Here is a 66,374-nt window from a genome sequence, read left to right on the forward strand (position 1 = left end):
GGGATAATTATCTCCCCCTGGATGCTCCGTTGAGGAGTAAACAGGATGATAATCTGGGTTAGGGATGAGGAAGGGAAGAGGATTGGAGTGTGTGCTATGAGTGGAATGTCTACCTCTCCGCCACGGTGACCCTGCTCCAGGCTCCACGTCTGTCCCTGTGCTGTTGAGCAGCATAACACTTGTTGCTTTATATGTAGAGCAGCTGCTCTGAAAAAAAAAAAAAAGTATAACTCATAGTGGGTCAGGCTGAGATCAGCACATCTCCGTTTTTGACCACATAGCCTAATAGCAGGGTCTATTTGTCTGTTGTAAGCCCAACACTGCCCATCAGCAGTCCAGCAGTCTTATACACACACACAGTTTTCTCTGTATTGACTAACACTTATTTTTTCCCTCTGTATCATGTTTGAGTTGTATTCATGTAAAGAGCATTGCCTTGCATTTTCAGCACAAAATGAGACCCACTGACCTTTACCGGCTGCTCAGAGACCCTCTTCTGCAGTTTAAAGTTAGGCGACTCAGGGCTGCACCTTCAAAAGACATTGGGCCTCATTCATCATATCATTTGTATTGCAGTTTTTTTTTACACACCCATGGAATTTTTCTTAGATTTAAAGATTGTCTGACAGCTGGAAGCAAAGCCTGATGGTTGGCTCTCCTGCTTCCGGCTTCGTGAGATTTGGCTTCTTGAGATCGATAGCTGCCGTTTAATTCTCTTACTGTATCTTCTCCTCTATAATTCTGCTCTAACCGCTTTGTATGGTCTACTAATTGTGCTATTTTCTTTGCTTAGTTCACTTATCGCTAGATTTGCTAGTTTTCTGTCTCTAACGACTCTTGTGTTAGTGGGCAGCCATTCATTCCTCGTCTATTTACTAGCTTCGAGCTTAGCCTAGTTTAGCAGTTAGCTTTATTGCATTTGCAGTCAAAGCAGTCTCGTTAAAAGGATGGTGTGTGGTGACTGTTCCGCAGTTACAGATGGGCTGTCTCTACTAGAGAGACGTGTCCGTAAGTTAGAGCAGCTTCTTACGGCTAGAATTGTTAGATGTGGTGGGCACTCCAGATAGTTTCGGGCCTGACAGCAGACCTGCTATTGTTCACACTAGCTCAGTCTTGTCGCCAGATATTTTGGAGTTTGTCTTTGTTTGCTGGCATGTGAAAGCTTGCAAGATTAAGCTACCGGTCGTGTGGCCTGGTCTGCTGTCACTTGTCTTGACTGCAAACCAATTTTCCCCCCTCACCAGCTCTGTTGGTAGTCCTACCGGCCGGCGTGCCTGTCCCTCTCCTATTGACAGAGTAAAGCAACATACACTAGTGATAGGAGCCTCCATTACCCACAATATCAGATTAGCTTTGCCAGCCTTTGCTCACTGTTTATCTGAGGCCAGGGTCTCTGACATAGAGGATAATCTTAGGGTGCTGGCATCACGGAGGGAGAAACAGGGAACCCGGGCACACAGCACCAAGACTTTCAGCAACATTGTCATTTATGTCGGCACCAATAATGCACACACGCAAGCAGAGATCACAAAAGCCAGCCTAGTCAGAACACTTGAGTTTGCCAGAAAGATGTGTTGGTATCGATTAATTGTCTCTGGTCCCTTACCTGTGAGGGGTAATAATGAGCTGTACAGTAGGCTCACGTCAATGAACCGCTGGCTGGCTCATTACTGTAATAAGCAGGGATTTGGTTTTGTTAACTGGCCTTCTCTCTGGCACTGCCATTAGCTGCTGCAAGAAGACGACATTCACTCTATGGGAGACGATGCTGCTCTTTTGTCTAGCATTATAGATAGCTGTGTACATTTAGTTTGACACTAGGGTCATATCATTTAGCAGGTTGCAGGTGATTAGAAAGCCTGCTAGGCTTAAACATAGTACCAATGTGGATTTAACTAGTCTAATTAATATGTTTAGTCATGGAATTTCTCATAGTATAGATTGCCAGACTTGACAGCTTGGTCTATAACATAGATACTGTCTCTCTACCTGCGTTATTGCTCTCAAGCTCTTCTCGCCTAAATGTGTGACTCACATTAATAATCATTCCTGCCAGTGGTGATGGTGAAATGTCCGAGCTCCTCACCCTATCTCTAAGGCTGAGCCCAGACACCCTACGGAGGAAACTCATTTCAGCCGCTTGTATCCGCGATCTCACCCTTTCGGTCACTAACCAAAGCTCATGACCATAGGTGAGGATTGGAACGAAGACTGACTGGTAAATTGAGAGCTTTGCCTTCCGACTCAGCTCCTTCTTTGCCACAATGGTCCAGTACAACGTCGGGTGATGCTGCACCCATCCGTCTGTCAATCTCCCGCTCCTTCCTGCCCTCACTCGTGAACAAGACCCCGAGATACTTGAACGCCTTCACTTGGGGCAATAACTCATCCCCAACCCGGAGGGAGCAATCCACCATTTTCCGGTAGAGAACCATGGCCTCAGACTTGGAGGTGCTGACTCTCATCCCGACCATTTCACACTCAGCGGCAAATCACCCCAGTGCATGCCGGAGGTCACGTTCTGATGAAGCCAGCAAAACCACATCATCTGCAAAGAGCAGATTCTGAGGTTCCCAAAATGAACACAATCCTCACCTTAGCTGTGCCTTGAGATCCTGTCCATGAATATCACAAACAGAATCGGAGACAACCCACCGAAAACGTGTTTGACTTTGTGCCAAGAATGCGGACACAGCTCTCACTTTGGTTATACAAGGACCGGATGGCTTGTAGCAACTGCCCCGGTACCCCATACTCCCGCAGTACCTCCCACAGAGTTCCCTGGGGTACATGGTCGTAAGCCTTCTCCAAGTCCACAAAACACATGTAGACTGGCTGGTCAAACTCCCATGCCCCCCTCAGCACTTCTGCAAGTGTAAAGTTGGTCCGTTGTTCCACGGCCAGGACAGAATCTGCATTGTTTTTCCTGGATCTGAGGTTCGACAATCGGTCGGAGCCTCTTTTCGAGCACCCTAGAGTAGACTTTCCCAGGTAGGTTGAGCAATGTGATGCCCAGATAATTGGAGCACACCCTCCGGTCCCCTTTTTTGAATATGGGAACCACCACCCCAGTCTGCCACTCCACAGGTACTGTCCCCAACCTCCACGTGACACTGAAGAGGCGTGTCAACCAAGACAGCCCAACAATGTACAGAGCCTTCAGCATCTCAGGACAAATCTCATCCATACCCGGCGCCTTGCCACCGAGGAGCTTTTTAACTACCTCAGAGACCTCTGCCAGGGATATGGGTGGGGCTTCCCCTGAGTCTTCAGACTCTACCTCCTCCACGGAGGACGTGTTAGTCGGGTTCAGGAGCTCCTCAAAATGTTCTTTCCACCGCTCGACAACATCCCCAGTCCGGGTCAGCAGTTCCCCTCCCTGGCTGAACACAGCCTGAGTCAAGCACTGCTTCCCCTTCCTGAGTTGCCGGATGGTTTGCCAGAACTTCCTTGAGGCCAACCAAAGGTCCTCCTGCATAGCCTCGCCAAACCCCTCCCACACCCGAGTTTTTGCTTTTGTGACCGCCGAAGCGGCAGCCCTTCTGGCCTCCCAGTACCTGTCTGCTGCTTCAGGAGACCTCTGGGCCAACCAAGTCCGAAAGGCCTCCTCCTTCAGCCTGACGTCTTCCCTCACCACCGGTGTCCACCAGCGAGTTCTTGGGTTGCCACCTCGACAGGCACCGATGACCCTCTGAGTATTCTTTCTGTTTCTTCTTTTTGGTCTTCTTCTTTTGTTTTGATTGGCAGTTGGCAACTAGCTTGCAGGCGCATTACTGCCACCCTACCAGACTGGAGTGTGGAACAATATATTGGTAGACAAAAAGAAAAAGAAAAAGAAAAACAGACAATTAAATTCAACTTTTTTAATTTTTTTTTTTTTTACATATATTGTGGCAGTATGAGGAAAAAACACAGGAGACGAAGGCGAGTTTGCTGTTTATTCCTCAGCTCCAAAACCAAACTAAAGCAGGAAGAACCCTGCACCAGCAAGCCCGGGAACGTAAACCACACCCCCAGCTCACAGTCCTGCTGGGTGGGAGGCATAGCCCCTACTGTCCGCCACACAGCCCCCCCCGAACACCCAGAAGGGACTTTTGGATAGAAAATTAGTGTCTCACTGGAGGCTTAAGCAGCCTGCCATAACGGCTGTGCCGTCCCTCAGCCGAAACAGTAGGTGAAACACTGTCCAAAGTCGGCTGAGAAGCAGAACGCGGAACCCGTGAAGACACTGCCAGGGTCCTGGAAGGAGGACGACCCCGACGGGGAACCTGGGCCGGAAACACAACTTCGCCTGCCACCCTGTGCGCCGGTTTAAGCCTATCAAGCGTGACACGCTACCTACGCCCACCCATATCCAGCACAAAACCCTTAGGACCCGTCTCAAGAACCCGAAATGGGCCATCGTATGGGGGTTGGAGGGGCGAGCGGTGAGCATCATGCCGTACAAAAACAAAACGAGCCGACATGAGCTCCGCAGGCACGAATGACCGCGGAAACCAATGGTGAACGGGGCCTGGAACTCGAGTGCTGTCGGACATAAAAGGATAAACGGCCGGACGGGGTCGAGGAGCGGAACTCCCAGACAAAAATTCCCCAGGGACGCGGAGCAGCTGACCGAGCACCATCTCAGCGGGCGAAGCGTCGAGGTCCTCCTTAGGAGCCGAACGCAACCCGAGCATAACCCAAGGTAAACGATCCACCCAGTTACCATCCGAGAGCGCAGCACGCAGCGCTGCCTTGAGCGACCGGTGAAAACGTTCACACAAGCCGCTAGCTTGAGGGTGGTACGCAGTAGTGCGGTGTACCTGCACACCCAAGGATCGCGCAAGTGCTGACCAGAGCTCTGACACGAACTGGGGGCCCCTGTTTGAGGTGATATCTGACGGAGCGCCGAAACGGGTGACCCAGGAGGAAAGAAAAGCGCGTGCAACATCCGAGGATGTTGTGGAGGACAGAGGGACAGCCTCTGGCCACCTGGTGGTCCGATCCACCATTGTGAGCAGGTGCGTAAAACCCTGTGAAGAAGGTAGAGGGCCCACCACGTCCACATGCACGTGGTCGAAACATCTGGCCAGGATCGGAAACGGTTCGAGGGGCGACTTAGTGTGCTGGTGGACCTTAGCGCGCTGGCACGCTACACATGCAGCGGCCCACCCCTTTACGTCCTTGCGGAGGCCAGGCCAGACGAACTTGGAACTGACCAACTTCACCGACGCCCGAACTCCAGGGTGCGAGAGGGAGTGAATCAAATCAAAAACTCGACGGCGCCAGGCCACTGGAACAACGGGGCGGGGACGGCCAGTGGAGACATCGCAGAGGAGGGCAGGACTGCCTTCCTGCATCACAGCGTCCTCCAGCTTGAGGCTGATACGCGTTGACCTAAGGGCAAGGACGTCCGGGTCGCTGGGCTGGTCGGCAGCCATAGCGGAGAAATCCACACCGAGATGTACAGGACACACAAGCACACGCGACAGACAATCAGCAACAGGATTGGACTTCCCGGCCACTTGCTGAATGTCCGTTGTGAACTCGGAGATTGCCGCTAGGTGGCGCTGCTGACGAGCAGACCACAGCTCAGTCACCTGCGAAAGTCAGCGGTTTATGATCCACATAAGCCGTGAACGGGCGACCCTCCAGCAGGAAGCGGAAATGCCGGGTTGCAAGGTGTAGTGCCAGCAACTCCCGGTCAAAAACGCTGTACTTGCGCTCGCTATCTCGCAGTTTGCGGCTAAAAAATGCGAGTGGCTGCCACGCATTCGCCACACGCTGTTCAACCACAGCCCCCACGGCTATGTGAGACGCATCGGTCGTTAAAGCTATGGATGCCGTGGGTGTGGGATTGGCGTGGAGGGCAGCGTTAGCCAGGGCTCACTTAGCTCCATCAAAGGCCTGGACCCGTTCGGGAGTCCAGTCGACAGGGTCGTTAGCCTTCTTAAGCCGCAGGGCTTCGTAAAGTGGCTGAAGGAGGTGGGCAGCGCGAGGGAGGAAACGGTTATAGAAATTCACCATGCCCAAGAATTCCTGCAATGCCTTAACAGAGACCGGGTGGGGAAATTCCGCCACCGCTTGCACCTTAGAAGGCAACGGGACCGCGGTGACCCAAGAAGTCAATCACCGGCAGTCCAAACTGACACTTGGCCGAGTTGACTATCAGGCCGTGTTCGTCCAAACGACGGAAAACCTGTTTCAGGTGCGCCAGGTGCTCTTCAGTTGACGGACTGGCCACTAATATGTCGTCGAGATAAACGAACACGAAATCAAGGTCACGCAACACCGAGTCCATCAGCCTCTGAAAGGTTTGCGCAGCCCCCTTCAAGCCAAAAGGCATGCGCATGAACTCAAAAAGCCCAAATGGGGTGATCACTGCTGTCTTGGGCACGTCCTCTGCGCGCATGGGAACCTGATGATAGCCGCACAACAGGTCCACCTTAGAGAAGATAGTGGTACCTGCCAGGCGTATGGAAAAGTCCTGTATGTGTGGGATGGGATAGCGGTCATTTGCGGTGACGTTGTTCAGGCGGCGAAAGTCGCCGCAAGGCCGCCACGACCCATCCACCTTCGGCACCATGTGAAGCGGCGAGGCCCACGGGCTGTTGGAACGCCTCACTATACCCAGACGCTCCATGATGGCGAACTCCTCCTTAGCTATAGCCAATTTTACTGTGTTGAGGCGCCGCACGCGCGCAAAAACTGGCAGTCCCAGAGTGGGAATGAAATGTTCTACCCCGTGTTAGTAACCGCGGTGGAAAAGGCAGGCGTACTCACCGATGGAAAATCCGCCAGCAAACGCTGAAAAACATCCCCTAATGCTAAAAAGTTAGCGTGTGTTAACGGCCCGGCTCCCCCTGTCTCACACGGAACAGTGGCGAAAGACACAGCATCAATTAAACGGCGGTTTGCAACATCAACCAGCAGACCATTAGCACACAGAAAATCCGCGCCGATAATAGGAACAGTAATGGCGGCGACTACAAAGTCCCACTCAAAATGGCGCCCGTGGAAACAAACAGTCACCAACCTTGTGCCAAATGTCGCAATGGACGAACCGTTAGTTGCACTTAACTGTGGGCCGCCGCCTTCGGTCGACCTGTCTGTCTTAGCAGGAGGGAGTAGGCTCTTTTGCGAGCCTGAGTCCACCAGAAACCGTCTTCCTGACATCGTGTCCTTAATGAAGAGCAGCTCACTACGTCCGCCAGCGCCCACAGCTGCTACTGAGCGCTGGCCCTGGAGTTTCCCGCCGCCTCAAACATGCACGGAGGGACGCAGCGCCTTGCCTTGCCGCCGAACCGCTGGTGGAAGAAACAGAGGCCTCTCCCGCGCCGTCTCCGGGCAGTTACTCCAGCCATCAGCGCCGGGTCCGCGTCCTCCGACGCCGGCTGCAGAGGCTCAGATGCCACACTCTGCACAGAGAACCGTCTGGTAGCCAGCAGGACCCGATCGGCCTCCTCAGCCAAACCTTGGCAGTCACCAGCGGCCAGACACGGGGAGTTAGCCAAAGCCGCGCGCACAGGAGACAGAAGCTGGCGCAGGAAAACGTGCGGGAAAAGGAATCCGCCTTCGTCTGAGCCTAGCAGCGACAGCATATTGTCCATGAGATCCACAGCCGTCCCGTCGCCCAAACCGGATAGGGAAAGGATTCTATCTGCCCTCTCTGCGGCAGATAGGCTGTACCTCCGGAGCACAAGATGTTTGAGGGCGACGTATTTACCGTGTTGCGGAGGGGTGCGCAACAGCTGCATGGCCCGGCGTGTGGACTGCTGGTCCAGCGCAGCGACAACCAAATAGTATCTGGAGTCGTCCGCGGAGATTCCACGCAGGTGGAACAGCGCCTCGACATGCTGGAACCACGAAGCCGGGTCGCTCCGTCAGAACTCTGGGAGTTTCACAGCCGGGGCGAGAACGGCCGGCTGTGAGAGTTGGGGCGGTGTGGCCGAAGTGGATTCACACTCATCTTCTGCTCCAAACATGTTCAATTCGGGGTCACCAATGTGGCAGGATGAGGAAAAAACACAGGAGACGAAGGCGAGTTTGCTGTTTATTCCTCAGCTCCAAAACCAAACTAAAGCAGGAACAACCCTGCACCAGCAAGCCCGGGAACGTAAACCACGCCCCCAGCTCACAGTCCTGCTGGGTGAGAGGCATAGTCCCTAGTGTCCGCCACAATATCATGAATCAGCTATGTTGTATGGCTTTGAGACGATGGCACTGACGAAAAGACAGGAGGCGAAGCTGGAAGTGGAAGAGTTGAAGATGCTAAGATTTTTGTTGGGTTGTGACGAAGAAGGCTAGGATTAGAAATTAGTATATTATAGGGGACAGCTCAAGTTGAAAAGTTTGGAGGCAAAGCAAGAAAGGCAAGATTGAGATGGTTTGGACATGTGCGAAAGAGAGATGCTGGGTATATTGGGAGAAGGATGCTGAAGATGGAGCTGCCAGGCAAGTGGAAAAGAGGAAACAAAGAAGAAGTTTATGGATGTGCTGAGGGAGGAGATGCAGGTGGTTGGTGTGACAGATGAAAATGCAGAGGACAGACAGAGATGGAAACGGATGATGCCCTGTAGCGGCCCCTAATGGGAGGAACCGAAGAAAGAAGAAATTCTCTGTTATGAATGCAGTTTACTTCAGAGACTTAATTGGGTGTCTGTATTCCCAATACCGCATCTACATGTAGGTTCCCTACAATTTTGTGTAACTTATTTTTCTTTATAGCTGATGTCAGTTCTTTTCTTTTCCTCCTCATAGCCCCTACACTCCAGCAGAACATGCTGCACAGATTCAGGGTGACAACAGTGTGTGCATCTACCACTTGGGTGTTTGTCTTATTTTATGAAGTCTATTATTAAGTGCAGTATTTCCGATCATGAGACGGAATGACTGCCTTTCCTTTCGGTTGCTGCCCAGCTTTCTTTCCAAAATATTTCTGAAAATCATAAAGATGTCTTCCTGTAGCATTAATGTACCAATATTCTTCCCATACTTTTTGCATTTGTCTCTTTATAATTATTTGACCCTGAGCTTTTCTGAGCTGAATTTTCATGTTTACTGTTTGTGATCTGAGTGACTGCTTGTCCAGTATATTAGCGCCCTCATTTATTTACTACTCCTACATGGGCAGGAACCCAAACGAAGCAGACCATCAGAGCCTGATTGTGCAGTCTGTATATGAAACTATGAATTTCAAAAAGATCTTGTCTGCAAGATTTCACAGATTTAATGCTTGTGAGTGCTGCCCAAAGTTACCCACTCAAGTTTAGACATGTCGTTTTAGCGGCTCTAACTTGGGAATATTGCCACCTAGTGGACAAAACACCAACGAGCCTTAAAGAAACCACTTTGCTAGTCAGGCACCAGTTTTTCTTTGATTTCATATGATATTGGCTTTGATTGCAGAAGTTCAAGGCAACCTCAAAATCCTGAGTGGTCCTGAAGTGTACCTCCTTCTTTGTAACATTCGTGGAAAAAGATGAGTGCAGCAAGATTGCCACGGCTCTGAAAGCATTAATTTGCAACATATGGTACCTCATTTCATCATTTTGAATAACAATCATTATTTGGAAATATATATCAAAGATGTAGTAACAGCTTTTTGCTATAACTTCACTTTAAATATGGTCAAATCTCACTGTATTCACTTATAAAGTGACTGTAGAGATGAAACAATTGAAAGACTTAGGTTGCTGATTCAAATCTTAATTGAAGGAGACTTTATTTGCTGGCTCATGATCATTGAAAAGAATACTGGGAGTTGTTAAAATTGATGGACACATTTGTATCAGCTACTCATGTCTGAGTTGCAAACTGGCCATGGCTATGTACTGGAGTTTCAGCTACTGAGTTTTCTCCAAATGCACACATAAGCAACCATGTGACAAAGAGTACCAAGTTCATATAGGGTTTCTGTCCCACCACTCTCTAAGCTAGGTGATTTCACTGACTGGGTGCACACCTTTTAACCAAAGAGAACAGACATCAATGGAATCACCTAGTGTAGTGATTGGTGGGAAGGATAACCTTCATAATCTTTTTTTTTTCTCCCAATGGCACATGGTTACTTATTTATGGCAACTGGCTTGCAGGTGCATTACCGCCACTTACCAGACTGGAGTGTGGAATAGTAAATCGGCAGACAAAAGTAAAAAAAAAAGAAGAGTAAATTCTCTGTATTCACCTTTTTTTAAGACCCAAGACTGGCTATGTTGTGTTGCTTGGACATGGTGACAGTGATGGAAAGACGGGTGGCTTAGCTGGAGATGGCAGAGTTGAATATGCTAAGATTTATGTTGGGAGTGACGAAGAAGGACAGGATTAGGAATGAGTGTATCAGAGGGAAAGATCAAGATAGATGACTTGGAGACAAAACAAGAGAGGCGTGATTGAGATTGTTTGGGCAAGTGGGGACAAGAGATGCTAGGTATATTGAGACAAAGTTGTTGATTGTGGGGCTGCTAGCCAAGAGGAAGAGAGGAAGGCCAAAGAAGAGGGTTATGGATGTGATGAGGGCGGACATGGAGGTGTTTGGCGTGACAGAGGAAAATGCAGAGGAGAGAAAGAGATGGAAACGCGGAAAATCCCCTGTAGGGTCCCCTAACAGGTGCAGCCGAAAGCTGAAGAAGAAGAAATTCTCAGAATTAACCCTGTTTTCTTCCGATACTTAATTACGTGACTGTATTCCTGATATTGCATGTTCAAATAGGTTTCCTACAGTGAAATTTCTTTTCTTTAATGCTGATGTCAGTTCTTTCTGTTCTTCTTCATAGCCCCTACACTCCAGCAGAACACGCTGGACAGACTGAGGGAGACCACAGTGTATGCATGTACCACTTGAGTGTTTGTCTATTTTATGAACTATATTATCAGCTTTTCTGAGCGGAATTTTCATGTTTACTGATTTTGGTCTGGGTGACTGCTTGTCCAGTATATCAGCACCCTCATTTACTTCTATTCCTACATGGGCAGGAACCCAGATGGGGCATACCATATGACCTCTATTGTGTAGTCTTCATATTAAACGATGAATTTCAATAAGATATTGTCTGCACAAGTTCACAGATTTAATGTGTGTGAGTTCTGCCCAAAGTTACGGACTCAAGTTTAGACATATAGGTTTAGCTGCTGTAACGTGGGAACGTTTTCACATAGTGGTCAAAACACCAACAAGCCTTAAAAAAGAAAAAAAAACACCTGCAATTCAGGCACGAGTTTTTCTTTTTTTTTAATTTATTTCTGATTTCTCCCAATTTAGTGGCCAATCGATCCCTATTTTAGTTCAAACGACCACCCTCGTACTGCATGCTTTCGCCAATTGACCTTTCGCAAAGTACCGCCCCAGAACGGTGCTTGTCCAATCCTACCTTACCAACGGTCTTGTCAAGCTTTCAAACACACAACAGAATGCTGAAACGGTGTGCCTATGGGATCTGCAAATCGGATACTAGATATCTGAAAAGTTTGGAGGGGGTGTAATTTTCTTTCCTTTCCCGAAACCCAGAACGCAAGAAGCGCAATGTCAGCAATAGATTTGGCAGTATAGCAGACCCCATGGCCAGCTTAATCCATCCAAAATCAACAAAAATACCTGTCTGCTCCAAGCTAAGCTTGCTACTAGCTATTATTGATAGCTAATACAGCTAACGCATTATTACTGTTACTTTTACCCACACAATGAGCTGATTTCTTCCTTCATGTTTTGGTGTTTTCCGGCTACTCCCTGGATAGTTCTGAAATGCTTGACGGGCATAGCAACAGTAACTAAGGGGGGCGGGACTTTGCGAAAGGTCAATTGCATCTCTCCGGCTGGCAGTCTCGAAGGAGATGTCTCGCCACTTTCGTGACGAGGCCAAACCACTGATTTTTCCGACATACACAGAGACGCATTCATGTGACGAACACAAGCCGACTCCGCCCCTCTCCCGCAGACAGCGTTGCCAATTATTGCTGCTTCGTCGAGTCCGGCCATAGTCGGATCTGACGAGACCGGGGCGCGAACCCCGGTCCCCAGTGGGCAACTGCATCGACACAAAGCCGATGCTTAGACCGCTACACCATCGCGGGACCCACGAGTTTTTCTTTGATTTCACTTGTTATTGGCTTTGATTATAGAAGTGCAAGGCACCGTCAAAATCCTGAGTGGTCCTCATGTGTACCTCCTTCATTGTAACGTTTATGGAATCAGATCGCTACAGCAAGATTGCCACGACTCTGAAAGCATTCATTTGCAACATATGGTATCTCATTTCATAATTTTGAATAACAATCATTATTTGGAAGTCTACATCAAAGATATCGTAAATTTTCAGAATTCTTGGCAACTATTTGCTGTAACTCAACTTAAATATGGTCAAATCTCAGTGTATTGGCTGTTAAACCGTCCCTTCGATAGCTCAGTTGGTAGAGCGGAGGACTGTAGAGGTGAAACAGTTGAAATCCTTAGGTCGCTGGTTCAAATCCGGCTCGAAGGACATCATTCTTTGTTTGCTGGATCACGATCATTGAAAAGGATATTACGCGTTATTAACATTTAATGTTTGTGAGTGCTGCCTAAAGATACCGACTCAACTTCAGACATGGTTTTAGCTGCTCTAACTTGGGAACATTGCCACCTAGTGGTCAAAACGCTAACGAGCCTTAAAGCAAACCACCTGCTATTCAGGCACGAGTTTTTCTTTGAGTTCACTTTGTATTAGCTTTGATTACAGAAGTGCAAGGCACCCTCAAAATACAGAGGGGTCCTCATGTGTACCTCTTTCTTTGTAACGTTTATTAAATCAGATTGTTGCAACAAGGTTGCCACGAACCTGAACATATAGTGCTTCATTTCAACATTTTAATAACAATCATTCGGAAATGTATATCAAAGATATCGCAAATTTCCAGACGTCTGGACAACTGTTTGCTATAACTCAACTTTAAATATGGTCAACTCTCAGTTGGTAGAATGGAGGAATGTAGCGATGGAACAACTGAAATCCTTAGGTCGCTGGTTCAAATCTGGCTCGAAGGAGACGATTCTTCGTTTTCTGGATCACAATCATTGAAAAGAATATTAGACATTGTTAAGATTTAATATTTGTTAGTCCTACCTTACGTTACACACTCAACTTTAGACATATAGTTTTAGCTGCTCTAACTTGGGATCATTGCCACCTAGTGGTCAAAACACCAACACGCCTTAAAGAAACCACCTGCTATTCGGGCACGAGTTTTTCTTGGATTTCATATGATATTGGCTTTGATTACAGAAGTGCAAGCACCGTCAAAATCATGTATGGTCTTCGTGTGTATCTCCTTCATTGTAATATTTATGGAATCAGATCGCTGCAGCAAGATTTTCACGAATCTGAAAGCATTCATTTGCAACATATGGCACCTCGTTTCATCATTTTGAATAACAATCATTATTCGGAAATATATAGCAACAATATAGCACATTTCCATAGTTTTGGACAACTGTTTGCTATAACTCATCTTTAAATGCATTCAAATCTCAGTGTATTCGCTTGTGTAGTGTCCCGTTGATAGCTCAGTTGGTAGAGCGGAGGACTGTAGAAATAAAACAGCTGAAATTCTTAGGTCGCTGGTTCAAATCCGGCTCAAAGGAGACAATTCTTTGTTTGCTGGATCACAGTCATTGAAAAGAATAGTAGGAATTGCTGAAATTGACAGACACACTTGTATCAGCTACTCATGTCTTGAGTTGCAAACTGGTCATGGCTGTGTGTGCTGGAGTTTCAACTACTGAGTTTTCTCCAAATGCACACATAAGCAACCATGTGACAAAGACTACCAAGTTCATATAGGGTTTCTGTCCCACCACTCTCTAAGCGAAGTGATTTCACTGACTGGGTGCACACCATTTAACCAAAGATAACAATGGAATCCCCTATTGTAGTGATTGGTGGGAAGGATAACCTTCATACTCGGCACATGGTTACTTATTCATGGCAACAAGCTTGTAGGTGCATTACTGCAACTTACTAGACTGGAGTGTGGAATAGTACATTGGGAGACAAAAGCTAAAAAAAAAGGATAAATTCTCTCTATTAACCCCCCCCCCCTTTCTTCTTTTTGAGACCGGAGACTGGCTATATTGTATTGCTTGGAGATGGTGGCACTGATGGAAAGACAGGTGGCTTAGCTAGATATGGTAGTGTTGAATATGCTAAGATTTGTGTTGGGAGTGACGAAGAAGGACAGGATTAGGAATGAGTGTATCAGAGGGAAAGATAAAGTGAGATGACTTGGAGACAAAGCAAGACAGGCGAGATTGAGTTTGTTTGGGCAAGTGGGGAGGAGAGATGCTAGGTATATTGGGACAGAGATGCTGATTATGGAGCTGTCAGACAAGAGGAAAAGAGTAAGATCAAAGAAGAGGGTTATGGATGTGGTGAGGGAGGACATGCAGGTAGTTGACCTGATAGAGGACAATGCAGAAGAGGGAAAGAGATGGAAACGGATAATCCCCTGTGGGGTCCCCTAACAGGAGCACCCGAAAGCCGAAGAAGAAGAAGAAATTCTCAGAATTAACCCTGTTTTCATCAGATACTTAATTACCTGAATGTATTCCCGATACCGCGTCTCCAAATAGGTTTCCTACAATGAAATTTAGCTTCCTCTTCTTTAATGCTGATGTCAGTTCCTTCTTTACTTCCTCATAGATCCTACCCTGCAGCAGATTGAGGAAGACGACAGTGTACTCATGTACCACTTGAGTGTTTGTCCATTTTATCAAGTGTATTATGCAGTATTTCCTATCCTGAGACAGTAATGACTGCTTCTTCCTGTCAATTCCTGCCCAGCTTTCTTCCCAATCTAACATATTTCTGAATACTATAAAGCTGTGTTCCTGTATCAATAATGTACCAGTGTTCTTTTCATACTTTTTGCTTTTGTTTCTTTATAATTATTTGACCCTCAGCTTTTCCGAGCGGAAGTTTCATGTTACTGTCTGTGATCTGGGTGACTGCTTGTCCAGTATAATTGTCAGCACCCTCATTTACTTCTACTCCTACAAGTGATGTGCAGTCAGGGGAGGCAGGCTAGGCAATATTTCACCCAGGCTAATAAGAAAAAAAAGAAGAAATATCATGATCGCAACAAAAAAATATGTATTTTTTCTTCAAGTGTTAAGATTGTTGTAAAAAATAATAAAACAATAATGTAAAAGTTTTTGTTTTGTCAATAAAAGCCATGCCCTATTCAAGATGGCTTGCTCCCAAAGCTAGCATTCGTGAATGCAGGCTGATGAGGCAGAGTCTGCTTGTGCCTTTCTCTGGTGTGTGGGTAAGTACTTACTGCCTACCCAGCCATGGACCTCACTGCACGTTACTGATTTAAATATATTTTCAGGCTTGATGTTTGCCGACGCCTCCTATATGGGCAGGAACCCAAATGAAGCATGCAATAAGATTACGATTGTGAATGCTTGTTAGTGCTGCCCAAAGCTACCGACTCAAGTTTAGACATGTAGTTTTAGGTGCTCTAATGTGGGAACGTTGTCAACTAGTGGTCAAACATCAGTGAGACTTAAAGAAACCACCTGCTATTCAGGCATGAGTTTTTCTTTGAGTTCACTTTGTATTGGCTTTGATTACAGAAGTGCAAGGCAACCTCAAAATGCTGAGGGGTCCTCATGTGTACCTCCTTCTTTGTAACGTTTATTAAATCAGATCGTTGGAGCAAGTTTGCCACGAACCTGAACTTACAGTGCCTCATTTCATAATTTTGAATAACAATCATTATTCGGAAATATGTATCGAAAGGCGGCACGGTGGCGCAGTGGTTGGCGCGGTCGCTTCACAGTAAGAAGGTCCTGGGTTCGAGCCTCGGTGTAGTTCAACTTTGGGGGTCGTCCGGGTCGTCCTGTGTGGAGTTTGCATGTTGTCTGCGTGGATTTCCTCCGGGGGCTCCGGTTTCCTCCCAAAGGCATGTAAGTCAGGTGAATTGGCCATACTAAATTTTCCCTAGGTATGAATATGTGTGGGTCTGTGTGTGTATGTCGGCCCTGTGTGATAGTCTGGCGGCCTGTCCAGGGTGTCCCTCCGCCTGCCGCCCAATAACTGCTGGGTTTAGGCTCCAGCATCCCCGCGACCGTGAGAGCAAGATAAGCGGTTCGGGAAAATGGATGGATATAAAAGATATCGCAGAATTCCGGACAACGGTTTAATGGAACTCACTTAAATATGGTCAAATGTCAGTGTATTTGCTGTTCAACTGTCCCTTGCTATTCGGGCCCGAGTTTTTCCTTTGAGTTCACTTTGTATTGGCTTTGATTACAGAAGTGCAAGGCACCCTCAAAATGCTCAGGGGTCCTCGTGTGGTACCTCCTTTGTAACGTTTATGGAATCAGATCTTTGCAGCAAGGTTGCCACAAATCTGAACATATAGTGCCTCATTTCATAATTTTGAATCACAATCATTATTTGGAAATATAGATCAAAGATATCGCAAATTTTCAGAATTCTGGACAACTGTTTGCTGTAACTCAGCTTTAAATAGAGTGAAATCTCAGTGTATTTGCTTTGAAGCTGTCCCTTCGATAGCTGAGTTGGTAGAGCGGAGGACTGTAGAACTAAAACAGCAGAAATCCTTAGGTCGCTGGTTCAAATCCGGCTCGAAGGAAACAATTCTTTGTTTGCTGGATCACGAGCTTTGAAAAGAGTATTAGGCCAGCCTATCCCAACCCGGTCCTCAAGGAGCCCCTATCCTGCGGATTTTCATTGTAACCCTGCATAGGTAGCCCTGCTTGTACTTACTCAACCAATCATCTCGCAGCACTTAATAATGCAAGGTGTGCAACATCTGACAAAATTCATTGCTGATTGGTTGAATAACTACAAACAAGTACCTATTCAGGGTTGCAAAGAAAATGTGCAGGTTAGAGGTCCTTGAGGACTGGGTTGGGAAACACTGTATTAGGCATTGATAAGATTTAATATTTGTGAGTGCTGCCTAAAGTTACCCACTCAAGTTTAGACATATAGTTTTAGCTGCTATAACGTGGGAACATTGCCACCTAGTGGTCAAAACACCAACGAGACTTAAAGAAACCACCTGCTATTCAGGCCCGAGTTTTTCCTTTGAGTTCACTTTGTATTGGCTTTGATTACAGAAGTTCAAGGCACCCTCAAAATGCTCAGGGGTCCTCGTGTGGTACCTCCTTTGTAACGTTTATGGAATCAGATCTTTGCAGCAAGGTTGCCACAAATCTGAACATATAGTGCCTCATTTCATAATTTTGAATCACAATCATTATTTGGAAATATAGATCAAAGATATCGCAAATTTTCAGAATTCTGGACAACTGTTTGCTGTAACTCAGCTTTAAATAGAGTGAAATCTCAGTGTATTTACTTCAAAGCTGTCCCTTCGATAGCTCAGTTGGTAGAGCGGAGGACTGTAGAAGTAAAACAGCTGACATCCTTAGGTCGCTGGTTCAAATCCGGCTCGAAGGAAACAATTCTTTGTTTGCTGGATCACGAGCTTTGAAAAGAGTATTAGGCCCGCCTATCCCAACCCAGTCCTCAAGGAGCCCCTATCCTGCGTATTTTCATTGTAACCCTGCATAGGTAGCCCTGCTTGTACTTACTCAACCAATCATCTTGCAGCACTTAATAATGCGAGGTGTGCAACATCTGACAAAATTCATTGCTGATTGGTTGAATAACTACAAACAAGTACCTATTCAGGGTTGCAAAGAAAATGTGCAGGTTAGAGGTCCTTGAGGACTGGGTTGGGAAACACTGTATTAGGCATTGATAAGATTTAATATTTGTGAGTGCTGCCTAAAGTTACCCACTCAAGTTTAGACATATAGTTTTAGCTGCTATAACGTGGGAACATTGCCACCTAGTGGTCAAAACACCAACGAGCCTTAAAGAAACCACCTGCTATTCAGGCCCGAGTTTTTCCTTTGAGTTCACTTTGTATTGGCTTTGATTACAGAAGTGCAAGGCACCCTCAAAATGCTCAGGGGTCCTCGTGTGGTACCTCCTTTGTAACGTTTATGGAATCAGATCTTTGCAGCAAGGTTGCCACAAATCTGAACATATAGTGCCTCATTTCATAATTTTGAATCACAATCATTATTTGGAAATATAGATCAAAGATATCGCAAATTTTCAGAATTCTGGACAACTGTTTGCTGTAACTCAGCTTTAAATAGAGTGAAATCTCAGTGTATTTACTTCAAAGTTGTACCTTCGATAGCTCAGTTGGTAGAGCGGAGGACTGTAGAAATGAAACAGCTGACATCCTTAGGTCGCTGGTTCAAATCCGGCTCGAAGGAAACAATTCTTTGTTTGCTGGATCACGAGGTTTGAAAAGAGTATTAGGCCAGCCTATCCCCACCCGGTCCTCAAGGAGCCCCTATCCTGCAGATTTTCATTGTAACCCTAAATAGGTAGCCCTGCTTGTTCTTACTCAACCAATCATCTCGCAGCACTTAATTATGCAAGGTGTGCAACGTCTGACAAAATTCATTGCTGATTGGTTGAATAACTACAAACAAGTACCTATTCAGGGTTGCAAAGAAAATATGCAGGTTAGAGGTCCTTGAGGACTGGGTTGGGAAACACTGTATTAGGCATTGATAAGATTTAATATTTGTGAGTGCTGCCTAAAGTTACCCACTCAAGTTTAGACATATAGTTTTAGCTGCTATAACGTGGGAACATTGCCACCTAGTGGTCAAAACACCAACGAGCCTTAAAGAAACCACCTGCTATTCAGGCCCGAGTTTTTCCTTTGAGTTCACTTAGTATTGGCTTTGATTACAGAAGTGCAAGGCACCCTCAAAATGCTGAGGGGTCCTCGTGTGGTACCTCCTTTGTAACGTTTATGGAATCAGATCTTTGCAGCAAGGTTGCCACAAATCTGAACATATAGTGCCTCATTTCATAATTTTGAATCACAATCATTATTTGGAAATATAGATCAAAGATATCGCAAATTTTCAGAATTCTGGACAACTGTTTGCTGTAACTCAGCTTTAAATAGAGTGAAATCTCAGTGTATTTACTTCAAAGCTGTCCCTTCGATAGCTCAGTTGGTAGAGCGGAGGACTGTAGAAGTAAAACAGCTGACATCCTTAGGTCGCTGGTTCAAATCCGGCTCGAAGGAAACAATTCTTTGTTTGCTGGATCACGAGCTTTGAAAAGAGTATTAGGCCAGCCTATCCCAACCCAGTCCTCAAGGAGCCCCTATCCTGCGTATTTTCATTGTAACCCTGCATAGGTAGCCCTGCTTGTACTTACTCAACCAATCATCTCGCAGCACTTAATTATGCAAGGTGTGCAACATCTGACAAAATTCATTGCTGATTGGTTGAATAACTACAAACAAGTACCTATTCAGGGTTGCAAAGAAAATGTGCAGGTTAGAGGTCCTTGAGGACTGGGTTGGGAAACACTGTATTAGGCATTGATAAGATTTAATATTTGTGAGTGCTGCCTAAAGTTACCCACTCAAGTTTAGACATATAGTTTTAGCTGCTATAACGTGGGAACATTGCCACCTAGTGGTCAAAACACCAACGAGCCTTAAAGAAACCACCTGCTATTCAGGCCCGAGTTTTTCCTTTGAGTTCACTTTGTATTGGCTTTGATTACAGAAGTGCAAGGCACCCTCAAAATGCTGAGGGGTCCTCGTGTGGTACCTCCTTTGTAACGGTTATGGAATCAGATCTTTGCAGCAAGGTTGCCACAAATCTGAACATATAGTTCCTCATTTCATAATTTTGAATCACAATCATTATTTGGAAATATAGATCAAAGATATCGCAAATTTTCAGAATTCTGGACAACTGTTTGCTGTAACTCAGCTTTAAATTGAGTGAAATCTCAGTGTATGGACTTCAAAGCTGTCCCTTCGATAGCTCAGTTGGTAGAGCGGAGGACTGTAGAAATGAAACAGCTGACATCCTTAGGTCGCTGGTTCAAATCCGGCTCGAAGGAAACAATTCTTTGTTTGCTGGATCACGAGCTTTGAAAAGAGTATTAGGCCAGCCTATCCCAACCCGGTCCTCAAGGAGCCCCTATCCTGCAGATTTTCATTGTAACCCTGCATAGGTAGCCCTGCTTGTACTTACTCAACCAATCATCTCGCAGCACTTAATTATGCAAGGTGTGCAACATCTGACAAAATTCATTGCTGATTGGTTGAATAACTACAAACAAGTACCTATTCAGGGTTGCAAAGAAAATATGCAGGTTAGAGGTCCTTGAGGACTGTGTTGGGAAACACTGTATTAGGCATTGATAAGATTTAATATTTGTGAGTGCTGCCTAAAGTTACCCACTCAAGTTTAGACGTATAGTTTTAGCTGCTATAACGTGGGAACATTGCCACCTAGTGGTCAAAACACCAACGAGCCTTAAAGAAACCACCTGCTATTCAGGCCCGAGTTTTTCCTTTGAGTTCACTTTGTATTGGCTTTGATTACAGAAGTGCAAGGCACCCTCAAAATGCTCAGGGGTCCTCGTGTGGTACCTCCTTTGTAACGGTTATGGAATCAGATCTTTGCAGCAAGGTTGCCACAAATCTGAACATATAGTGCCTCATTTCATAATTTTGAATCACAATCATTATTAGGAAATATAGTTCAAAGATATCGCAAATTTTCAGAATTCTGGACAACTGTTTGCTGTAACTCAGCTTTAAATAGAGTGAAATCTCAGTGTATTTACTTCAAAGCTGTCCCTTCGATAGCTCAGTTGGTAGAGTGGAGGACTGTAGAAGTAGAACAGCTGACATCCTTAGGTCGCTGGTTCAAATCCGGCTCGAAGGAAACAATTCTTTGTTTGCTGGATCACGAGCTTTGAAAAGAGTATTAGGCCAGCCTATCCCAACCCAGTCCTCAAGGAGCCCCTATCCTGCGGATTTTCATTGTAACCCTGCATAGGTAGCCCTGCTTGTACTTACTCAACCAATCATCTCGCAGCACTTAATTATGCAAGGTGTGCAACATCTGACAAAATTCATTGCTGATTGGTTGAATAACTACAAACAAGTACCTATTCAGGGTTGCAAAGAAAATATGCAGGTTAGAGGTCCTTGAGGACTGGGTTGGGAAACACTGTATTAGGCATTGATAAGATTTAATATTTGTGAGTGCTGCCTAAAGTTACCCACTCAAGTTTAGACATATAGTTTTAGCTGCTATAACGTGGGAACATTGCCACCTAGTGGTCAAAACACCAACGAGACTTAAAGAAACCACCTGCTATTCAGGCCCGAGTTTTTCCTTTGAGTTCACTTTGTATTGGCTTTGATTACAGAAGTGCAAGGCACCCTCAAAATGCTGAGGGGTCCTCGTGTGGTACCTCCTTTGTAATGTTTATGGAATCAGATCTTTGCAGCAAGGTTGCCAGAAATCTGAACATATAGTGCCTCATTTCATAATTTTGAATCACAATCATCATTTGGAAATATAGATCAAAGATATCGCACATTTTCAGAATTCTGGACAACTGTTTGCTGTAACTCAGCTTTAAATAGAGTGAAATCTCAGTGTATTTACTTCAAAGCTGTCCCTTCGATAGCTCAGTTGGTAGAGCGGAGGACTGTAGAAATGAAACAGCTGACATCCTTAGGTCGCTGGTTCAAATCCGGCTCGAAGGAAACAATTCTTTGTTTGCTGGATCACGAGCTTTGAAAAGAGTATTAGGCCAGCCTATCCCAACCCGGTCCTCAAGGAGCCCCTATCCTGCAGATTTTCATTGTAACCCTGCATAGGTAGCCCTGCTTGTACTTACTCAATCAATCATCTCGCAGCACTTAATTATGCAAGGTGTGCAACATCTGACAAAATTCATTGCTGATTGGTTGAATAACTACAAACAAGTAGCTATTCAGCGTTGCAAAGAAAATATGCAGGTTAGAGGTCCTTGAGGACTGTGTTGGGAAACACTGTATTAGGCATTGATAAGATTTAATATTTGTGAGTGCTGCCTAAAGTTACCCGCTCAAGTTTAGACGTATAGTTTTAGCTGCTATAACGTGGGAACATTGCCACCTAGTGGTCAAAACACCAACGAGACTTAAAGAAACCACCTGCTATTCAGGCCCGAGTTTTTCCTTTGAGTTCACTTTGTATTGGCTTTGATTACAGAAGTGCAAGGCACCCTCAAAATGCTCAGGGGTCCTCGTGTGGTACCTCCTTTGTAATGTTTATGGAATCAGATCTTTGCAGCAAGGTTGCCACAAATCTGAACATATAGTGCCTCATTTCATAATTTTGAATCACAATCATCATTTGGAAATATAGATCAAAGATATCGCACATTTTCAGAATTCTCGACAACTGTTTGCTGTAACTCAGCTTTAAATAGAGTGAAATCTCAGTGTATTTACTTCAACGCTGTCCCTTCGATAGCTCAGTTGGTAGAGCGGAGGACTGTAGAAATGAAACAGCTGACATCCTTAGGTCGCTGGTTCAAATCCGGCTCGAAGGAAACAAGTCTTTGTTTGCTGGATCACGAGCTTTGAAAAGAGTATTAGGCCAGCCTATCCCAACCCGGTCCTCAAGGAGCCCCTATCCTGCAGATTTTCATTGTAACCCTGCATAGGTAGCCCTGCTTGTACTTACTCAATCAATCATCTCGCAGCACTTAATTATGCAAGGTGTGCAACATCTGACAAAATTCATTGCTGATTGGTTGAATAACTACAAACAAGTACCTATTCAGGGTTGCAAAGAAAATATGCAGGTTAGAGGTCCTTGAGGACTGTGTTGGGAAACACTGTATTAGGCATTGATAAGATTTAATATTTGTGAGTGCTGCCTAAAGTTACCCACTCAAGTTTAGACGTATAGTTTTAGCTGCTATAACGTGGGAACATTGCCACCTAGTGGTCAAAACACCAACGAGCCTTAAAGAAACCACCTGCTATTCAGGCCCGAGTTTTTCCTTTGAGTTCACTTTGTATTGGCTTTGATTACAGAAGTGCAAGGCACCCTCAAAATGCTGAGGGGTCCTCGTGTGGTACCTCCTTTGTAACGGTTATGGAATCAGATCTTTGCAGCAAGGTTGCCACAAATCTGAACATATAGTGCCTCATTTCATAATTTTGAATCACAATCATTATTTGGAAATATAGATCAAAGATATCGCAAATTTTCAGAATTCTGGACAACTGTTTGCTGTAACTCAGCTTTAAATAGAGTGAAATCTCAGTGTATTTACTTCAAAGCTGTCCCTTCGATAGCTCAGTTGGTAGAGCGGAGGACTGTAGAAGTTAAACAGCTGACATCCTTAGGTCGCTGGTTCAAATCCGGCTCGAAGGAAACAATTCTTTGTTTGCTGGATCACGAGCTTTGAAAAGAGTATTAGGCCAGCCTATCCCAACCCAGTCCTCAAGGAGCCCCTATCCTGCGGATTTTCATTGTAACCTGCATAGGTAGCCCTGCTTGTACTTACTCAACCAATCATCTCGCAGCACTTAATTATGCAAGGTGTGCAACATCTGACAAAATTCATTGCTGATTGGTTGAATAACTACAAACAAGTACCTATTCAGGGTTGCAAAGAAAATATGCAGGTTAGAGGTCCTTGAGGACTGGGTTGGGAAACACTGTATTTGGCATTGATAAGATTTAATATTTGTGAGTGCTGCCTAAAGTTACCCACTCAAGTTTAGACATATAGTTTTAGCTGCTATAACGTGGGAACATTGCCACCTAGTGGTCAAAACACCAACGAGCCTTAAAGAAACCACCTGCTATTCAGGCCCGAGTTTTTCCTTTGAGTTCACTTTGTATTGGCTTTGATTACAGAAGTGCAAGGCACCCTCAAAATGCTGAGGGGTCCTCGTGTGGTACCTCCTTTGTAACGTTTATGGAATCAGATCTTTGCAGCAAGGTTGCCACAAATCTGAACATATAGTGCCTCATTTCATAATTTTGAATCACAATCATTATTTGGAAATATAGATCAAAGATATCGCAAATTTTCAGAATTCTGGACAACTGTTTGCTGTAACTCAGCTTTAAATAGAGTGAAATCTCAGTGTATTTACTTCAAAGCTGTCCCTTCGATAGCTCAGTTGCTAGAGCGGAGGACTGTAGAAGTTAAACAGCTGACATCCTTAGGTCGCTGGTTCAAATCCGGCTCAAAGGAAACAATTCTTTGTTTGCTGGATCACGAGCTTTGAAAAGAGTATTAGGCCAGCCTATCCCAACCCAGTCCTCAAGGAGCTCCTATCCTGCGTATTTTCATTGTAACCCTGCATAGGTAGCCCTGCTTGTACTTACTCAACCAATCATCTCGCAGCACTTAATTATGCAAGGTGTGCAACATCTGACAAAATTCATTGCTGATTGGTTGAATAACTACAAACAAGTACCTATTCAGGGTTGCAAAGAAAATATGCAGGTTAGAGGTCCTTGAGGACTGGGTTGGGAAACACTGTATTTGGCATTGATAAGATTTAATATTTGTGAGTGCTGCCTAAAGTTACCCACTCAAGTTTAGACATATAGTTTTAGCTGCTCTAACGTGGGAACATTGCCACCTAGTGGTCAAAACACCAACGAGACTTAAAGAAACCACCTGCTATTCAGGCCCGAGTTTTTCCTTTGAGTTCACTTTGTATTGGCTTTGATTACAGAAGTGCAAGGCACCCTCAAAATGCTGAGGGGTCCTCGTGTGGTACCTCCTTTGTAACGGTTATGGAATCAGATCTTTGCAGCAAGGTTGCCACAAATCTGAACATATAGTGCCTCATTTCATAATTTTGAATCACAATCATTATTTGGAAATATAGATCAAAGATATCGCAAATTTTCAGAATTCTGGACAACTGTTTGCTGTAACTCAGCTTTAAATAGAGTGAAATCTCAGTGTATTTACTTCAAAGCTGTCCCTTCGATAGCTCAGTTGGTAGAGCGGAGGACTGTAGAAATGAAACAGCTGACATCCTTAGGTCGCTGGTTCAAATCCGGCTCGAAGGAAACAATTCTTTGTTTGCTGGATCACGAGCTTTGAAAAGAGTATTAGGCCAGCCTATCCCAACCCGGTCCTCAAGGAGCCCCTATCCTGCAGATTTTCATTGTAACCCTGCATAGGTAGCCCTGCTTGTACTTACTCAATCAATCATCTCGCAGCACTTAATTATGCAAGGTGTGCAACATCTGACAAAATTCATTGCTGATTGGTTGAATAACTACAAACAAGTACCTATTCAGGTTTGCAAAGAAAATATGCTGGTTAGAGGTCCTTGAGGACTGTGTTGGGAAACACTGTATTAGGCATTGATAAGATTTAATATTTGTGAGTGCTGCCTAAAGTTACCCACTCAAGTTTAGACGTATAGTTTTAGCTGCTATAACGTGGGAACATTGCCACCTAGTGGTCAAAACACCAACGAGCCTTAAAGAAACCACCTGCTATTCAGGCCCGAGTTTTTCCTTTGAGTTCACTTTGTATTGGCTTTGATTACAGAAGTGCAAGGCACCCTCAAAATGCTCAGGGGTCCTCGTGTGGTACCTCCTTTGTAACGGTTATGGAATCAGATCTTTGCAGCAAGGTTGCCACAAATCTGAACATATAGTGCCTCATTTCATAATTTTGAATCACAATCATTATTTGGAAATATAGATCAAAGATATCGCAAATTTTCAGAATTCTGGACAGCTGTTTGCTGTAACTCAGCTTTAAATAGAGTGAAATCTCAGTGTATTTACTTCAAAGCTGTCCCTTCGATAGCTCAGTTGGTAGAGCGGAGGACTGTAGAAGTTAAAGAGCTGACATCCTTAGGTCGCTGGTTCAAATCCGGCTCGAAGGAAACAATTCTTTGTTTGCTGGATCACGAGCTTTGAAAAGAGTATTAGGCCAGCCTATCCCAACCCAGTCCTCAAGGAGCCCCTATCCTGCGGATTTTCATTGTAACCCCGCATAGGTAGCCCTGCTTGTACTTACTCAACCAATCATCTCGCAGCACTTAATTATGCAAGGTGTGCAACATCTGACAAAATTCATTGCTGATTGGTTGAATAACTACAAACAAGTACCTATTCAGGGTTGCAAAGAAAATATGCAGGTTAGAGGTCCTTGAGGACTGGGTTGGGAAACACTGTATTTGGCATTGATAAGATTTAATATTTGTGAGTGCTGCCTAAAGTTACCCACTCAAGTTTAGACATATAGTTTTAGCTGCTATAACGTGGGAACATTGCCACCTAGTGGTCAAAACACCAACGAGCCTTAAAGAAACCACCTGCTATTCAGGCCCGAGTTTTTCCTTTGAGTTCACTTTGTATTGGCTTTGATTACAGACGTGCAAGGCACCCTCAAAATGCTGAGGGGTCCTCGTGTGGTACCTCCTTTGTAACGTTTATGGAATCAGATCTTTGCAGCAAGGTTGCCACAAATCTGAACATATAGTGCCTCATTTCATAATTTTGAATCACAATCATCATTTGGAAATATAGATCAAAGATATCGCACATTTTCAGAATTCTGGACAACTGTTTGCTGTAACTCAGCTTTAAATAGAGTGAAATCTCAGTGTATTTACTTCAAAGCTGTCCCTTCGATAGCTCAGTTGGTAGAGCGGAGGACTGTAGAAATGAAACAGCTGACATCCTTAGGTCGCTGGTTCAAATCCGGCTCGAAGGAAACAATTCTTTGTTTGCTGGATCACGAGCTTTGAAAAGAGTATTAGGCCAGCCTATCCCAACCCGGTCCTCAAGGAGCCCCTATCCTGCAGATTTTCATTGTAACCCTGCATAGGTAGCCCTGCTTGTACTTACTCAATCAATCATCTCGCAGCACTTAATTATGCAAGGTGTGCAACATCTGACAAAATTCATTGCTGATTGGTTGAATAACTACAAACAAGTAGCTATTCAGCGTTGCAAAGAAAATATGCAGGTTAGAGGTCCTTGAGGACTGTGTTGGGAAACACTGTATTAGGCATTGATAAGATTTAATATTTGTGAGTGCTGCCTAAAGTTACCCACTCAAGTTTAGACGTATAGTTTTAGCTGCTATAACGTGGGAACATTGCCACCTAGTGGTCAAAACACCAACGAGCCTTAAAGAAACCACCTGCTATTCAGGCCCGAGTTTTTCCTTTGAGTTCACTTTGTATTGGCTTTGATTACAGAAGTGCAAGGCACCCTCAAAATGCTGAGGGGTCCTCGTGTGGTACCTCCTTTGTAACGGTTATGGAATCAGATCTTTGCAGCAAGGTTGCCACAAATCTGAACATATAGTGCCTCATTTCATAATTTTGAATCACAATCATTATTTGGAAATATAGATCAAAGATATCGCAAATTTTCAGAATTCTGGACAACTGTTTGCTGTAACTCAGCTTTAAATAGAGTGAAATCTCAGTGTATTTACTTCAAAGCTGTCCCTTCGATAGCTCAGTTGGTAGAGCGGAGGACTGTAGAAGTTAAACAGCTGACATCCTTAGGTCGCTGGTTCAAATCCGGCTCGAAGGAAACAATTCTTTGTTTGCTGGATCACGAGCTTTGAAAAGAGTATTAGGCCAGCCTATCCCAACCCAGTCCTCAAGGAGCCCCTATCCTGCGGATTTTCATTGTAACCTGCATAGGTAGCCCTGCTTGTACTTACTCAACCAATCATCTCGCAGCACTTAATTATGCAAGGTGTGCAACATCTGACAAAATTCATTGCTGATTGGTTGAATAACTACAAACAAGTACCTATTCAGGGTTGCAAAGAAAATATGCAGGTTAGAGGTCCTTGAGGACTGGGTTGGGAAACACTGTATTTGGCATTGATAAGATTTAATATTTGTGAGTGCTGCCTAAAGTTACCCACTCAAGTTTAGACATATAGTTTTAGCTGCTATAACGTGGGAACATTGCCACCTAGTGGTCAAAACACCAACGAGCCTTAAAGAAACCACCTGCTATTCAGGCCCGAGTTTTTCCTTTGAGTTCACTTTGTATTGGCTTTGATTACAGAAGTGCAAGGCACCCTCAAAATGCTGAGGGGTCCTCGTGTGGTACCTCCTTTGTAACGTTTATGGAATCAGATCTTTGCAGCAAGGTTGCCACAAATCTGAACATATAGTGCCTCATTTCATAATTTTGAATCACAATCATTATTTGGAAATATAGATCAAAGATATCGCAAATTTTCAGAATTCTGGACAACTGTTTGCTGTAACTCAGCTTTAAATAGAGTGAAATCTCAGTGTATTTACTTCAAAGCTGTCCCTTCGATAGCTCAGTTGCTAGAGCGGAGGACTGTAGAAGTTAAACAGCTGACATCCTTAGGTCGCTGGTTCAAATCCGGCTCAAAGGAAACAATTCTTTGTTTGCTGGATCACGAGCTTTGAAAAGAGTATTAGGCCAGCCTATCCCAACCCAGTCCTCAAGGAGCTCCTATCCTGCGTATTTTCATTGTAACCCTGCATAGGTAGCCCTGCTTGTACTTACTCAACCAATCATCTCGCAGCACTTAATTATGCAAGGTGTGCAACATCTGACAAAATTCATTGCTGATTGGTTGAATAACTACAAACAAGTACCTATTCAGGGTTGCAAAGAAAATATGCAGGTTAGAGGTCCTTGAGGACTGGGTTGGGAAACACTGTATTTGGCATTGATAAGATTTAATATTTGTGAGTGCTGCCTAAAGTTACCCACTCAAGTTTAGACATATAGTTTTAGCTGCTCTAACGTGGGAACATTGCCACCTAGTGGTCAAAACACCAACGAGACTTAAAGAAACCACCTGCTATTCAGGCCCGAGTTTTTCCTTTGAGTTCACTTTGTATTGGCTTTGATTACAGAAGTGCAAGGCACCCTCAAAATGCTGAGGGGTCCTCGTGTGGTACCTCCTTTGTAACGGTTATGGAATCAGATCTTTGCAGCAAGGTTGCCACAAATCTGAACATATAGTGCCTCATTTCATAATTTTGAATCACAATCATTATTTGGAAATATAGATCAAAGATATCGCAAATTTTCAGAATTCTGGACAACTGTTTGCTGTAACTCAGCTTTAAATAGAGTGAAATCTCAGTGTATTTACTTCAAAGCTGTCCCTTCGATAGCTCAGTTGGTAGAGCGGAGGACTGTAGAAATGAAACAGCTGACATCCTTAGGTCGCTGGTTCAAATCCGGCTCGAAGGAAACAATTCTTTGTTTGCTGGATCACGAGCTTTGAAAAGAGTATTAGGCCAGCCTATCCCAACCCGGTCCTCAAGGAGCCCCTATCCTGCAGATTTTCATTGTAACCCTGCATAGGTAGCCCTGCTTGTACTTACTCAATCAATCATCTCGCAGCACTTAATTATGCAAGGTGTGCAACATCTGACAAAATTCATTGCTGATTGGTTGAATAACTACAAACAAGTACCTATTCAGGTTTGCAAAGAAAATATGCTGGTTAGAGGTCCTTGAGGACTGTGTTGGGAAACACTGTATTAGGCATTGATAAGATTTAATATTTGTGAGTGCTGCCTAAAGTTACCCACTCAAGTTTAGACGTATAGTTTTAGCTGCTATAACGTGGGAACATTGCCACCTAGTGGTCAAAACACCAACGAGCCTTAAAGAAACCACCTGCTATTCAGGCCCGAGTTTTTCCTTTGAGTTCACTTTGTATTGGCTTTGATTACAGAAGTGCAAGGCACCCTCAAAATGCTCAGGGGTCCTCGTGTGGTACCTCCTTTGTAACGGTTATGGAATCAGATCTTTGCAGCAAGGTTGCCACAAATCTGAACATATAGTGCCTCATTTCATAATTTTGAATCACAATCATTATTTGGAAATATAGATCAAAGATATCGCAAATTTTCAGAATTCTGGACAGCTGTTTGCTGTAACTCAGCTTTAAATAGAGTGAAATCTCAGTGTATTTACTTCAAAGCTGTCCCTTCGATAGCTCAGTTGGTAGAGCGGAGGACTGTAGAAGTTAAAGAGCTGACATCCTTAGGTCGCTGGTTCAAATCCGGCTCGAAGGAAACAATTCTTTGTTTGCTGGATCACGAGCTTTGAAAAGAGTATTAGGCCAGCCTATCCCAACCCAGTCCTCAAGGAGCCCCTATCCTGCGGATTTTCATTGTAACCCCGCATAGGTAGCCCTGCTTGTACTTACTCAACCAATCATCTCGCAGCACTTAATTATGCAAGGTGTGCAACATCTGACAAAATTCATTGCTGATTGGTTGAATAACTACAAACAAGTACCTATTCAGGGTTGCAAAGAAAATATGCAGGTTAGAGGTCCTTGAGGACTGGGTTGGGAAACACTGTATTTGGCATTGATAAGATTTAATATTTGTGAGTGCTGCCTAAAGTTACCCACTCAAGTTTAGACATATAGTTTTAGCTGCTATAACGTGGGAACATTGCCACCTAGTGGTCAAAACACCAACGAGCCTTAAAGAAACCACCTGCTATTCAGGCCCGAGTTTTTCCTTTGAGTTCACTTTGTATTGGCTTTGATTACAGACGTGCAAGGCACCCTCAAAATGCTGAGGGGTCCTCGTGTGGTACCTCCTTTGTAACGTTTATGGAATCAGATCTTTGCAGCAAGGTTGCCACAAATCTGAACATATAGTGCCTCATTTCATAATTTTGAATCACAATCATTATTTGGAAATATAGATCAAAGATATCGCAAATTTTCAGAATTCTGGACAACTGTTTGCTGTAACTCAGCTTTAAATAGAGTGAAATCTCAGTGTATTTACTTCAAAGCTGTCCCTTCGATAGCTCAGTTGGTAGAGCGGAGGACTGTAGAAGTTAAACAGCTGACATCCTTAGGTCGCTGGTTCAAATCCGGCTCGAAGGAAACAATTCTTTGTTTGCTGGATCACGAGCTTTGAAAAGAGTATTAGGCCAGCCTATCCCAACCCAGTCCTCAAGGAGCTCCTATCCTGCGTATTTTCATTGTAACCCTGCATAGGTAGCCCTGCTTGTACTTACTCAACCAATCATCTCGCAGCACTTAATTATGCAAGGTGTGCAACATCTGACAAAATTCATTGCTGATTGGTTGAATAACTACAAACAAGTACCTATTCAGGGTTGCAAAGAAAATATGCAGGTTAGAGGTCCTTGAGGACTGGGTTGGGAAACACTGTATTAGGCATTGATAAGATTTAATATTTGTGAGTGCTGCCTAAAGTTACCCACTCAAGTTTAGACATATAGTTTTAGCTGCTATAACGTGGGAACATTGCCACCTAGTGGTCAAAACACCAACGAGACTTAAAGAAACCACCTGCTATTCAGGCCCGAGTTTTTCCTTTGAGTTCACTTTGTATTGGCTTTGATTACAGAAGTGCAAGGCACCCTCAAAATGCTGAGGGGTCCTCGTGTGGTACCTCCTTTGTAACGTTTATGGAATCAGATCTTTGCAGCAAGGTTGCCACAAATCTGAACATATAGTGCCTCATTTCATAATTTTGAATCACAATCATTATTTGGAAATATAGATCAAAGATATCGCAAATTTTCAGAATTCTGGACAACTGTTTGCTGTAACTCAGCTTTAAATAGAGTGAAATCTCAGTGTATTTACATCAAAGCTGTCCCTTCGATAGCTCAGTTGGTAGAGCGGAGGACTGTAGAAATGAAACAGCTGACATCCTTAGGTCTCTGGTTCAAATCCGGCTCGAAGGAAACAATCCTTTGTTTGCTGGATCACGAGCTTTGAAAAGAGTATTAGGCCAGCCTATCCCAACCCGGTCTTCAAGGAGCCCCTATCCTGCAGATTTTCATTGTAACCCTAAATAGGTAGCCCTGCTTGTACTTACTCAACCAATCATCTCGCAGCACTTAATTATGCAAGGTGTGCAACATCTGACAAAATTCATTGCTGATTGGTTGAATAACTACAAACAAGTACCTATTCAGGGTTGCAAAGAAAATATGCAGGTTAGAGGTCCTTGAGGACTGGGTTGGGAAACACTGTATTAGGCATTGATAAGATTTAATATTTGTGAGTGCTGCCTAAAGTTACCCACTCCAGTTTAGACATATAGTTTTAGCTGCTCTAACGTGGGAACATTGCCACCTAGTGGTCAAAACACCAACGAGCCTTAAAGAAACCACCTGCTATTCAGGCCCGAGTTTTTCCTTTGAGTTCACTTTGTATTGGCTTTGATTACAGAAGTGCAAGGCACCCTCAAAATGCTGAGGGGTCCTCGTGTGGTACCTCCTTTGTAACGGTTATGGAATCAGATCTTTGCAGCAAGGTTGCCACAAATCTGAACATATAGTGCCTCATTTCATAATTTTGAATCACAATCATTATTTGGAAATATAGATCAAAGATATCGCAAATTTTCAGAATTCTGGACAACTGTTTGCTGTAACTCAGCTTTAAATAGAGTGAAATCTCAGTGTATTTACTTCAAAGCTGTCCCTTCGATAGCTCAGTTGGTAGAGCGGAGGACTGTAGAAGTTAAAGAGCTGACATCCTTAGGTCGCTGGTTCAAATCCGGCTCGAAGGAAACAATTCTTTGTTTGCTGGATCACGAGCTTTGAAAAGAGTATTAGGCCAGCCTATCCCAACCCAGTCCTCAAGGAGCTCCTATCCTGCGTATTTTCATTGTAACCCTGCATAGGTAGCCCTGCTTGTACTTACTCAACCAATCATCTCGCAGCACTTAATTATGCAAGGTTTGCAACATCTGACAAAATTCATTGCTGATTGGTTGAATAACTACAAACAAGTACCTATTCAGGGTTGCAAAGAAAATATTCAGGTTAGAGGTCCTTGAGGACTGGGTTGGGAAACACTGTATTAGGCATTGATAAGATTTAATATTTGTGAGTGCTGCCTAAAGTTACCCACTCAAGTTTAGACATATAGTTCTAGCTGCTATAACGTGGGAACATTGCCACCTAGTGGTCAAAACACCAACGAGACTTAAAGAAACCACCTGCTATTCAGGCCCGAGTTTTTCCTTTGAGTTCACTTTGTATTGGCTTTGATTACAGAAGTGCAAGGCACCCTCAAAATGCTGAGGGGTCCTCGTGTGGTACCTCCTATGTAACGTTTATGGAATCAGATCTTTGCAGCAAGGTTGCCACAAATCTGAACATATAGTGCCTCATTTCATAATTTTGAATCACAATCATTATTTGGAAATATAGATCAAAGATATCGCAAATTTTCAGAATTCTGGACAACTGTTTGCTGTAACTCAGCTTTAAATAGAGTGAAATCTCAGTGTATTTACTTCAAAGTTGTACCTTCGATAGCTCAGTTGGTAGAGCGGAGGACTGTAGAAATGAAACAGCTGACATCCTTAGGTCGCTGGTTCAAATCCGGCTCGAAGGAAACAATCCTTTGTTTGCTGGATCACGAGCTTTGAAAAGAGTATTAGGCCAGCCTATCCCAACCCGGTCTTCAAGGAGCCCCTATCCTGCAGATTTTCATTGTAACCCTAAATAGGTAGCCCTGCTTGTACTTACTCAACCAATCATCTCGCAGCACTTAATTATGCAAGGTGTGCAACATCTGACAAAACTCATTGCTGATTGGTTGAATAACTACAAACAAGTACCTATTCAGGGTTGCAAAGAAAATATGCAGGTTAGAGGTCCTTGAGGACTGGGTTGGGAAACACTGTATTAGGCATTGATAAGATTTAATATTTGTGAGTGCTGCCTAAAGTTACCCACTCCAGTTTAGACATATAGTTTTAGCTGCTCTAACGTGGGAACATTGCCACCTAGTGGTCAAAACACCAACGAGCCTTAAAGAAACCACCTGCTATTCAGGCCCGAGTTTTTCCTTTGAGTTCACTTTGTATTGGCTTTGATTACAGAAGTGCAAGGCACCCTCAAAATGCTGAGGGGTCCTCGTGTGGTACCTCCTTTGTAACGGTTATGGAATCAGATCTTTGCAGCAAGGTTGCCACAAATCTGAACATATAGTGCCTCATTTCATAATTTTGAATCACAATCATTATTTGGAAATATAGATCAAAGATATCGCAAATTTTCAGAATTCTGGACAACTGTTTGCTGTAACTCAGCTTTAAATAGAGTGAAATCTCAGTGTATTTACTTCAAAGCTGTCCCTTCGATAGCTCAGTTGGTAGAGCGGAGGACTGTAGAACTAAAACAGCTGACATCCTTAGGTCGCTGGTTCAAATCCGGCTCGAAGGAAACAATTCTTTGTTTGCTGGATCACGAGCTTTGAAAAGAGTATTAGGCCAGCCTATCCCAACCCAGTCCTCAAGGAGCCCCTATCCTGCGGATTTTCATTGTAACCCTGCATAGGTAGCCCTGCTTGTACTTACTCAACCAATCATCTCGCAGCACTTAATTATGCAAGGTGTGCAACATCTGACAAAATTCATTGTTGATTGGTTGAATAACTACAAACAAGTACCTATTCAGGGTTGCAAAGAAAATATGCAGGTTAGAGGTCCTTGAGGACTGGGTTGGGAAACACTGTATTAGGCATTGATAAGATTTAATATTTGTGAGTGCTGCCTAAAGTTACCCACTCAAGTTTAGACATATAGTTTTAGCTGCTATAACGTGGGAACATTGCCACCTAGTGGTCAAAACACCAACCCGACTTAAAGAAACCACCTGCTATTCAGGCCGGAGTTTTTCCTTTGAGTTCACTTTGTATTGGCTTTGATTACAGAAGTGCAAGGCACCCTCAAAATGCTGAGGGGTCCTCATGTGGTACCTCCTTTGTAACGTTATGAAATCAGATCTTTGCAGCAAGGTTGCCACAAATCTGAACATATAGTGCCTCATATCATAATTTTGAATCACAATCATTATTTGGAAATATAGATCAAAGATATCGCAAATTTTTCAGAATTCTGGACAACTGTTTGCTGTAACTCAGCTTTAAATAGAGTGAAATCTCAGTGTATTTGCTTCAAAGCTGTCCCTTCGATAGCTCAGTTGGTAGAGCGGAGGACTGTAGAAATGAAACAGCTGACATCCTTAGGTCGCTGGTTCAAATCCGGCTCGAAGGAAACAATTCTTTGTTTGCTGGATCACGAGCTTTGAAAAGAGTATTAGGCCAGCCTATCCCAACCCGGTCCTCAAGGAGCCCCTGTCCTGCAGATTTTCATTGTAACCCTGCATAGGTAGCCCTGCTTGTACTTACTCAACCAATCATCTCGCAGCACTTAATTATGCAAGGTGTGCAACATCTGACAAAATTCATTGCTGATTGGTTGAATAACTACAAACAAGTACCTATTCAGGGTTGCAAAGAAAATATGCAGGTTAGAGGTCCTTGAGGACTGTGTTGGGAAACACTGTATTAGGCATTGATAAGATTTAATATTTGTGAGTGCTGCCTAAAGTTACCCACTCAAGTTTAGACGTATAGTTTTAGCTGCTATAACGTGGGAACATTGCCACCTAGTGGTCAAAACACCAACGAGCCTTAAAGAAACCACCTGCTATTCGGGCCCGAGTTTTTCCTTTGAGTTCACTTTGTATTGGCTTTGATTACAGAAGTGCAAGGCACCCTCAAAATGCTCAGGGGTCCTCGTGTGGTACCTCCTTTGTAACGGTTATGGAATCAGATCTTTGCAGCAAGGTTGCCACAAATCTGAACATATAGTGCCTCATTTCATAATTTTGAATCACAATCATTATTAGGAAATATAGTTCAAAGATATCGCAAATTTTCAGAATTCTGGACAACTGTTTGCTGTAACTCAGCTTTAAATAGAGTGAAATCTCAGTGTATTTACTTCAAAGCTGTCCCTTCGATAGCTCAGTTGGTAGTGCGGAGGACTGTAGAAGTTAAACAGCTGACATCCTTAGGTCGCTGGTTCAAATCCGGCTCGAAGGAAACAATTCTTTGTTTGCTGGATCACGAGCTTTGAAAAGAGTATTAGGCCAGCCTATCCCAACCCAGTCCTCAAGGAGCTCCTATCCTGCGTATTTTCATTGTAACCCTGCATAGGTAGCCCTGCTTGTACTTACTCAACCAATCATCTCGCAGCACTTAATTATGCAAGGTGTGCAACATCTGACAAAATTCATTGCTGATTGGTTGAATAACTACAAACAAGTACCTATTCAGGGTTGCAAAGAAAATATGCAGGTTAGAGGTCCTTGAGGACTGGGTTGGGAAACACTGTTTTAGGCATTGATAAGATTTAATATTTGTGAGTGCTGCCTAAAGTTACCCACTCAAGTTTAGACATATAGTTTTAGCTGCTATAACGTGGGAACATTGCCACCTAGTGGTCAAAACACCAACGAGACTTAAAGAAACCACCTGCTATTCAGGCCCGAGTTTTTCCTTTGAGTTCACTTTGTATTGGCTTTGATTACAGAAGTGCAAGGCACCCTCAAAATGCTGAGGGGTCCTCGTGTGGTACCTCCTTTGTAACGTTTATGGAATCAGATCTTTGCAGCAAGGTTGCCACAAATCTGAACATATAGTGCCTCATTTCATAATTTTGAATCACAATCATTATTTGGAAATATAGATCAAAGATATCGCAAATTTTCAGAATTCTGGACAACTGTTTGCTGTAACTCAGCTTTAAATAGAGTGAAATCTCAGTGTATTTACTTCAAAGCTGTCCCTTCGATAGCTCAGTTGGTAGAGCGGAGGACTGTAGAAATGAAACAGCTGACATCCTTAGGTCGCTGGTTCAAATCCGGCTCGAAGGAAACAATCCTTTGTTTGCTGGATCACGAGCTTTGAAAAGAGTATTAGGCCAGCCTATCCCAACCCGGTCTTCAAGGAGCCCTTATCCTGCAGATTTTCATTGTAACCCTGCATAGGTAGCCCTGCTTGTACTTACTCAACCAATCACCTTGCAGCACTTAATTATGCAAGGTGTGCAACATCTGACAAAATTCATTGCTGATTGGTTGAATAACTACAAACAAGTACCTATTCAGGGTTGCAAAGAAAATATGCAGGTTAGAGGTCCTTGAGGACTGGGTTGGGAAACACTGTATTAGGCATTGATAAGATTTAATATTTGTGAGTGCTGCCTAAAGTTACCCACTCAAGTTTAGACATATAGTTTTAGCTGCTCTAACGTGGGAACATTGCCACCTAGTGGTCAAAACACCAACGAGCCTTAAAGAAACCACCTGCTATTCAGGCCCGAGTTTTTCCTTTGAGTTCACTTTGTATTGGCTTTGATTACAGAAGTGCAAGGCACCCTCAAAATGCTGAGGGGTCCTCGTGTGGTACCTCCTTTGTAACGGTTATGGAATCAGATCTTTGCAGCAAGGTTGCCACAAATCTGAACATATAGTGCCTCATTTCATAATTTTGAATCACAATCATTATTTGGAAATATAGATCAAAGATATCGCAAATTTTCAGAATTCTGGACAACTGTTTGCTGTAACTCAGCTTTAAATAGAGTGAAATCTCAGTGTATTTACTTCAAAGCTGTCCCTTCGATAGCTCAGTTGGTAGAGCGGAGGACTGTAGAAGTTAAACAGCTGACATCCTTAGGTCGCTGGTTCAAATCCGGCTCGAAGGAAACAATTCTTTGTTTGCTGGATCACGAGCTTTGAAAAGAGTATTAGGCCAGCCTATCCCAACCCAGTCCTCAAGGAGCTCCTATCCTGCGTATTTTCATTGTAACCCTGCATAGGTAGCCCTGCTTGTACTTACTCAACCAATCATCTCGCAGCACTTAATTATGCAAGGTGTGCAACATCTGACAAAATTCATTGCTGATTGGTTGAATAACTACAAACAAGTACCTATTCAGGGTTGCAAAGAAAATATGCAGGTTAGAGGTCCTTGAGGACTGGGTTGGGAAACACTGTATTAGGCATTGATAAGATTTAATATTTGTGAGTGCTGCCTAAAGTTACCCACTCAAGTTTAGACATATAGTTTTAGCTGCTATAACGTGGGAACATTGCCACCTAGTGGTCAAAACACCAACGAGACTTAAAGAAACCACCTGCTATTCAGGCCCGAGTTTTTCCTTTGAGTTCACTTTGTATTGGCTTTGATTACAGAAGTGCAAGGCACCCTCAAAATGCTGAGGGGTCCTCGTGTGGTACCTCCTTTGTAACGTTTATGGAATCAGATCTTTGCAGCAAGGTTGCCACAAACCTGAACATATAGTGCCTCATTTCATAATTTTGAATCACAATCATTATTTGGAAATATAGATCAAAGATATCGCAAATTTTCAGAATTCTGGACAACTGTTTGCTGTAACTCAGCTTTAAATAGAGTGAAATCTCAGTGTATTTACTTCAAAGCTGTCCCTTCGATAGCTCAGTTGGTAGAGCGGAGGACTGTAGAAATGAAACAGCTGACATCCTTAGGTCGCTGGTTCAAATCCGGCTCGAAGGAAACAATTCTTTGTTTGCTGGATCACGAGCTTTGAAAAGAGTATTAGGCCAGCCTATCCCAACCCGGTCTTCAAGGAGCCCCTATCCTGCAGATTTTCATTGTAACCCTGCATAGGTAGCCCTGCTTGTACTTACTCAACCAATCATCTCGCAGCACTTAATTATGCAAGGTGTGCAACATCTGACAAAATTCATTGCTGATTGGTTGAATAACTACAAACAAGTACCTATTCAGGGTTGCAAAGAAAATATGCAGGTTAGAGGTCCTTGAGGACTGGGTTGGGAAACACTATTAGGCATTGATAAGATTTAATATTTGTGAGTGCTGCCTAAAGTTACCCACTCAAGTTTAGACATATAGTTTTAGCTGCTATAACGTGGGAACATTGCCACCTAGTGGTCAAAACACCAACGAGACTTAAAGAAACCCCCTGCTATTCAGGCCGGAGTTTTTCCTTTGAGTTCACTTTGTATTGGCTTTGATTACAGAAGTGCAAGGCACCCTCAAAATGCTGAGGGTTCCTCATGTGGTACCTCCTTTGTAACGTTATGAAATCGCGCCATCCGCATCCGCCATCCGGAGAGGAGGCGCGAGCGAGCCCTGCGTGGATCCCCCTCCATTCCCCAGTCGTCCAGCACTCCTAACAGGATCCCTACTCCTGTTCGCCCCACTTTCCCTGTGGCCGTTTCTCCCCCCGCGCCCCAGACCATAATGGGGGAGGAACCTATGCAGCTGGGGCGCACGCGCCTTAGTCCGGCCGAACGGGAGGCCCGGTTCAAGGCGGGTCAATGCCTCTACTGTGGCCAGAAGGGACATCTGATCAGCGGCTGCCCCACTCGACCAAAAGACTAGGCTCACTGGGGCCCCGGGAGATCCTAGTGAGCCGACTTTCCTGTTCCCGCCGTCCTGCCCCACAGAACCATCTAGTTAGCGTTACCCTGGCCTGGGCTGACCAGCGGCTCACGGTGGGTGCGCTCCTCGACTCGGGGGCTGATGAGTGTTTCCTGGATTCTGAGTTTGCGGCCCAGGCTAATATCCCGCTAGAGACGCTGGAGAAGCCCATGGAGGCCTTCGCGTTGGACGAGCGCTGCCTGGCCAGTGTCACCCAACGCACCCACCCTGTCTCTCTCACCATAGCAGGTAACCATGTGGAGAGACTTCGGTTCTACATCATCCAGTCCCCGTTAGTCCCTGTGATCCTAGGGCGCCCCTGGTTCGTGCAGCATGAGCCACACATCACCTGGGCCTCCGGTACCATCATGGAGTGGAGCTCCTCCTGTCATGCCCAATGTCTCCAGGCTGCTCCCGCCCCATCCCCCCGACGTGCCCCTAGTACCCCGCCTTCCGACCTCTCCTCTGTTCCCCCTGAGTACCATGAGTTAGGTGAGGTTTTCAGCAAGACCCGGGCCCAATCTCTTCCTCCTCATCGACCATATGACTGTGCTATCGACCTCCACTCTGGGGCACCTCTTCCCAGCAGTCGTCTGTACAGTCTGACCATCCCCGAGAAAGCTGCGATGGACGAGTACATCTCCGAGTCCTTGGCAGCGGGGCTCATTCGGCCCTCGTCCTCCCAGGTGGCAGCTGGATTCTTTTTCGTGAAGAAGAAGGACGGGGGCCTCCAACCCTGCATTGACTATCGCCAACTCAATGAGATAACCGTCAAGAACAAGTACCCCCTTCCTCTCATGAGTTCCACCCTTGAGCCCCTCACCCAGGCTACAGTCTTCACTAAGCTGGACCTCCGGTGTGCCTATCATCTGGTCCAGATCCGAAAGGGGGACGAGTGGAAGACAGCCTTTAAGACGCCCCGGGGTCATTATGAGTACCTGGTCATGCCGTTCGGCCTCACCAACGCCCCGGCGGTATTCCAGGCTCTCATGAAGGACATTCTCCGCGACATGCTCGATGAGTTTGTGGTGGTGTACCTCGATGACATCCTCATCTTCCCCAGTACCCTCGAGGAACATGTCCAGCATGTCCGCCGGGTACTCGAACGTCTCCTCCGGAACCGGCTCTTCGTCAAGGCAGAGAAGTGCCGGTTCCATTCCCCTTCCGTTGACTACCTGGGCTTCGTTGTTGAGAGGGGACAGACCCGGGCCGACCCCCGCAAGATCCAGGCTGTGGTGGACTGGCCCGATCCCACATCACGGAAGGAATTACAGAGCTTCCTCGGGTTTGCGAACTTCTATCGGAGGTTCATCCGGAACTACAGCTGCGTGGCAGAACTTATCACCAGGCTAACCTCCCCCTCCCAGCCGTTCATCTGGTCCCCGGCTGCCCGCTCTGCGTTCCAGTCCCTCAAGGAGAGGTTCACCAGCGCCCCGGTCCTGCTCCAACCCGACCCCAAGAGGCAGTTCATCGTAGAGGTGGACGCTTCGGACACCGGGTTGGGGGCTGTCCTCTCCCAGCGGTCAGCGCCTGACCAGAAGGTCCACCCATGCGCCTTCTTCTCTCGCCGGTTCCTCCCCGCCGAGGAGAACTACGATGTCGGGAACCGGGAGCTGCTGGCAGTGGTGGCTGCTCTGGAGGAGTGGCGCCATTGGCTGGAGGGGGCGGAACAGCCGTTCACCATCTGAACGGATCATAAGAACTTGACGTTCATCCGGGCAACCAACCGCCTCAATGGTCGGCAGGCACGGTGGGCCAGCTTCCTCAGTCGGTTTGACTTCACGCTGACTTATCGCCCCGGGTCCCGCAACACGAAGGCAGACTCCCTGTTCCGACAACATCCGAGGAGGGAGCCAGCTACAGAGGAGCCGACTCCCATCCTTCCTGAGGCCAGGGTGGTTGGCGTGGTTACCTGGGGCATCGAGACCGTGGTCAGGCAGGCGTTGCGCTTCCATCCCGCCCCGAGCCACGTCCCTCCACGCCGCCTATTCGTCCCGGACGCAGTCCGGTCCCGGGTTCTCCAGTGGGGCCATGCCAGTCAGTTTGCTTGCCATCCGGGTGTCCACCGCACCTTCACCTTTCTGGCTCGGCGTTTCTGGTGGCCCACAATGAGGAACGACGTCAGGGACTTCGAAGGAGCCTGCTCCGTCTGTGCTCGCAGCAAGGCCTCTCACCAGGCACCCGCGGGTCTGCTGCAGCCCCTCCCAACTCCAAGCCGGCCCTGGTCCCATGTGGCGTTGGATTTTGTCTCCGGACTGCCGCCCTCCCAGGGTAACACTGTGATCCTGACAGTGGTGGACCGCTTAAGTAAGGGAGTGCACCTGGTGGCCCTCCCCAGACTCCCAGGAACAATTTATTGTCATTCTTAGACGTACCTGCATACAAAAGAAATGAGATTTCGTTTCCCTCAGCCCACAGCAGTGTACCACAAAATCCACACATCCAAATTTCCCAAAAACGACACCACCAAAAACAAAAACCAGAGAAAAAAAAACAAAACAAAATCAAAACAAACAAAAGCAAACAGTTAACAACACAGTCCACCCTGCAACTCAGTCCAAAACAAATTAATCTGGCCAGAGAAGGAACTCCAGCCAGGATGACTTTCGGAAGTGCCGGTCTGCATGGGCTAGCAGTTAGCTTAGCCCGCCCCGCCTCCGCGCCTCGCCAGACCGTCCTCAGTGTTTCCTCCCCGGGCACAGCTCCAGGCCGGAGCCTTGGTTCCTGGACCCATCGGACGAAGCAGACCAAGCTGTCCCAGCCGATCCAACGCCCCCTACACACTACAACACAGAAGTATAAAAGAATACTGCACAGTCGACGCTAGGATTGGCCACCGACAGACCTCCTCGGTGTTTTCTCTCGAGTGTTTTCTCTCGGCTCCGGGCAGGGCCATACAGCTCCTGAAAGGGCCGTAAGCTCTCTCAGCCGATCCAACGCCAGCTCTCCCAGCCATCAAACCAAAAAAATCGACGAAAAAAAAAACCATCTTCACACGAAAACACAAACTTAGACGCAGCAGACGCCGATAAAGACACTGCATGGTCCACACTGGGTGAGGCCGCCGCAAACGCGAGTTCGCGCCTCCATCTAGGTGCTAGATATATTGGGACAAATATGCTGATTATGGAGCTGCCAGACAAGAGGAAGGCCAAAGAAGAGGATTATGGATATGGTGAGGGAGGACATGCAGGTGGCTGGCGTGACAGAGGAAAATGCAGAGGAGAGAACCAGATGGAAACGGATAATCCCCTGTGGAGTCCCCTAACAGGAGTAGCGTAAAGCTGAAGAAGAAGAAGAATAATTTCTCTGTGTTAACCCTGTTTTCTTCAGATACTGAATTACGTGACTGCATTCCCGATACTGCGTGTCCAAATAGTGTTCCTACAGTGAAATTTAGCTTCCTCTTTAATGCTGGTGTCAGTTCCGTCTTTACTTCTTCATAGCCCCTACCCTGCAGCAGAACGTACTGGACAGATTGATGAAGACCACAGTGTACGCATGTACCACTTGAGTGTTTTTCTATTTTATGAACTGTATTATGCAGTATTTCCTATCCTGAGACGGTAATGGCTGCTTCTTCCTTTCGATTCCTGCCCAGCTTTTTTCCCAATCTAACATATTTCTGAATACTATAAAGCTGTCTTCCTGTATCCTAAATGTATGAGTGTTCTTTTCTTAATTTTTATTTTTTATAAGGACTTGACCCTCAGCTTTTCTGGCCGGAAGTTTGATATTACACTTCGTGATCTGGGTGACTGCTTGTCCAGTATATCAGCGCCTTCATTTACTTTTACTCCTACATGAAGCATACAATAACATCGCGATTGTACGTATAAAACGATGAATTTGAATAAGAAGATCGTGTCTGCACGATTTCACAGATTTAATGCTTGGGAGTGCTGCCCAAAGTTACCGACTCAAGTTTAGACATATAGATTTAGCTGCTGTAATGTGTGAACTTTGTCAACTAGTGGTCAAAACACCAACGAGACTTAAAGAAACCGCCTGCTATTCAGGCCTAGTTTTTCTTTGAGTTCACTTTGTATTGGGTTTGATTACAGAAGTGCAAGGCACGCTCAAAATCCTGAGGGGTCCTCATGTGGTACCTCCTTTGTAACGTTTATGGAATCAGATCGTTGCAGCAAGGTTACCACAAATCTGAAAACATAGTGCCTCATTTCATAATTTTGAATCAGAATCATTATTCGAAAATATATATCAAAGATATCGCAAATTTTCAGAATTCTGGACAATTGTTTGCTATAACTCAACTTTAAATATGGTGAATCTCAGTGTATTTGCTTCGAAGCTGTCCTTTCGGTAGCTCAGTTGGTAGAGCGGAGGACTGTAGAAAGGAAACTGTTGAAATCCTTACGTCGCTGGTTCAAATCCGGCTCGGAGGAGACAATTCTTTGTTTGCTGGATCACGATCATTGAAAAGAATATTAGGCATTGTTAAGATTTAATATTTGTGAGTGCTGCCTAAAGTTACCCACTCAAGTTTAGACATATAGTTTTAGCTGCTCTAACTTGGGAACATTGCCACCTAGTGGTCAAAACACCAACGAGCCTTAAAGAAACCACCTGCTAGTCAGGCCCGAGTTTTTCTTTGATTTCATATGATATTGGCTTTGATTACAGAAGCACAAGCACCTTCAAAATCCTGAGTGGTGCTAGTGTGTGCCTCCTTTGTTGCAACATTTAAGGAACAGATCGCTGCAGCAAGAGTTCCACTAATTTGAAAGCATTCATTTGCAACATATTGTACCTCATTTCATCATTTTGATTAACAATCATTATTCCGAAATATATATCAAAGATATAGCACATTTCCGTAATTGTGGACAACTGTTTGCTATAACTCATCTTTAAATACATTCACATCTCAGTGTATTGGTTTCTGTAGTGTCCCTTTGATAGCTCAGTTGGTAGAGCGGAGGACTGTAGAAATGAAAATGTTGAAATCCTTAGGTCGCTGGTTCAAATCCGGCTCGAAGGAGACTTTGTTTGCTGGCTCACGATCATTGAAAATAATAGTAGGAATTGTTAAAATTGACGGACATATTTGTATCAGCGACTTATGTCCGAGTTGCAAACTGGCAATGGCTGTGTGTGCTGGAGTTTCAACTACTGAGTTTTCTCCAAATGCACACATAAGCAACCATGTGACAAAGAGTACCAATTTCATCATATAGGGTTTCCGTCCCACCACTCTTAAGGTACCCCACCACTGACTTGGTGCACACCTTTTAACCAAAGAGAACAGTCTAATCAATGGAACCACCTAGTGTAGTGATTGGTGGGAAGGATAACCTTCGTACTCTTTTTTTTCCCCCCATGGCACATGGTTACTTATTCATGGCTAGAAGCTTGCAGGTGCATTACCGCCACTTACCAGACTGGTGTGTTGAATAGTACATCGGCAGATAAAAGCAAAAAAAAAAAAAAAGAACAAAAAGAAAGAACAAAAAAAAAGAAGGAATTAAATTCTCTCTATTAACCTTTTGTTTTTTTGAGACCCGAGACTGGCCATGTTGTATTGCTTGGAGATGGTGGCACTGATGGAAAGACAGGTGGCTTAGCTGGAGGTGGCAGTGTTGAATATGCTAAGATTTATGTATGGAGTGACGAAGAAGGACAGGATAAGGAATGTATCTATCAGAGGGAAAAATCAAGTTAGATGACATGGAGACAAAGCCAGACAGGTGAGATTGAGTTTGTTTGGGCAAAAGGGGAGGAGAGGTCAAGAATCAGGAACAATTTATTGTCATTTCTTAGACGTACTTGCACACAAAAAAATGAAATTTCGTTTCCCCTAGCCCACAGCAGTGTAACACAAAAACCACACATCCAAATTTCCCAAAAATAACACCACCAAAAACACAATAACCAGAGAAAAAACAAAAACAAACAGTTAACAACACAGTCCACCCTGCAACTCAGTCCAAAAAATTTTATCTGGCCAGAGAACGAACTCCAGCCAGGATGACTGTCGGAAGTGCCGGTCTGCATGGACTAGCAGTTAGCCTAGCCCGCCCCTCAGCGTTTCCTCCCCGGGCACAGCTCCAGGCCGGGGCCGTGGTTCCTGGACCCATCTGATGAAGCAGACCAAGCTCTCGCAGCCGATCCAATGCCAACTCCACACTACAACGCAGACGTATAAAAGAATACTGTAATGACTGCTTCTTCCTTTCGATTCCTGCCCAGCTTTCTTCCCAATCTAACATATTTGTGAATACTATAAAGCTGTCTTCCTGTATCCTAAATGTACCAGTGTTCTGTTCACAATTTTTCCTTTTGTTTCTTTATAATTATTTGACCCTCAGCTTTTCTTAGTGGAAGTTTCATGTTACTCTTTTTGATCTGGGTGTTTGCTTGTCCAGTATATCAGCTTCCTTATTTACTTCTACTCCTACATGGGCAGGAACGAAAATGAAGTATACCATAAGATCACGATTGTACAGTGTGCATATCAAACGATGAATTTGAATAAGAAGATTTTATCTACACGATTTCACAGATTTAATGCTTGTGAGTGCTGTCCCAAGTTACCGACTCAAGTTTAGACATATAGTTTTAGCTGCTGTAATGTGGGTACGTTGTCAGCTAGTGGTCAAAACACCAACGAGACTTAAAGAAACCACCTGCTATTCAGGCCTGAGTTTTTCTTTGAGTTCACTTTGTATTGGCTTTGATTACAGAAGTGCAAGGCACCCTCAAAATCCTGATGGGTCCTCATATTGTACTTCTTTTGTAACGTTTATGGAATCAGATCGTTGCTGCAAGGGTGCCGCCAATCTGAACATATAGTGCCTCATTTCATCATTTTGAATAACAATCACTCTTCGGAAATATCTACTACTACGTTCGGCTGCTCCCGTTAGGGGGCGCCATAGCGGATCATCCGTTTCCATTTCTTCCTGTCTTCTGTGTCTGCCTCTGTCACACCAGCCACCTGCGTGTCTTCCCTAACCACATCCATAAACCTCCTCTTTGGCCTTCCTCTTTTCCTCTTCCCTGGCAGCTCCATATTCAGTATCCTTCTCCCAATATAACCAGCATCTCTCCTCCACACATGTCCAAGTCATCTCAATCTTGCCTCTCTTGCTTTGTCTCCAAACCATCCAACCTGAGCGGTCCCTCTACTATAATCGTTCCTAATCCTGTCCTTCTTCGTTACTCCCAGTGAAAATCTTAGCATCTTCAACTCCTCCACCTCCAGCTCCGCCTCCTGTCTTTTCGTCAGTGCCACTGTCTCCAAACCATATAACATAGCTGGTCTCACAACCATCTTGTAAACCTTCCCTTTAACTCTTGTTGGTACCCTTCTGTCACAAATCACTCCTGACACTCTTCTCGTACCACTCCATCCTACCTGCACTCTCTTCTTCACTCCCTGTTACTTTGGACAGTTGATCCCAATTATTTAAACTCAAATGCCTTTGTCACTTCCACTCCTTGCATCCTGACCATTCCACTGCCCTCCCTCTCATTCACGCATAGATATTCCGTCTTGCTCCTACTGACTTTCATTCCTCTTCTCTCCAGTGCATACCTCCACCTCTCCAGGCTCCCCTCAACCTGCACCCTACTCTTGCTACAGATCACAATGTCATCCGCGAACATCATCGTCCATGGAGACTCCTGCTTGATCTTGTCCGTCAACCTGTCCATCACCATTGCAAACAAGAAAGGGCTTAGAGCCAATCCTTGATGTAATCCCACCTCCACCTTGAACCCATCTGTCATTCCAACCGCACACCTCACCATTTTCACACTTCCCTCATACATATCCTGCACCACTCCTACATACTTCTCTGCAACTCCTGACTTCCTCATACAATACCACACCTCCTCTCTCGGCACCCTGTCGTATGCTTTCTCTAAATCTACAAAGACACAATGCAACTCTTTCTGGCCTTGTCTATACTTCTCAATCAACATTCTCAAAGCAAACATCGCATCTGTGGTTCTCTTTTGTGGCATGAAACCATACTGCTGCTCGCTGATCATCACCTCTCCTCTTACCCTAGCTTCTATTACTCTTTCCCAAATCTTCATGCTGTGGCTGATCAACTTTATACCTCTGTAGTTGTTACAGTTCTGCACATCGCCCTTGTTTTTGAAAATCGGTACCAGTATGTTTCTTCTCCACTCCTCGGGCATCCTCTAACTTTCCAAGATTGTGTTAAACAATCTATTTAAAAACTCCACTGCCATCTCTCCTAAACATCTCCATGCCTCCACAGGCATGTCATCAGGACCAACTGCTTTTCCGCTATTCATCCTCCTCATAGCTGCCCTCACTTCCTCATTGTTAATCCACTGAACTTCCTGATTCACTATCCCTAAATCATCCAACCTTCTCTCTCTCTAATTTTCTTCATTCGTCAGCCCCTCAAAGTACTCCTTCCACCTTCTTAGCACACTCTCCTCGCTTGTCAGCACATTTCCATCTCTATCCTTGATCGCCGTAACTTGCTGCACATCCTTTGCAGCTCAGTCCCTCTGTCTAGCCAGTCGGTACAAGTCCTTTTCTCCTTCCTTAGTGTCTAACCTGTCATACAACTCACCAAACGCCTTTTCCTTTGCCTTTGCCACCTCTCTCTTTGCTTTACGCTGCATCTCCTTGTACTCCTGTCTACTTTCTTCATCTCTCTGACTATCCCACTTCTTCTTTGCCAACCTTTTCCTCTGTATACTTTGCTGTACTTCCTCATTCCACCACCAAGTCTCCTTGTCTTCCTTCCTCTGTCCTGATGACACACCAAGTACCTTCCTAGCTGTCTCCCTCACTATTTCTGCAGTGGTTGCCCAGCCATCCGGCAACTCTTCACTACCACCCAGTGCCTGTCTTAACTCCTGCCTGAACTCCACACAACAGTCTTCGTTTTTCAACTACCACCATTTGATCTTCGGCTGTGTCTTCACTCGCTTCCTCTTCTTGGTCTCCAAAGTCATCCTACAGACCACCATCCGATGCTGCCTAGCTACGTTCTCCCCTGTCACCACCTTGCAGTCTCCAATCCCTTTTAGATCGCGCCTTCTACATAAGATATAGTCCACCTGTGTGCACTTACCTCCACTCTTGTATGTCAACCTGTGTTCCTCCCTCTTCTTGAAATATGTATTCACCACAGCCATTTCCATCCTTTTCGCAAAATCGACCACCATCTGTCCATCCACATTTCTCTCCTTGACTCCATACCTTCCCATCACCTCCTCATCACCTCTGTTCCCTTCACCAACATGTCAATTGAAGTCCGCTCCAATCACCACTCTCTCCTCCTTGGGTACCCTCTCCACCACGTCGTCCAACTCACTCCAGAATTCTTCTTTTTCATCCATCTCACACCCAACTTACGGGGCATATGCGCTGATAACATTCAGCGATACACCTTCAATTTCCAGCTTCATACTCATCACTCTGTCTGACACTCTCTTCACCTCCAGCACGCGCTTGACATACTCTTCCTTCAGAATTACCCCTACCCCATTTATCCTCCCATTCGCACCATGGTAGAAGAGTTTGAACCCACCTCCGATACTCCTGGCCTTACTCCCCTTCCATCTGGTCTCTTGCACACACAGTATGCCTACCTTTCTTCTTTCCATCATGTCAGCCAGCTCTCTCCCTTTACCAGTCATAGTGCCAACATTCAAAGTTCAAACTCTCACCTCCACAGGCCTACCCTTCCTCCTCTCTAGCTGCCTCTGGACATTCCTTCCCCCTCTCCTTCTCCTTCGCCCAACAGTAGCATAGTTTCCACCGGCACCCTGCTGGTTAACAGTACCGGTGGCGGTCGTTAGTAACCCGGGCCTCAACCGATCCGGTATGGAAATCTTATTTATGATCCGCATATTTGATTTGGCAAAGATTTTACGCCGAATGCCCTTCCTGACGCAACCCTCCCCATTTGTCCGGGCTTGGGACCGGCACTAAGAATGCACTGGCTTGTGCATCCTCAGTGGTTGGGTTGCTCTTCGGAAATATATATCAAAGATATCGCAAATTTTCAGAATTCTGGACAAATGTTTGCTATAACTCAACTTTAAATATGGTCAGTCTCAGTGTATTCGTTTCATAGCTGTCCCTTCGATAGCTCAGTTGGTAGAGCGGAGGACTGTAGAGATAAAACAACTGAAATCCTTAGGTCGCTGGTTCAAATCCGGCTCGAAGGAGGCCATTCTTTGTTTGCTAGATCACCATCATTGAAAAGGATATTAGACATTGTTAAAAGTTAATATTTGTGAGCAAGAGTTCCACTAACCTTTATGCATCATTTGAAACATATTGTACCTCATGTCATCATTTTGATTAACAATAATTATTCGGAAATATATAGCAAAGATATAGCACATTTCCGTAATTCTGGACAACTGTTTGCTATAACTCATCTTTAAATACATTCACATCTCAGTGTATTCTTTTATTTAGTGTCCCTTCGATAGCTCAGTTGGTAGAGCGGAGACTGTAGAAATGAAACTGTTGAAATCCTTAGGTCGCTGGTTCAAATCCGGCTTGAAGGAGACTTTGTTTGCTGGCTCACGATCATTAAAAAGAATAGGAGTTCTTAAAATTGACGGACACATTTGTATCAGCTACCTACGTCTGAGTTGCAAACTGGCCATGGCTGTGTGTGCTGGAGTTTCAACTACTGAGTTTTGTCCAAAATGTACACATAAGCAACCATGTGACAAAGAGTACCAAGTTCATATATGGTTTCCGTCCCACCACTCTCTAAGCCAGTTTTTCTTAACCTTATTGGAGGTACTGAACCCTGCAAGCTTCATCAGTGCATTCACCGAACCCTTCGTAATTGGAAAATAAAATATGATTTCTTCAAAACATAGGTATATATTGTATTTGTGCACAAAATGAACCATGCATCAGTTGCACACAATATCACTGTGTTCAAAGAACAAAACCAACAAAACGTGAATTTCACACAAAAACATAACTCAATTAATATTTACTGCAAATCAATGTGACTTTTGCTGTTGCCTTTTAGATACAAGTTCAGAAATGCGCGGCTTCACCTTGGCAAGTCCCACTCTCATATCATTTTCGCAACAAAGTCTCTTCCTTTCTTAGTTTTCACGTCTACCATCCTCGAAAAGGATTGCGCGCAAAGATACGTTGTAACAAACGGTGTGAGTATCTCAAGGGCTTTCTTAGCAATAAGAGGGTATGGTGCGATTTGGTGACACCAAAACGTTGAGAACCATGTTGTTCTGAAGAGTTGCTGTTGAAGCTGGCTCTGCTGAAGTTCAATGATTTCGTCGAGGTATTCATCGTTGACATCTGCTGTCGCAACACTAAACGTGAACGGCTGTCTCACCCATGCTGGATATGACTCTCTGGTGGGGAAGTATCCGTCGAGAGACTTTGCGAGCTCATCTAAGTGCATGGCAATTGCTTGCTTCAGCTCCCCAGGTACAGAAATGTCTCCAATTCCAGACATGTCTTCGATCTTACTTACACAGTCGTCCAGCAGGGGAAAGTTTGCGACGTTATCATTCTCTGTTCGTCGTTTCCATAAAGGTAGCTTAATTTTAAACGCCTTCAGGTTTTCTTCTGCTTCGATGATGTTGACTCCACCGCCCTACATCTGTCGATTGAGATGATTGAGAGCATCGAAAATATCGGCCATGTACGCCAAAATGAGAATGAACTCGCAAAAACAGGGCTAATTCCACATGCATGGCAAAAACACGATTCAGCACCTTTCCCTGGGATAACCACCCAACGTTAGAATGGTACAGAAGTACCTCGAATTCAGAGCCCATTTCCTTACACAGCTCTTTGAAGATGCGGTGCTTCATAGCACTATTTCGCACATAGTTCACACATTCAACTACAATTTTTAATACTTCTGCCAGTTTTGGAGGCAAGGTTTTTGTTGCCAACGCATGTCTGTGCAGAACACAGTGCGTAACAATGATGTATGGTGCATCGGATTTCACCAGCGCTCCAAAACCAGAGTGTGGTCCCAGCATGGCTGGCGCTCCGTCCGAACAAACTGCAGAAACCATATTCCACGAAAGATTGTTGTCTCTGAAGAAATCATCCACGAGTTTCTTCACATCGACTGCCTTGGTTGTTGTTGTAAGAGGCTTACAAAATAAAAAATCTTTCTTTATCATGTCGTCTTTCATATAGCGCACGAATACAACAAGCTGGCTTAGATTTGAAACGTCGTTGGTCTCGTCGAGTTGGAGGCTGAAATTTGCTGGGCTTGAAATCAGATCTGCAACTACTTGAGCCAAGATGTCATCACTCATGTCGTCTATTCTGCTGCTGATAGTGTCATTTGAAAGAGGATTTTGGGATAACTTATCTTCAGCAGCTTTTCCCAGCATGATATTCGCCATCTTCAACGCAGCTGGTTTTACGAGTGTTTCACCAATGGTGTGTGGTTTGCCCTGCTTTGCTTTCAGGTACGCAACTTCGTACGATGCTGTGAGGATCGGTTTGTCGATGGGTACAAAGCCGAGAACAGGCAGAGTAGCCTTTTCATCGAATCTGGCTCTCTTCACCTTGAATTCAGCGAGTGTTTTGTTCTTGTATTTCCCATCTCCATGCAGCTTTAGGAAGTGTTCCTTTAGTTTTGCCGGTGCTAGACTAGAATTGCTCAACTTGGCATTGCAAATCATGCATTGAGGACGCTGACTCCCATCACGTTCCTTTATACACGTGAATCCATATTGTACGTATTCGTCCAACCACTTTCTTTTTTTGCTCGACATAGTTAGTATGAAGGGATTGAAAGATTAAAAGAAAATCACAAATGACGTACAATCCCAACAGCCACAAGTCGACTACTGAGCGCACCAAGCTCCCTGCAGCACAGATATCAAAGCCAAGCAATGTGGCGTGATCAGCTGCAGCACCCCCTGTTGGCGAACGGTGTACAGTCCTGGCTGCAGAGCCCCCGCTTCACACCTTCACTTCGCTGTTACTTTTGCTCACATTTCTCGCCGGAGTTGAAAAGTTAATAAAGTCTTGCATGTTTCATTCACTACAAACATAACAAGACACAAATATCTCATACTTTGGTTAAAGTTGTCAGCGAAGTCGTAATAAACTTTGAATCGCTGCTTCTTCTGCAGTCTTCCCGGGGATTCAATGAGTGGGAATACGAACAGCGCTACTCTGCCATTGCAAACACAAACGGATTACACAAACGGTCGAGCCCCGCTGTGACGTAGATAAGTGATGTCTGAATGGAGAAAGAAAAGTGAGGGGAAAATGCGATTACTCTATACGTTGAACGAATACTGACGTCCAAATCGAGTGTTAACAGTAGCCTACCTTAAGTTCAATATCAAGCAAGAACCTATGCCTACTGTTAACGTTACTGTAGCTCGATAACCTCTACCTGGGCCGATCCACTTGGGGAGGGGCCGCTCTCCACGTTACACCAACACCATTCAATATAGTTGACAAAGCAGGGAGCCCCCCCTCCCCCTACGAAAGTGGGCCGGCCCATTCTATATAGTGGGCCGGTGTGATAGGCCAGTGTAGCCGCCTGCGTTTAATTTCTTTACGTAAAAAATAAATAAATAATAATCAGCAAACGGCGGCCCAAAAGTGCAACAGCCCTTCTGGCATTTGCCAGAACTGCCAGATTGCCAGTCCGCCCTTGACAGTAGCTGCTTGTCCACCACGAGCTGGCGTTTTGTTTTTTTATCGCTCGGCACGGAGCGATAAAGCATTGCTATGACATGGCGAATTATTTGTCTGTGTCTATGTGGTCTCCGCCACAGCATTAGTTTTCTTTATAAATATGGACATTTTGTGCACAAATTGAAATGCCACTGTCGCTATGGTTTGCTATTATTGATAATAGGGCTTTTTTGCCGGTTACTATTATGTTCCTGTTATTTTCGAAATCTCGTCCCACTTTTAGCCGCACCCCCTATGTAAAATGACTTTCCGCGGCTATGTGGCCAAGCGGAGCGTGACGTCACGAATAATACGAGTGGGCTGATTTATTTTGTGTAACACATTTTTACTGAGCAACTAAATATTTGTAATCTAACACGGCGAAGAGAAATTGTGTGTTGCCAAATTTTTGACGCCGACAAAAACGGCCCGACATTGCTGGTGTGAACCGGGCTATACTGTGTGTGTCTTGACCCCTGCCGAACCCCTGAGAGTGACTCAACGAACCCCTGGGGTTCCATCGAACCCAGCTTAAGAACCACTGCTCTAAGCTAAGTGATTTCACTGACTTGGTGCACACCTTTTAACCAAAGAGAAAAGACCTATCAATGAAATCACCTAGTGTAGTGATTGGCGGGAAGGATAACCTTCATACTCTTTTTTTCACCCCATGGCACATGGTTACTTATTCATGGCTAGAAGCTTTCAGGTGCATTTACCTTTTTTAAGACCCGAGACTGGCCACGTGGTATTGCTTGGAGATGGTGGCACTGATGGAAAGACAGCTGGTTTAGGCAGAGTTGAATATTCTAAGATTTATGTTGGGAGTGACGAAGAAGGACAGGATTAGGAACGAGTGTATCAGAGAGAAAGATCAAGTTAGATGACTTGGAGACAAAGCAAGACAGGCGAGATTGGGGGTTTGTTTAGGCAAGTGGGGAGGAGAGGTCAGGAATCAGGAACAATTTATTGTAATTTCTTAGACGTACTTGCGTACAAAAAGAAATGAGATTTCGTTTCCCCCAGCCCACAGCAGTGTAACACAAAAACCACACATCCAAATTTCCCAAAAACGACACCGCCAAAAACAAAAACCAGAAGAAAAAAAAAACAAACAAAAACAAACAGTTAACAACACATTCCACCCTGCAACTCAGTCCAAAAAAATTACTCTGGCCAGAGAACGAACTCCAGCCAGGATGACTGTCGGAAGTGCCGGTCTGCATGGGCTAGCAGTTAGCTTAACCCGCCCCGCCTCCGCACCCCTCCAGACCGCTCTCAGCGTTTCCTCCCCGTGCACAGCTCCAGACCGGGGCCGTGCTTCCTGGACCCATCGGACGAAACAGACCAAGCTGTTCCCGCCGATCCAACGCCACCTCCACACGACGACTCAGATGTATAAAAAGACAAAGCCCAGTCGATGCTAGGCGAGGCCACCACCAGACCGCCTCGGTGTTTTCTCTCGGGTGCGGCTCCGGGCAGGGCCATACAGCTCCTGAAAGGGCCGTAAGCTCTCTCAGCCGATCCAGCGCCAGCTCTCCCAGCCATCAAACGAAAAAGAAAAAAAGCCATCAAACGAAAAAGAAAAAAAAACCTGCACACGAAGACACAAACTTTGATATCGCAAATTTTCAGAATTTTGGACAACCGTTTGCTATAACTCAACTTTAAATATGGTGAAATCTTAGTGTTTTCGCTTCAAAGTTGTCCCTTCGATAGCTCAGTTGGTAGAGCGGAGAACTGTAGATATAAAACAGCTGTAATCCTTAGGTCGCTGGTTCAAATCTGGCTCGAAGGATATAATTCTTTGCTTGCTGGATCACGATCATTGAAAAGAATGTTTGGCATTGTTAAGGTTTAATATTTGTGAGTGCTGCCTGGAGTTACCCACTCAAGTTTAGACGTACAGTTTTAGCTGCTGTAACTTGGTAACATTGTCACCTAGTGGTCAAAACACCAATGATCCTTAAAGAAACCACCTGCTATTCAGGCACGATTTTTCCTTTGATTTCACTTGATATTGGCTTTGATTACAGAAGTGCAAGGCACCCTTAAAATCCTGAGTGGTGCTCGTGTGTACCTCCTTCTTTGTAACGTTTATGGAATCAGATCGTTGTAGCAAGATGCCACGAATTTGAAAGTATTCGTTTGCAATATATGGTGCCTCATTTCATTATTTTGAATAACAATCATTCTGAAATATATCAAAGATATCGCAAATTTCCAGAATTCTGGACAACTGTTTGCTATAACTCAACTTTAAATATGGTCAAATCCCAGTGTATTCGTTTTTGAATTGTCCCTTCGATAGCTCAGTTGGTAGAGCGGCCGACTGTAGAGATGGAATTGCGGAAGTCGTTAGATCACTGGCTCGAAGGAGACTATGTTTGGTGGCTTACTATTGAAAAACATACTAGGAATTGTTCGAATTGATGGACACATTTGTATCAGCTACTCATGTCTGAGTTGCAAAGTTGAGCTGCCGGAGTTGAATATGTTTAGATTTTTGTTGGGAGTGATGAAGAACGACTGGATTAGGAATGAATATATTAGAGGGACAGCTCAAGTTGGTCGTCTTGGAGACAAAGGAGGAGAGGCGAGATTGAGATGGTTTGGACAAGTGTGTAGGAGAGATGCTGGGTGTATTGGGAGAAAGATGCTGAATATAGAGCTGCCAAGCAAGAGGAAAAGAGGAAGGCCAAAGAAGAGGGTTATGGATGTGGTGATGGGGTTGACAGAGGAAAATGCAGAGGATAAAAAGAGATGGAAATGGATAATCGTCTAACAGGAGCAGCCGAAGAAGGAATTCTCTGTATTAAACCTGTTTTCTTCAAGTTCTTAATTAGGTGATTGTATTCCTGACACCGCGTCGCCAAATAGGTTTCTTACTGTGAAATTTAGCTTCTTTTTCTTTAATGCTGATGTCAGTTCCTTCTTTTCTTCTTCATACCCCCTACACTCCAGCAGAACATTCTGGACAGATTGGGGAATACCACAGTGTGCTCGTGTACGATTTGGGTGTTTGACGTCTATTATTAACTGGCAGCTGGGATAGGCTCCAGCATCCCCGCGACCCTCAGAGCGGGATAAGCAGTTTGGATAATGGATAATGGATGGCTGGATTTCCTATCCTGAGATGGGTAATGAATGCCTCTTCTTTTTGGTTCCTTCCCAGGTTTCTTCCTAATCCAACATATTTCTTAATATTATAAAGATGTCTTCCTGTATAATTTCTGTCCCAGTATTCCTTGCCATACTTTTGTTGCATTTCAGGAATAAGGAATCAGGAACACTATGAAATATCGTTTCCCCAGCCCACAGCAGTGCAACACAAAGACAAAAACACATATCCAAAAATGACAAGAACACGTATATCAAACTACAAAAACAAAACAAAATAAAAAAAACCCTGTCCAAGAGAATGAATGCAGGATGACTGTCGGAGCTGCCGGTCTGCACGGGCTAGCAGTTAGCTCAGCCTGCCGCGCTTCCACGTTCTGCCAGACCGCCCTCGGTGTTTTCTCCTCGGGCGCAGCTCCGGCATGGCCATGGTCCCTTGGCCCACAGGATGCAGCAGACCAAGCTCTCCCAGCCGATCCAGCGCCAGCTCTCCCAGCCGTCAAACGAAGACACAAACTTAGACGCAGAAGTGGACAAAGACACTGCATGGACGGTACTGGGTGAGGCCACAGCAAAAGTGAATTCGCACTGCCATCTACCCACACCGGAAGCAGAAAAATATTTGTCTCTTTATAATTGTTTGACCCTCAAGCTTTACTGAGCGAAATTTTTATGTTTACTGTTTGTGATCTGAGTGATTGCTTGCCCAGTATATCACCACCCTTTACCCTCATTTACTTCTCCATGAGCCAGAACTAAAATGAAGCAGACCCTCAGACTATCATTGTGCAGTCTGTATATTGAACGATGAATTTCAAAAAGTCAAGTCAAGTCAAGTCGGTTTTATTTGTATAGCCCAATATCACAAATTACAAATTTGCCTGAAGGTGCTTTGCAGCAACTCAACATCCTGTCCTTAGACTCTCGCATTGGATAAGGAACATCTCCCTAAAAAAAAAAAAAACTTTAACAGGGAGGAAAATATAGGAAGAAACCTCAGGGAGAGCAACAGAGGAGGGATCTCTCTCCCAAGACGGACAACGTGCAATGGATGTTGTGTTTGCACAATTTACACAATACAACATTGAAAGAGGAAAACAGTTTCCAGACTCCGTACCCTGCTAAACTACGAGTGTTCTACGAGGACTGGACGCGGCTGTACCATACAGTCGGAGAGGCGATTACAGACATGAAGGACGGAGGACTGCCCATCAGCGTGATCACATCGAGGGAGAGCCTGGCTGAGCAGCTATCCCGCTGGGAATTGGTGGAAATGGTCTGGGAAATGGTGGGAGGATCGGGACAACAACGGACGGGAGAAGAGCGAGTAAAGAATATCAGGGAGAGACTGCGAGTTTTCAGAAGACAGCCCCCACCTCCTCCAGAAGAGCTATAAGTTTTAACTAAGCTCAAAAGGGTTGGTAAGCTAAACAGAACCCAAAATAGATGGTGATATAATCGTTTTAATGAAATACATATTATGTGGAGTTTCTGTTACTCTATTTTTTTTTCTTCACATCCACTCCTTTTCCCTATCTAAATGCATGGGAGGAATATACAAGGAAGTCGTTTCTGTGTAATGGACAAACTTTTATATTTACTTATTTGGGTGCTGCATTAGGAGCCCTCAGCCCACATGTAGGAGAGGCTTTCCCCCACAGCCAGACGTTTCCTCTAGCTCAGTCCAGGGTCATTTACTGGAGACTCCAGCCTTGGAATCACACCTTCTTTACCTTTTTTTACTATTTATTTTTATTTGCTTTTCTTTGTTCTTGCTTGTTCAGTGAGTAGATCAGTTAAGTTCTATTTTGCTAACCTTAATGATACATCTATTCATCCATTATCCAAACTGCTTATCCTGCTCTCAGGGTCGCGGAGATGCTGGACCCCACCCCAGCAGTCATTGGGCGGCAGGCGGGAGACACCCTGGACAGGCCGCCAGGCCATCACAGGGCCAACCACTGACAGATAAATACACATGGCTAGTGACAATGTAAAATTCATCTCTTTTAATGTCAATGGGCTGTTAAATCAAATCAAACGCAGTAAAATTCTATTTATAATGAAGAGAAAGCCCATGTAGTATACCTACAGGAAACTCACTTAAATGATAACGAGCATGAAAAACTAAAGAGAATGGGCTTCACTATTTTTTTTTCTTGGTGTAAATCAGCACATAGGAGAGGAGTTGCTATTCTCATTTCCAGCAAGCTAAATTTTGAAAAAGTGTTTGAAATGAGAGATAAGGAGGGCAGATACGTATATTCTAGTAAGGGGGAATATAGATGGGAATCCAATTACTTTATTGAATATATATGCACCCCCAGGAAGTGATATTAGTTTTTTCCAGAAAATCACTAATATTATGATAATGGAAACAGAAGGTCTCCTAATACGTGGGGGAGATTTAGATTTACAATTACAATCAAAGTGAGACTCTTCCAGTAGAAAAGCTCATGAAACAAAGTCCCAAATAAGAAAGTTTACACACTTTTTGGGGATGTTGGTTTGATTGATATAAGGAGAAACTTTTTCCCCAACAAAAGGAATTACACTTGGTATTCTGCCCCCCCCCCCCTTCTGTATATACTAGAATAGACTATTTCATAACATTTGGAAAAGATAAAGACAAAATAAACACCTGTGGAATTGGGGCAATAGATTTAACTGACCATGTACCAATATATTTATCTGTTGAGTTTGACATACGACCAAAGAATACTACATGGAAACTAAATTCAAGTGCACTCAATGATCACAAATGAAAAAAGAAATCAGTCTTTACTTAGAATTCACTGATAATGGAGAGGTTTCGCCTCCCATTCAATAGGATACTCTGAAGGCTGTCTTAAGAGGGAAAATCATAGCAATATCTTCAAAACTGGGTTCTTGATAAATTAGGCTTTAAGAGGGGGGGGTCATAATGGGGGGGATGGGGGATAAGCAGAAGCAATGGGGAGAAGGGAAACTACTACTCTTGGGTCGTTTGAATTTAGGTACATATGTCACTAAATGCAAGATGGCATAAATATGACAGTGAGAGGGAGGGATAATAGTGTAAATGGCCAGCCTTCTCCAAATTCGTTTAACCCCTTCCGGGGTGCGCCAAACCCCGTACCATGAATAGGACATAACAAATTTGGAGAAGGCTGGCCATCTCACTTTTACTTGTTGGAATGTCGAGGGTTTAAACCACCCTGTTAAGAGGGGGAAGGTTCTTGCACATCTAAAACCTTTCTCTTCAGACATAATATTCTTATAAGAAACTCTTCTAAAAATGACTCTCATACCAGACTTAATTTTAGACTAATTTTAGAGAAGATCAGCCTATTTGGCAGCTTCTCGGGTTTTAGAGTCAACTAGAGTAAGAGTGAACTGATGCCCTGAGTGATACATCCTGGCTGCACACTCTTCCATTTAAGTTATCCATTGACAAATTTACATATTGACAAGGCTTGAAACAAACGTACAGTTTTGGAAAGCTCTCCCTCTATCTTTGATAGGTAGAGTAAATGCCATTAAAATGGTCTTTCTACCCCAATTGGTGACTTATTCCAAAACATCCCAATTTTTCTGCCTAAATCCTTTTTCAAACATATAGACTCCATCATAATTCCCTTCCCGTGGCGCTATAAAACACATAGAATAGCTAAAACACACCTTTGTAAGCCAAGGCGGGACAGGGGATTAGCACTTCCAAACTTCTTACTGTATTACTAGGCATCAAGCATCAGAGTCTTCACCTTCTATCTAGATAACTCGACCCCTCAGCATGGATGGGTCGAAATGGAACAGGAGGGACGCCACCCGTTTCTCATAGGGGCTGTTTTGTCTCCCACTAAACTAGATAAATCCATTTATAATTCCAACCCAGTTGTAAATGGTATGTTACGTATATGGAAACAAGTTAGGTCTTACTTTAATCTTAAACCCTTATCCTTTGCCCTTCGGATAGCTGGTAATCCTACTTTTCCCCCGTCTAACCTGGGTGGTACTTTCAGATCGTGGAAAGTGGCTGGCATCCACACTAGAAGTGATTTGTACTTTGATGGTTCTTTTGCTTCCTTCGCTCAGGTCCAGGAGAAACACAATCTCCCGGGAAACAATTTCTTTAGGTATTTGCAAGTAAGGGATTACGTTCGAAAACACCTACCAGGATCTGAGGCAGCCGATCTGTTCAATGCTAGATGTGCGCCTTAAAAGACCATCAAGCTGATATCCTTATGTCTCTGGTTCGAATCCGGCTCGAAGGAGACAATTCATTGTTTACTCGCTCACAGTCATTGAAAAGAATGCCAGGCATTGTTAAGATCGATGAACACATTTGTGTCAGCTACTCATGTCTGAGTTAGAAACTGAAGTTTGAATTTCCTCATTTTCTACAAATGCAGACATAAGCAACCATGTGAAAAAGAGTAACAAGTTGATACATGTTTTCCATCCCACCAACACAAGGCGATTTCACTGACCAGGTGCGCACCTTTTAACCAAAGAGAAAAGACTAATCAATGGAATAGCCTAATGTAGTGATTGGTGGGAAGTAAAAACCTACATATTCTTTTTTTTTTCATGGTACATGGTTCCCTGTGTAGGGCAACCAGCTTATCGCCACCTACCGGACTGGAGTGTGGAACAGTATATGGGCAGACAAAAGGGAAAAAAATTGAGAACTAAATTCTCTCTATTAGCCCTTTTTTTTTTTGTAAGACCAGAGACCAGCTATGTTGTATAGCTTGGAGATGGTGGCATGGATGAAAAGACTGGAGGTGGCAGAGTTAAAGATGCTAAGATTTTTTTTCGGAGTGATGACGAAGGACAGGATTAGGAATCAATAAATTAGAGGGACAGCTCAGGTCGGAAAGTTTGGAGACAAAGCAAGAGAGACAAGATTGAGATGGTTTGGACATGGGCAGAGGAGAGATGCTGGGTATATTGGGAGAAGGATGCTGAAGCTGAAGCTGCCAGGCAGGAGGGGAAGAGGAAGCTCAAACAAGAGGTTTATGGATGTAGTGAGGGAGGATATGCAGGTGGTTGGTGTGACAGAAGAAAATGCAGAGGACAGAAAGAGATGGAAACGGATGATTCCCTGTGGCGACCCCTAACGGGAGCAACCAAAAGGAAAACAAGAAATTCTCTGTATTAACACTGTTTCCTTCAGACACTTAGGGTGACTGTATTCGCGATACCGCATCTCCAAGTAGGTTCCCTACAGTGAAATTTAGCTTCTTTTTCTTTAATGCTAATGTCGATTCCTTCTTTTCCTCTTCATAGCCCCTACACTTAAGCAGCACATGCTGGAAAGATTCAGGATGACCACAGTGTGCGCATCTACCAGTTGAGTGTTTGTCCATTTCATGAAGTGTGTTATGAAGTGCAGTACGCCCTATCCTGAGACGGTAATGACAGCCTCTTCCTTTTGGTTCCTACCCAGCTTTCTTCCCCATCAAACACATTTCTGAAATTATAAAGATGTCTTCCTGTACCATTTATGCCCCAGTATTCTTGCCATACTTTTTGTTTTTGTCTCTTTATAATTGTCTCACCCTCAGCTTTACTGAGCGGAGTTTTCATGTTTACTGTTTGTGATCTGGGTGACTGCTTGTCCAGTATATCAGCGCCCTCATTTACTTCTACCCCTACATAAGCAGGAACCCAAATGAAGCAGACCATCAGACCTTGATTCTGCAGTCTTTATATTAAACGATGGATTTCAAAAAGAAGATCTTGTCTCCACAGTTTTACAGATGTAATTCTTGTGAGTGCTGCCCATATAAACTGTACAGCAATGGAATGCTGTTAGCTGATCACCAGCTTAGTTAAAGTAGCCTACTTATTTCCCTGCATTATTGAAACTATGCTCATAAGTCATGAGCACTTAACAGTTCTGTCCTTTGGATAGAATTTGCTTGTAAAAGCTAACACTTGGCGGCGGCACAGTGGCGCAGTGGTTAGCCCGGTCGCCTCACAGCAAGAAGGTCATCGGTTTGTGTCCCGGGGTAGTCCAACCTTGGAGGCTGTCCCGTGTCGTCCTCTGTGTGGAGTTTGCATGTTCTCTCCGTGTCTGCGTGGGTTTACTCCCACAGTCCAAAGACATGGAGGTCAGTTGAACCAGCTATGCTAAATTGTCCCTAGGTGTTAATGTGTGTGTGTGCCTTGTGGTGGACCTGCGGCCTGTCCAGGGCCCACCTCCCGCCGAATCAATGCTGGGATAGGCTCCAGCGACACTGAGCAGGATAAGCGGTTCGGATAATGGATGGATGGATGGAGTGCTGCCCAATTCGTGATATTGGCCTATACAAATGAGATTGACTTGACTTGACTCAACTTTGGATGTATAGTTTTAGCTGCTCTAATGTGGGAACATTGCCACCCAGGGGTCAAAACCCCAATGAGCCTGAAAGAAACCACTTGATATTCAGGTGCAAGTTTTTCTTTGATTTCAGTATTTTGGCTTTGATTATAGAAGTGCAAGGCACCCTCAAAATCCTGAGTGCTCCTCGTGTGCACCTCCTTCTTTGTAACTTTTATGGAATCAGATCTTTGCATCAAGCTTGCCACGAATCTGAAAACAGTCATTTGCAACATGTGGTACCTCATTTCAACATTTTGAATAACAATCATTAATCAGCAATATATACCAAAAATATAGCGAATTTCCATACTTCTGGACACGTTTGCAGTAACTCAACTTTAAATGCAGTCGAATCCCAGTGTATTTCTTTAACGAATGTCCCTTCGATAGCTCAGTTGGTAGAGCGGAGGACTGTAGAGATGAAGCAAGCTGAAATCCTTAGGTCGCTGGTTCAAATCCGGCTCGAAGGAGACAATTCTTTGTTTATTTCCTCATGATCATTGAAAAGAATACCAGGCACTGTTGAGATTGATGGACACATTGTGTCAGCTTCTCAAGTCTGAGTTACAAGCTGAAGTTTACATTTCCTCGTTTTCTACAAATGCAGTCATAGTCAACCTTGTGACGAACAGTCCCAAAGTTGATACATGTTTTCCTTCCCACCAATCTCTACACAAGGTAATTCCACTGATTGGTGCACACCTTTTAACCAAAGAGAACAGACTAATCAGTGGAGTAGCCTAGTGTAGTGATTGGTGGGAAGGAAAACCTATCTCCTCTTTTTTGCCATGACACATGGCTGCCTATGACAAAAAGCTTGCAGGCGCATTATCACCACCTGCCCAACTGGAACTGCGTGGGCAGACAGATTCAGGATGACCACGGTGTGTGCGTCTACAGGTTGGGTGTTTGTGTACTTCATGAAGTGTGTTGTGTCCTATCCTGAGACGGGCAATCACTCCCTCTTCCTTTCTGTTCCTGCACATTTTTCTTCCCGGCCCAACATATTTCTAAATGTCATAAAGATGTCTACTTGTATTGTTTATGTCCCAGTATTCTTGCCATACTTTTTGCATTTGTCTCTTTATAATTGTTTGACCCTCAGCTTTACTGAGCAGAAGTTTCATGTTTACTGTTTGTAATCTGAGTGGTTGCTTGTTCAGTATATACCCTGCACCCTCATTTACTTCTACTCCTACATGGGCAAGAAGTCAAACGAAGCAGACCGTCAGACTCTGGTTGTGCAGTCTGTATATTAAACGATGAATTTTAAAAGAAGATCTTGTCTGCACGATTTCACAGATTTAATCCTTGTGAGTGCTGCCCAAAATTACCGACTCAGGTTTTTAGTCGTGTAGTTTCAGCTGCTGTAACGTGGGAACATCGCCACCTAATGGTCAAAACCCCAATAAGCCTTAGAAACCACCTGCTATTCAAAGAAGGTTGAATCATGTGAATCAACTTCAGTGAAGATGTCACTTAGTTGAGTGATGAAACGTGTCTGTCAATAAACGCAGCCAGATGAACTGATGCAACCTTCTTTGATTTTCACACCTGGATTGCTGAGCATGCAGCAAGACACCTGCTATTCTGGCACGGTTTTACTTTGGTTTCACTTGTTATTGGCTTTGATTACAGAAGCGCGAAGCACCCTCAAATCCCAGAGTGGTCCTCGTGTGTACCTCCTTCTTAGTAACGTTTATGGAATCAGACCGTTGCAGCAAGGTTGCCACGAATCTGAAAGCATTCATTTGCAACAAGTTTCATATGAACATGTGAAACATTTCATCATTTTCAATAACAATCATTATTTGGAAATATATATCAAAGATATGGCAAATATCCATACTTGTAGACAAATGTTTGCAATACTGAACTTTAAATACGGTCGAATCCCAGTGTATTTGTTTAACGAATGTCCCTTCGATAGCTCAGTTGGTAGAGCGGAGGACTGTAGAGATGAAACAGCTGAAATCCTTAGGTCGCTGGTTCAAATCCGGCTCGAAGGAGACAATTCTTTGTTTATTTCTTCATGATCATTGAAAAGAATACCAGGCGTTGATTGATGAACACGTCTGTATCAGCTCCTCATGTCTGAATTGCGAACTGGCCACGCCTGTGCGTGCACACGTATCAATTCCCACATTTTCTCCAAATGCAGACATAAACCATCATGTGTCATGTACACTTTCTGTAATTTCCTTAGCTGGATTACTGAGCATGATTAAACACAATTGGCACACAGTACACAGTTCGCATCCTTCCCACAGTCTGCACTGCGCGATTTCACTGATTTGTTGCACACCTTTTACCCAGAGAACAGACTAATCAATGCAATCCCCTGGTGTAGTGATTGGGGGGAAGGAAAACGTTCATACTTTTGGACTACGGGCGCTTTCACTCCTGAAAGTCCGAACCAAGGTTCATATTTTTGTTACATTGTGCACATTTGATCCGATTAGTTTTGGTTTCACGCTGCGATTCTCCAATTACGTGAGCCCACTTAAGAACCTTACGTGACATGTGTACGTCCCGTCGTCAACACTACGTGCCTTGCGTCTCCCTGTACTTCATACTGATTGGTTTGTAGACGTCTGACGTATACGTCTTGTCTACTCGGTGGGTAGCCTTCTACCCCCGTTTGAATTCATGGAGAAAAATGAAAGAACTTACTCTTTTCCTAACTTCTATAATAATAATAGTGTCAACATTTTGATCAGGTTTTTCTAGTCGACTTTTTATAACATCGTCGGAACATATTTCCGTTATGCTACCGCGGCTCATTTTTTTCTTTTCCGGTTCTGACGGTTGCCTGCCGGAACTTTCTGTAATTTGCTCGAAAGTCCAAACCATCCAATATATATATATATATATATATATATATATTCACACTAGAAACGAGCGGAACCATGGTTCAGTTTGATCCGGGCCGAGACCACCTCCTTTTTCGTAGGTCCAATTAGCTCGGTAAATATCAGTCCTCGGGACGTAAGTCTGGTAGGCGCTGCCACCACCACGCCAGTAATGAGAGACGATATCAGTGAATCACACAACGCAGTTGGTAACGTGCGGCAGCGGCCATTTAGTTGAAACAGGAAGAACAACCCAGACTGCGACGCAGGCAGACCGGAAGGGAGGCTTGGTAACTATAGCAACCACAACCACTACTGGCGCAAGGTTCGGCTCTTCGGTCCGGACCGTGGTCCGAGGTGATAGTATACACCCCGGATTGGAGCAAAGGAGTCCAAGAAGTCAAAAGAACACGCAGGAGCTCAGTACAGCCCCCGGCTGGGGGCAAATACCACACAGATGGTGTATTTAGACCAGAATGTGGCCTGTCGCGGTCTCCGGACTCTCGGGCAGCATGTCGCTGGTGCAGAGGCAGAAGGCAGGGGGGCAATAGCTGAGGCGTTCTAAATATGATTGACAAGCTCTCAGAGAAGCGACTGAGCTGGAGAGGGATGTGATGTTAAATAAGCGTTCCCGTTATCAAGTTTTCTGCACCACACACTTGATGAGTTGTACATTACAACGCAGGGGGTTTTGGGGGGGGACGGTAAATTTTGGCTTTTCTCACTGGACTTCAAAATTACGATCGTTCTGACTTTTTTGACGGATGAGGCAAATGGTAGTGTTGGGTCTGGTTTGCAGTCAAATCAAACTGAAATTTGGAGGAAATGTCTCCCCCCTCTAAATTACGTAGGCCCAGGCGGTTTAACCTGCCAGACTCCTTGTTTTGTTTGTTTTAACTGTGTGTAAATCTGAAATTCTGTATATAAATTACAAAACGTACAGGTGAAGAAAGCTCTTTTCGTCCCTGTCAGCAGTGTCCCTTCGATAGCTCAGTTGGTAGAGCGGAGGACTGTAGAGGCATTACGGCGGAAATCCTTAGGTCGCTGGTTCGAATCCGGCTCGAAGGAGACTTGTCTTTTTTTTTATTTTGGCAAATCGCAACGAAAATTGGCCTGAAATATTTCCACATACTCACAATTTAGCGGTTAGCCTCATATCGATTAATAGTCACACAACAGCAGAAGGATCAAAGTAAAATTTGAAGGGTTAAATT

General features: G+C 44.5%; 1 protein-coding gene and 37 non-coding genes across 38 annotated transcripts; 37 read left to right on the forward strand and 1 right to left on the reverse strand.

Moving 5' to 3' along the window:
• The first annotated feature begins 12,369 nt into the window (after window positions 1-12,369).
• Window positions 12,370-12,458, forward strand: trnay-gua (transfer RNA tyrosine (anticodon GUA)). Its single transcript is given in 2 exon segments — window positions 12,370-12,406; window positions 12,423-12,458. It is a non-coding gene; the product is annotated as a tRNA-Tyr (tRNA).
• A 1,050-nt stretch (window positions 12,459-13,508) lies between these two features.
• Window positions 13,509-13,597, forward strand: trnay-gua (transfer RNA tyrosine (anticodon GUA)). The gene is given in 2 exon segments: window positions 13,509-13,545; window positions 13,562-13,597. It is a non-coding gene; the product is annotated as a tRNA-Tyr (tRNA).
• A 2,931-nt stretch (window positions 13,598-16,528) lies between these two features.
• trnay-gua (transfer RNA tyrosine (anticodon GUA)) lies at window positions 16,529-16,617 on the forward strand. Its single transcript is given in 2 exon segments — window positions 16,529-16,565; window positions 16,582-16,617. It is a non-coding gene; the product is annotated as a tRNA-Tyr (tRNA).
• A 744-nt stretch (window positions 16,618-17,361) lies between these two features.
• On the forward strand, window positions 17,362-17,450 carry trnay-gua (transfer RNA tyrosine (anticodon GUA)). Its single transcript is given in 2 exon segments — window positions 17,362-17,398; window positions 17,415-17,450. It is a non-coding gene; the product is annotated as a tRNA-Tyr (tRNA).
• Window positions 17,451-18,194: 744 nt separating this feature from the next.
• trnay-gua (transfer RNA tyrosine (anticodon GUA)) lies at window positions 18,195-18,283 on the forward strand. Its single transcript is given in 2 exon segments — window positions 18,195-18,231; window positions 18,248-18,283. It is a non-coding gene; the product is annotated as a tRNA-Tyr (tRNA).
• Window positions 18,284-19,027: 744 nt separating this feature from the next.
• trnay-gua (transfer RNA tyrosine (anticodon GUA)) lies at window positions 19,028-19,116 on the forward strand. Its single transcript is given in 2 exon segments — window positions 19,028-19,064; window positions 19,081-19,116. It is a non-coding gene; the product is annotated as a tRNA-Tyr (tRNA).
• A 744-nt stretch (window positions 19,117-19,860) lies between these two features.
• Window positions 19,861-19,949, forward strand: trnay-gua (transfer RNA tyrosine (anticodon GUA)). The gene is given in 2 exon segments: window positions 19,861-19,897; window positions 19,914-19,949. It is a non-coding gene; the product is annotated as a tRNA-Tyr (tRNA).
• A 744-nt stretch (window positions 19,950-20,693) lies between these two features.
• Window positions 20,694-20,782, forward strand: trnay-gua (transfer RNA tyrosine (anticodon GUA)). Its single transcript is given in 2 exon segments — window positions 20,694-20,730; window positions 20,747-20,782. It is a non-coding gene; the product is annotated as a tRNA-Tyr (tRNA).
• Window positions 20,783-21,526: 744 nt separating this feature from the next.
• trnay-gua (transfer RNA tyrosine (anticodon GUA)) lies at window positions 21,527-21,615 on the forward strand. Its single transcript is given in 2 exon segments — window positions 21,527-21,563; window positions 21,580-21,615. It is a non-coding gene; the product is annotated as a tRNA-Tyr (tRNA).
• Window positions 21,616-22,359: 744 nt separating this feature from the next.
• Window positions 22,360-22,448, forward strand: trnay-gua (transfer RNA tyrosine (anticodon GUA)). Its single transcript is given in 2 exon segments — window positions 22,360-22,396; window positions 22,413-22,448. It is a non-coding gene; the product is annotated as a tRNA-Tyr (tRNA).
• A 744-nt stretch (window positions 22,449-23,192) lies between these two features.
• On the forward strand, window positions 23,193-23,281 carry trnay-gua (transfer RNA tyrosine (anticodon GUA)). The gene is given in 2 exon segments: window positions 23,193-23,229; window positions 23,246-23,281. It is a non-coding gene; the product is annotated as a tRNA-Tyr (tRNA).
• A 743-nt stretch (window positions 23,282-24,024) lies between these two features.
• trnay-gua (transfer RNA tyrosine (anticodon GUA)) lies at window positions 24,025-24,113 on the forward strand. The gene is given in 2 exon segments: window positions 24,025-24,061; window positions 24,078-24,113. It is a non-coding gene; the product is annotated as a tRNA-Tyr (tRNA).
• Window positions 24,114-24,857: 744 nt separating this feature from the next.
• Window positions 24,858-24,946, forward strand: trnay-gua (transfer RNA tyrosine (anticodon GUA)). Its single transcript is given in 2 exon segments — window positions 24,858-24,894; window positions 24,911-24,946. It is a non-coding gene; the product is annotated as a tRNA-Tyr (tRNA).
• Window positions 24,947-25,690: 744 nt separating this feature from the next.
• On the forward strand, window positions 25,691-25,779 carry trnay-gua (transfer RNA tyrosine (anticodon GUA)). Its single transcript is given in 2 exon segments — window positions 25,691-25,727; window positions 25,744-25,779. It is a non-coding gene; the product is annotated as a tRNA-Tyr (tRNA).
• Window positions 25,780-26,523: 744 nt separating this feature from the next.
• On the forward strand, window positions 26,524-26,612 carry trnay-gua (transfer RNA tyrosine (anticodon GUA)). The gene is given in 2 exon segments: window positions 26,524-26,560; window positions 26,577-26,612. It is a non-coding gene; the product is annotated as a tRNA-Tyr (tRNA).
• A 744-nt stretch (window positions 26,613-27,356) lies between these two features.
• trnay-gua (transfer RNA tyrosine (anticodon GUA)) lies at window positions 27,357-27,445 on the forward strand. The gene is given in 2 exon segments: window positions 27,357-27,393; window positions 27,410-27,445. It is a non-coding gene; the product is annotated as a tRNA-Tyr (tRNA).
• A 743-nt stretch (window positions 27,446-28,188) lies between these two features.
• trnay-gua (transfer RNA tyrosine (anticodon GUA)) lies at window positions 28,189-28,277 on the forward strand. The gene is given in 2 exon segments: window positions 28,189-28,225; window positions 28,242-28,277. It is a non-coding gene; the product is annotated as a tRNA-Tyr (tRNA).
• Window positions 28,278-29,021: 744 nt separating this feature from the next.
• Window positions 29,022-29,110, forward strand: trnay-gua (transfer RNA tyrosine (anticodon GUA)). The gene is given in 2 exon segments: window positions 29,022-29,058; window positions 29,075-29,110. It is a non-coding gene; the product is annotated as a tRNA-Tyr (tRNA).
• Window positions 29,111-29,854: 744 nt separating this feature from the next.
• Window positions 29,855-29,943, forward strand: trnay-gua (transfer RNA tyrosine (anticodon GUA)). Its single transcript is given in 2 exon segments — window positions 29,855-29,891; window positions 29,908-29,943. It is a non-coding gene; the product is annotated as a tRNA-Tyr (tRNA).
• Window positions 29,944-30,687: 744 nt separating this feature from the next.
• Window positions 30,688-30,776, forward strand: trnay-gua (transfer RNA tyrosine (anticodon GUA)). The gene is given in 2 exon segments: window positions 30,688-30,724; window positions 30,741-30,776. It is a non-coding gene; the product is annotated as a tRNA-Tyr (tRNA).
• Window positions 30,777-31,520: 744 nt separating this feature from the next.
• On the forward strand, window positions 31,521-31,609 carry trnay-gua (transfer RNA tyrosine (anticodon GUA)). The gene is given in 2 exon segments: window positions 31,521-31,557; window positions 31,574-31,609. It is a non-coding gene; the product is annotated as a tRNA-Tyr (tRNA).
• Window positions 31,610-32,353: 744 nt separating this feature from the next.
• Window positions 32,354-32,442, forward strand: trnay-gua (transfer RNA tyrosine (anticodon GUA)). Its single transcript is given in 2 exon segments — window positions 32,354-32,390; window positions 32,407-32,442. It is a non-coding gene; the product is annotated as a tRNA-Tyr (tRNA).
• Window positions 32,443-33,186: 744 nt separating this feature from the next.
• trnay-gua (transfer RNA tyrosine (anticodon GUA)) lies at window positions 33,187-33,275 on the forward strand. Its single transcript is given in 2 exon segments — window positions 33,187-33,223; window positions 33,240-33,275. It is a non-coding gene; the product is annotated as a tRNA-Tyr (tRNA).
• A 744-nt stretch (window positions 33,276-34,019) lies between these two features.
• trnay-gua (transfer RNA tyrosine (anticodon GUA)) lies at window positions 34,020-34,108 on the forward strand. Its single transcript is given in 2 exon segments — window positions 34,020-34,056; window positions 34,073-34,108. It is a non-coding gene; the product is annotated as a tRNA-Tyr (tRNA).
• A 744-nt stretch (window positions 34,109-34,852) lies between these two features.
• Window positions 34,853-34,941, forward strand: trnay-gua (transfer RNA tyrosine (anticodon GUA)). Its single transcript is given in 2 exon segments — window positions 34,853-34,889; window positions 34,906-34,941. It is a non-coding gene; the product is annotated as a tRNA-Tyr (tRNA).
• A 744-nt stretch (window positions 34,942-35,685) lies between these two features.
• Window positions 35,686-35,774, forward strand: trnay-gua (transfer RNA tyrosine (anticodon GUA)). The gene is given in 2 exon segments: window positions 35,686-35,722; window positions 35,739-35,774. It is a non-coding gene; the product is annotated as a tRNA-Tyr (tRNA).
• Window positions 35,775-36,518: 744 nt separating this feature from the next.
• trnay-gua (transfer RNA tyrosine (anticodon GUA)) lies at window positions 36,519-36,607 on the forward strand. Its single transcript is given in 2 exon segments — window positions 36,519-36,555; window positions 36,572-36,607. It is a non-coding gene; the product is annotated as a tRNA-Tyr (tRNA).
• A 744-nt stretch (window positions 36,608-37,351) lies between these two features.
• Window positions 37,352-37,440, forward strand: trnay-gua (transfer RNA tyrosine (anticodon GUA)). Its single transcript is given in 2 exon segments — window positions 37,352-37,388; window positions 37,405-37,440. It is a non-coding gene; the product is annotated as a tRNA-Tyr (tRNA).
• Window positions 37,441-38,184: 744 nt separating this feature from the next.
• Window positions 38,185-38,273, forward strand: trnay-gua (transfer RNA tyrosine (anticodon GUA)). Its single transcript is given in 2 exon segments — window positions 38,185-38,221; window positions 38,238-38,273. It is a non-coding gene; the product is annotated as a tRNA-Tyr (tRNA).
• A 5,208-nt stretch (window positions 38,274-43,481) lies between these two features.
• trnay-gua (transfer RNA tyrosine (anticodon GUA)) lies at window positions 43,482-43,570 on the forward strand. Its single transcript is given in 2 exon segments — window positions 43,482-43,518; window positions 43,535-43,570. It is a non-coding gene; the product is annotated as a tRNA-Tyr (tRNA).
• A 507-nt stretch (window positions 43,571-44,077) lies between these two features.
• trnay-gua (transfer RNA tyrosine (anticodon GUA)) lies at window positions 44,078-44,166 on the forward strand. The gene is given in 2 exon segments: window positions 44,078-44,114; window positions 44,131-44,166. It is a non-coding gene; the product is annotated as a tRNA-Tyr (tRNA).
• A 5,094-nt stretch (window positions 44,167-49,260) lies between these two features.
• trnay-gua (transfer RNA tyrosine (anticodon GUA)) lies at window positions 49,261-49,349 on the forward strand. Its single transcript is given in 2 exon segments — window positions 49,261-49,297; window positions 49,314-49,349. It is a non-coding gene; the product is annotated as a tRNA-Tyr (tRNA).
• Window positions 49,350-49,609: 260 nt separating this feature from the next.
• Window positions 49,610-49,697, forward strand: trnay-gua (transfer RNA tyrosine (anticodon GUA)). The gene is given in 2 exon segments: window positions 49,610-49,645; window positions 49,662-49,697. It is a non-coding gene; the product is annotated as a tRNA-Tyr (tRNA).
• Window positions 49,698-50,224: 527 nt separating this feature from the next.
• On the reverse strand, window positions 50,225-51,824 carry LOC130114595 (protein FAM200C-like). The gene is made up of 2 exons (XM_056282457.1): window positions 50,940-51,824; window positions 50,225-50,773 (listed from the first exon to the last, which is right to left on the reverse strand). Exons 1-2 carry the CDS (start codon window positions 51,822-51,824, stop codon window positions 50,225-50,227), a joined length of 1,434 nt encoding a protein of 477 aa, XP_056138432.1.
• A 2,721-nt stretch (window positions 51,825-54,545) lies between these two features.
• trnay-gua (transfer RNA tyrosine (anticodon GUA)) lies at window positions 54,546-54,634 on the forward strand. The gene is given in 2 exon segments: window positions 54,546-54,582; window positions 54,599-54,634. It is a non-coding gene; the product is annotated as a tRNA-Tyr (tRNA).
• Window positions 54,635-62,688: 8,054 nt separating this feature from the next.
• On the forward strand, window positions 62,689-62,778 carry trnay-gua (transfer RNA tyrosine (anticodon GUA)). Its single transcript is given in 2 exon segments — window positions 62,689-62,725; window positions 62,743-62,778. It is a non-coding gene; the product is annotated as a tRNA-Tyr (tRNA).
• Window positions 62,779-64,228: 1,450 nt separating this feature from the next.
• Window positions 64,229-64,317, forward strand: trnay-gua (transfer RNA tyrosine (anticodon GUA)). Its single transcript is given in 2 exon segments — window positions 64,229-64,265; window positions 64,282-64,317. It is a non-coding gene; the product is annotated as a tRNA-Tyr (tRNA).
• Window positions 64,318-66,139: 1,822 nt separating this feature from the next.
• Window positions 66,140-66,228, forward strand: trnay-gua (transfer RNA tyrosine (anticodon GUA)). The gene is given in 2 exon segments: window positions 66,140-66,176; window positions 66,193-66,228. It is a non-coding gene; the product is annotated as a tRNA-Tyr (tRNA).
• Window positions 66,229-66,374: the final 146 nt, after the last annotated feature.

The sequence above is a fragment of the Lampris incognitus genome, chromosome 6, assembly GCF_029633865.1.
Source record: "Lampris incognitus isolate fLamInc1 chromosome 6, fLamInc1.hap2, whole genome shotgun sequence".
NCBI classification, from domain to species: domain Eukaryota; kingdom Metazoa; phylum Chordata; class Actinopteri; order Lampriformes; family Lampridae; genus Lampris; species Lampris incognitus.

Coding starts and splice junctions, on each gene's coding strand:
- LOC130114595 (XM_056282457.1), bottom strand. CDS start 51,824: ATGATTTGCAATGCCAAGTTGAGCAATTCTAGTCTAGCACCGGCAAAA. Junction 50,774..50,939: donor AAATGGGCTCTGAATTCGAG/GTACTTCTGTAC, acceptor CGACAGATGTAG/GGCGGTGGAGTCAACATCAT.